The 72,089-nt window shown below is 40.1% G+C and overlaps 1 protein-coding gene across 2 annotated transcripts; it reads right to left on the bottom strand.

The window, feature by feature from the left end:
- Positions 1-25,711: 25,711 nt before the first annotated feature.
- Positions 25,712-39,556, bottom strand: CAVIN2 (caveolae associated protein 2). Of its 2 annotated transcripts, XM_043445504.1 has the most exons (3): positions 38,739-39,556; positions 27,269-28,100; positions 25,712-27,083 (listed from the first exon to the last, which is right to left on the bottom strand). In XM_043445504.1, exons 1-2 carry the CDS (start codon positions 39,219-39,221, stop codon positions 27,309-27,311), a joined length of 1,275 nt encoding a protein of 424 aa, XP_043301439.1. In that variant the 5' UTR covers positions 39,222-39,556; the 3' UTR covers positions 25,712-27,083; positions 27,269-27,308. The 2 variants fall into 2 exon arrangements, with proteins under 2 accessions (XP_043301439.1, XP_043301438.1); XM_043445503.1 differs by having other exon boundaries at positions 25,712-28,100.
- Between the last annotated feature and the right edge of the window lie 32,533 nt (positions 39,557-72,089).

Genomic DNA, 72,089 nt, shown 5'->3' with positions numbered 1-72,089 from the left:
CAATGCCAAATTACCTTCTGGAAGGGTTGTACCAAGTTATATTGAAAGTCATGTGTAGAGTACTTTCCTTGTCCCCTGATTACAATGGGTATTATTATTTGCTAAAAATTCTTTGCTAGTTGATAAGAAAAAAATATTCACTATCGTTCTGTTTTTGTTGTTGTTGTTGTTTAGTTGCTAAGTTGTATTTGATTTTTTCACAATCCCATGGACTATAGCCTACCAGACTCCTCTGTCCATTGGATTTCCCAGGCAAGAATACTGGTGTGCATTGCCAGTCCCTTCTCTAGGGAATTTTCCCAACCCATGGATCAAACCCATGTCTCCTGAGTCTCCTGCATTGGCAGGGGTATTCTTTACCACTGAATCACCAGGGAAGTTCCTCATTATTATTTTATTGTAGGATAATTTGATATTAATTATTTTGATGAGATTGAACATTTAAAAATATTCACCAGTCATTTGTACCAAAGAAAATAAATGAAAATTTTAGTTGTGGCTGCATTGCTTATAGGGGTTTGCTTATGTCATATGGAAACCACTTAACCTATAAGTGGTATCTTTCTGAATTTGCAGCATCAGGAATAACATGTAAAATGCCTTTGTACTAAAGTTTGTGTCTCTGAGTGTTTAGGAGAGTGAGCTAATTGTTTAGATGGATGCAAGGATGACACCATTCAGGAGGAAATTAATTCCACCCAGTGTGTTCTGCGCATATGGGCATTATGCCCCTCTGACTAAGGATAGGTCATACACAGAGACAGGTCAGAGCTGGAGAGTATCACTTGTCGCCGCTGCACGAGGCTGTGGTCTTCCCTCCAGGGAAAACATCTTGTGATATATTTACATCTTTGCTTAATAGAAGCTAGATATTGTGTCTGATACCAATCACTACCTCATTATGACTATAGATATATGAGTGACAGAGAATTGTTTAAATATATGACCATTTGAAGGATTTTTAGAAATTGTTTTATGATACAGTTATTACAACATTACAATGCTCAGTGAATAAACACTTTAAATTCAGATAAGCAAAGTGGCTCAGATGATAAAGAATTTGCTTGTAACATGGGAGACCGGGGTTTGATCCCTAGCTTGAGAAGATCCCCTGGCATGGCAAGCCCCACCAGTATTCTTGCCTAGAGATTTCCATGGACAGAGGAGCCTGGCGGGCTACAGTTCATGGGGTCACAAAGAATCGTATACGACTGAGTGACTAACACAAGCACAAGAAAAAAAAGAAGTTACAGTGAAGAAGGAATATTTTGTAAAGCCTCCTTTTATCCTCAGGATGGTTAAGAAGTTAGAGGCCTGCAATGTGAGTAACAGAGAGTTGAGAATGGTAAGAATGAACATGTTAGAAACAGTGGGTAGGATGTTAAAGGTGACTAGAATGAAAGACTCTAGCTTTTCTCCCTCCAAAGAATTTCTGACTTGTTGCTGAATTACAAAAAACAGGCATGACACAAGGCATTGAACCCCCTGGAAACCTTGCTAAAATACTGCTTTTAGAGTTTGGGGAGCCAAGGATATCCTCCTTCTCTTTGTTGAATCACACCAGGGCTATGCTTTCCTTGAAGACAAATGTCAGTGGTTTTCTTCCTTTAAGAGCTCCAGGAGGAGGCTGTTTTTAGCTGAGAGCTGCTGCTTTGCCTATCACTGCAGCGCTGTGTAGGATGCCTGGTAGAGAAGGCAGCTGGAGAGGAGGAAGTCTGAAAGTGAGCACGTGTAAGGAGGGAGCTGGGCAATCAGAAGAGAATGTGCTGGGACTTCGGTACCCAGCAAGTGCAGCGTGTAGGCATAGCCCACCAGGGAGCCTTTGGCAATATCTAGTCTTCCCGGTTCTTTCATTTGTTCCCTGTGCTAGGAAGACGATTTATTTGTATCATTTTGCTCATGTTGTGAGGTTAAAAATGTTTCCTTGTGCATGGTAATTAACAACAGCCTCCGCAGAATGGAATATTCCAGGACTTTGAGACTGCTAGGCATTTTATCAGCTGTAGCCAGCAGATGGTGGTAGGGTTCCATAAAAAAAAAAAACAAATAAATTGTGCTTGGTGAAGCTGAGAGGTTCAGTTTTGTTTTGCTTTGTTATTTCAGCTTTGACAATGCCCATCTATATAATCTGTGGGCACAGAGTGTTTGAGCCCAGTCTGATCTTACACTTGTTTTATGATTACATCATTATTTTTTACTGCTACAAATTAACTGTCAGTTTCAATCTACCCCATGTTTCAGCTGCCTTCCTGGATCGTCTTGTCAGTTATGCAGCTTTCTGATTTTATGGCTGAGATCAAGAATGATTCCTTAAAGGCACATGGGAAAACACAAGGTGTCTTTAGCATGAGAAGTGGGAAAGAGGATGTGAACTTTGCCACGTGGCCCCATGCAGCAAAGATAGATAAGGGCAAAGACTAAGGCCCCTTTCTGTTTGAAATCTGAGTGTCTTGACATTTACTCAGGTGCAATCATTCATGTAAGTATCCATAGTGATCTACTGTCAATGGAGTGAAATGGAGCTAGATGAGTTCCTATATTATCTTTCAGAGTTATGTTCAAACATATGAAAATGTAAAGAGGAACTTGCAGGCAACACTGGTGCTTCCTGATCTGCAGGTGATTCTTTCACTAGATGAAAAAGCATTACTTAAAGCCATTCATTCATTCTTTCTTACATCTAGCACTATTGAGTGCCTACTAGATGCCTGCCCTTCTTTCAAGTGCTGGGGACTGCTTGCACACTTACTGGGCAGAAACTTGATTGCTGCCTGATCTTTCTTTGAAATGTAAGGGCAAAAGAGATTAAGATTCCCTTTATAGAGCTGGCACAGCACCATTGATTGATGATGAACTTGAAGGAGAAGGGGTCATATTCCAGTTTCTCTAGTCAAAGAGTCCCATTGGTAACACACTGTCATAAATCTACCACTGAATTCTGCTACCAGCTAGCACACTGTCCCAGGATATACTGAGACAAGGAGAGCTCCTTTCCAAAGTATCTGCAGTCTACAAAACACTACTCTAGCTTCCCGAGTAATGTGATACCTGCTCCTAGAACTTGGTGGTTTTTATCAGAATTGAATAACAATGTCTATCCAATAGCATGTTCAATATGGGCCAGGCATTTTCTGGGTATTATTTCAATCTTTTTAACACTTTCCAAGGTAGCCATTATTATACTCTTCTTATATATGAGATAACTGAGGCTTAAAGAGGTTGATTCACTCCTACGGTTAACAGACAAGCCAGGAAGTTTGCAAAGGTCTGTCCATGCTCCTTACACCATGCCACACTCCCCCTCTGTTGAAGCATTGTTTGCTGTGACACTGTTCTATTGGCCAGAACAGGTAGGGAAAAGAGATGAAGGCAGCCATCCCAATATCTGTGCTGAGAGGGTGATAGATGTAAGGCTGTCAGGCAGGATGGGCCCTGAGCTGGCCTCACATCTAGCCTGTAGAGCTTTGAAATGTTGGGAAACAGTATCAGCAGACATGCCTGGAGTTTCCCTGATAGCTCAGCTCGTAAAGAATCTGCCTGCAATGTGGGAGACCTGGGTTCAATCCCTGGGTTGGGAAGATCCCCTGGAGAAGGGAAAGGCTACCCACTCCAGTATTCTGGCCTAGAGAATTCCATGGACTGTATTGTCCATGGGGTCACAAAGAGTTGGACATGACTGAGCGACTTTCATTTTCACTTTAGCCAGCAGAAATCGGGTGGCTTGTTCTGGGCAAAGGCTTCGGGGCAACAGACAGGCTGTGAGCTAAAGGCAGAGGACAAAGCATAGTTACAGCTACCACACCAGGAGAATCTTTGCTTGAATTCAGGGTGTAGAGAGGATAGTGATGCAGTGGTCTTTTCAGCTCCAGTCTTTGACAGGGATAACAATGTGGCCAACAGAAGCACTCTGAGATTCAGACGGCCACTGATATTTATTTATAGAGAGAAAGTGCGCAGGGTGGGATAAACACACAGAAACACGTTGAACACTAAGCGTAGTGCAAATGGGTCCACTATTGATTCTTAGCGGAAATGTTCATGTCTGCCTCATGAACAGATATTACTCCTGAGACAACCTTTAACAAAATATTTAGTCTGACCTCTCCAGACTGCATTTACAAACTCATCTCTCTCTTTACATTCAAGGCTTTCCGCTGAGATGGAAATAGGCTCTGTACAGCAGTCCCAGAAGACTTGCACAAGAAGAATTTTAGACAATAGGAAAAAATGCTAAGTCATTGTGCACTGGGTTTCCATGAAAAGTATCATATCAATGCTGCAGAAAAAGAATGAAAATTATAGGAAGTGAATATAAAGAAACATAAAGGCACATTAGGGTATAGCATCTGCTGCTGTGGAATGCCAGGAAGCAAAACTGTCACTCCCTGCCTTTTAGGTTTTCACCCCAACTTGCCTCTTTTTCCACATGGACATGATTGAATCCACTGTGACTGTGGACAGAGCCAAGTGTACAGAACTACTTAGGGTAGTTTAAGAGTCCATTAGAATCATTAGATCTCCTCTGAGCTAGCCACAATAATCAAATTTATGTCCAAGTGGAGCTAGTTTAGCTGTCGGTCTTACTATTCAAAAGAATTGAAAGGAAAATCTTATGCAAGATTCACTCACAAACGCTTTCTAATGGTTCTTTAAAAACATTCTACTCCAGCAAAATGGTTTCATATTTATGTTACTGAAGGTCATTTTTCAAAACGTATTGTGACTTCATTTTAATAGTCAGTGAACTCAGATTACCCATAGGATGGTTTGGAATTGAGCAGTCTGTGACTATAATATAAGTGATGTAAAAAAAAAAAAATTAAGCTGCATATTTATTCGATTGCTCACATTTCTCAGTACATTATCTGGATAGCCTGTCCATTTTTGTCTGGGTTAGTGTCAGAAATTTTCAATTGCAAGTCCCTCCTGGGCAGGACTGATGTCATCTCCATCACTCTGAGAGCCCCAAGCTCCCCATCCAATAAGCATTTCTAGAGTGCCCATTACAAGACAGGAATTCTTGACTGGAACATAGTGCTTCTCCATCTAGAGATGGCAGTGAAGACATTTTCTTTCCTGCATAAATAACTGTGTGGAGAATCAGGCCCACCCCACCCCCCGGCCCCGCCCCTTCTGAAAACTCCTCTTACCTCTCTCCTGATTCTGCAGAGGGAAGGAAGGGGAAAATTAGATGTATAACTTTTTGAATCTTGAGTGTTCAGTTGAAAGCTCAGGCTGATGTAAATACAATTTGCTCAGTGTTATGGTGATTGCTATTGTGTGTAGACACCCGGCTGTGTTTGATCTTTCTTTCTCTCTCTCATTCTCTCTCTGTGTCTCTGTCTCTTTCTGCTTTTGCTGTTATGTCAATTACCACACATCCTACAGCCACTGCTGCCCTTTTAAGCCTTGGGGCCTGCTACCAGCAGCTTGGAGGATTTTTGGTCATTGAATTGTCTTGAGCCTGTAAACCATGTGATGTCTGCAGCAGATGTAGAATAGGAGCCCACAGATACCAGTCAATATTTTTAGATAGATCTCAAAGATCTATCATTCTTAGGATCCTCACATGTTCAAAACTCTGCCTTTGTGGAAGCATTTTTGGTATGGCTATATAGATATCTAGAGTATTTGCCTGTTGATAGAAATAATTTCTATCTGTAGAAACTATTGTATTTTTAGATCCTTTAATCACCTGTTCTGAACAGTGTTGCCAAAGGCAGGGGGTGTTGTGTAAAGCCCAGGGGATGAAACCTATATATCACTTTGAAACTTTCAGAGTAGAGCAAGTTATTCTCTATAGGTCTCAGTATTTCTATCAGTAGAGTGGGAGCAATAACACCTTCCTGGGTTTACTTAATATAAGAAAATGTAAGTCTTTTAAAATTCCAAAGTAAGTGCTTGATAGGTATATGGTTGGAATGAAAGATAACATTTATTCAGCTTCTTCTCTGTGTGACAGCCATGCTAAGGTAATAAGCCATGCTTGTTGTACATAAATAGAACACCACGGCACAAGCACCAAAGCAGCGTTAGTTTCATAGCTAAAAATTGGATTTTGGAGCCAGGCAAATATGGATTCAAATTCTAGCTTTGCCATTTTGTGACCTTGTCATTTAACCTATTTTCTCATCCATAAAATAAAGCTAATACTTTCTATTTTAAGGAGTTTTGGCAGAGACGAAATGAGGTACTGTATGATAAACTCTGTGGCACAGTATGAGTAGGAAATGCATTTATTAGTTAGGAACTCATGTATTTTTCTACCTCAAAAGGTAATTTGTATTTGCTTTAGGTGAAATATTATGCCATCATTTAAGTTATTAATTCATAAGATTTATAGTTTTTATTTCATAAGCATGCTTGAATTTTACATGAGGGAAATCTAGTTTTCTCCTGTATTGACCTCTCCCACTGAGGAACTAACAAATCTGTGGCAAGATCAGATTTTGTGGTGATTAATCACTGCACTATTCTATTAATAGACTCATGATCTATTAACAGACCATGTTGTATTACCAGATCACAAGCTTCTGGCCAAAAAGCACCTATCATCATCTTGTTGTCCTGCTCCTGCTCTGTCAGAAAGGGCTGAGTTCAAATCATGTTGGATCCTGGGGAATGTGCTTGTCAGGAAGGTGTTAAGGTTTAGCACATGGACTTTAGAGACAGGTCACCTGAACTATATCCTAGCTTTGTTCATTAATCACTGTGTGACTTTGAGAGAGTTACTTAACCTTTTAAACCCACACTTTTTCACCTTTAGCCAGTGGCTAACAGTCAATGGCATCCCACTCCAGTACTCTTGCCTGGAGAATCCCATGGACGGAGGAGCCTGGTGGGATACAGTCCATGGGGTCTCGAAGAGTTGGACACACTGAGCGACTTCACTTTCATTTTTCACTTTCAAGCATTGGAGAAGGAAATGGCAGCCCACTCCAGTGTTCTTGCCTAGAGAATCCCAGGGATGGGGGAGCCTGGTGGGCTGCCGTCTATGGGGTCGCACACAGTCGGACACGACTGAAGCGACTTAGCAGCAGCAGTAGCAACAATAACAGACAGGAATTTCTTAAGCTCATTCCATATACCAGGTTTATGCTGTGTTTTCCATATAGTAGCTCATTTAACCTCACTACAGCCTGTATATTGGGATTACTTCCAACACTCATTTTAAAAACAAATCAACAAACATAGAGAAAGAAATCTAGAAATATATTTTCTGGGGACATACAGCTAGTAAATGTTCTAGCTGGGCTTCAATGCTACCAACTAGCTTGTGTTCCAGAAGTGATAACACTTCATAGTATATTAAACTCTTAACTGTCTGGCACCTGTGAACATGAAAACAAAAGTCAGTTACTTTTATTAGCAGGAAGGCTATTCCTCTGGTTTTAGTGCTTTTGTCCACTTAGGTTCTCTTTTCCTTTTGAATTTCTGAAGCGGTAAAATGTTCAGTTATGAGACTATGCTCAAGCTCATTAAAGAGGTAAATTTGTGTTAGTGTTAATACAGAGAACCAGTCTAATCGTAGACTCCTATAAACTCCACAAATTTTTACTAAGTTTTTACTTCTTTCCTTCTCCATGTTCCTGTCCTTACTTTATGAATACATTTTATAAAGATATTCATTGATCCTTCCAACTAAATACAAGTATTAAACATAAAGTCTTACGCTCTTGCATGGATAATAAAACCAGAAACTGCCAATTTGCTCTCACAAATCAGGATTCTGATCCCCAGAGATAGTATATCAACTTGATCTGAGTATGAACAAAACTGTGTTGACCCTCAATACTACCTCTGGAGAAGGTCAGAATACAATTGTGGCCACAAGAATGGCCACTAAGCCCGGATGTAAATAGCAGTGAATTGGTCATGCTGACTGACAGCTTTTGTTGCCCCTAGGCTACAAGATATTTGGAGAAGGGCCAGTGAAAGCTAATTATAACTTGAGGGTCTTGCCTGTATAAGGCTAGGGTTAGAAGCCTTTGAGAAGCTGAAGTTTGCTGTGCTGTGGGGAAACGATTTTTTTACAGATGGGGATGGAGCCGAGGAATAAGAGGGGGGATGCCAGAGGGAGTCTTGTAATAGCTTACAGCTGTCTAACCGGAAGTCAATCTGCCATTTTCCTCTTATCCTCTGATTCTTGGTTTGTAATTTTTTTCAGTGCAGCAAGTATTCTGCCTTCTTCCCTGTCACAGAAAATATAGCTTTCCTTATCTGTAAGGTGTCTTAATTTAGTGGAAAATAGAATTCAGTCCACTGCCCACTCCCTGTTCCAGGAATGTTTTTCTCAAAATAGGAAATATATAATGTGTAGGCTGGGTGGCTAGAATTAGGTTGGATCAGTATGAAACAGGGAGATTTGTTTGCTTCAGAAAAAAATCTCCCACTGCCTTGGCTGCTGCAGAATCCAGGACAGATATCTGGACTCAGAGGCAGAGAAATCAACTGTTCTGAGTGGATTAGTATAATGATGACTCTCCCTATGGATTCCCACATGCCCTTTTAAGGAAGCCTTTTGTGGCCAGCTGGCATTTCTAGTTAAGATTTTGAAACCATTATTTTTAGTGCCTTCTCATATTGATTAGGTCAAAGGGGAAAGAAATGGGGACTTTCCTATGGAGATAGGCAGATCTTTTCCTTCTTTCTTGGTTTTTCTAATGAATTCAAATATAAAGCTGGCTGGTTCTCTAGACATCCAGACGAAATCAATCACCTCACAGTGGAGAGGAGGAAAGTTGCAAATGTACCGTGTTATGTCTGAGTTTTTTGGTGGGTTCAAAATACCCATCTGAGTAAAGACTACCAATTTATCAGAAGTCTTTGGATTCTTATTTACTACCTGTTGGATAATAAAGGCTTATATTTGTTTTGATTGTTTCTGTACATCATGGAGATGAAGATGTGAATCAGTCCATCTTCAGCACAAAGTCTTGGAGGAAAGATGGGGGGAAATGATTTACAGCATGTTTGGAACTTGTAGTGCCCATAACTGAGAGATGGGGAGGGTCGTGAACCACAGCAGAAGTGTATGTTTCCTATTGAGTGAAGGATTTCCATGTGACATGACTCATGGAATGCAAATAAAACTTGTACCTTAGGAAAGGAAACTTCTTTCTACTGCCCCAGATCTCTCAGCAGAAAACCTCTTTCCTCTATTAAAAAAGAAATGTGCTTCGCAATTTATAAAGGCTATTGCTTTTTCTTTAAGTTGAATGTTAACGTTCTGCCTTGTGCCCTTAACTTAATGGATATTCTCAAAATTGACAGCTTCTCTTTCATGCGGGAAGAAGGAATAATTTTGAATTAAGAGCACCAAAATAGGTTAAGGATACATTATGTCAGAGACTGTAGATTGTTAACAAGCCAAGGAAGCACAAGTCATAGGGTATAATACAATTAAAGGCAATGGGTAAGGTTGCCAGCCATTCCATCTCAATGACTTCACCTGTTGATGTAAGAGGCGACCCTTTCCAGTCTGTCTAAAAGTGGACGGAGTCCTAGGTGTTTTTTTCCTAATTTCTGAGTGAATCGCAAGTAGCATAGTAGCTACTGTGTGTGCCCTGCCCACATCTCTTTCCATTTCTTCTTCAGCTGCTGTCGGTGGCTAAAGACCCTCAGCTGCATGCCCTGCCTCCCTCCTCTCTCTCTGCCCTCTTCCAGAGAATTGCTGATGGCAGTTGCCTCTCCCAAGAGGTTATACAGCTAGTGATTGATGGGTATGGGGCCACAAATAGCTGGCCCTCTTGCATCAGAGGAGAGGGATGTAATTGGTTCTGTGGTGTGATCACATGGATCAGGTCAGACTGGACTGCACATGGGACCACGTCCTTCCTCGCCCTTCCCTCTGTCCTCTCCTGCTTGTTACCCCTGCCCTGAAGAGCCTTTCCCGAAGAGCTCTCCTTCAGTGAACTTCAGGCACCTACTGCCTCAGGCTTTGATTTTCCAGACGTATGACAGTGAGTCTGCTCATATATTTTAACGTATTTTGTCCCGATGAATTAAACAATACAATGTCACTTTCAACAATGAACTATTCTCTCTGAATTGTTGGAGTCTATTCTATTGATGCTTAGTACGCCTTTGTCACAGAAGAAGAAAAGTTCCTCCAGTTCAGTAGCGTTCTCTGCGCAGCCTGTGTCCATCAGCATATAGAGAAGAAGCATGGTTGGCGAAGGACCAAAGCCACAAAGGTTGGAAATTTGAACTCTGACTGATAACTGTTCCCTTCCTTCCAATTGTGGTAGTTTGTCTGATATTAACTCTATTTATAGCACTATTTCCAAGTTAGATTCCCAAGTTAGAATGATGTGCTGTCATAATAGGAACAGTTATTATGGCCATAGTATATGGTAGTCATCTGGATGATGTGATAAAAGATTTTCACTTGGAATTAAACGGTCCATCCAAGCCTGAAATGGTATGTATTTCTAGGGTCTTTTGTAATTAGAAATCTAATTGTGTAAACGTCTGAAAATCTGTACTAGTTTTAAAGATAATGGCTTAGAGCCCATTCTAATTCAGCTAAAATTTGCAAAATTTGAAGGTCTCCTTGTATTCCTACCAGCTAGTGGTACAAGGGTGGGCTGATTCAGCAAGTGGAAGAATGGTGATTCTAGCTGACAGGCACAATCCTCAAGGAAATGTCAGGTTGACCCTGATGCTTAGAAAAACAGAGCATACATAGAGTTGTTAAAAAAGGACACAGGGAACAGAAATATTTTAAAGGAAGCATTTCTGTTGCATCGGGCAAGGCTTCATGATTTCACAGTGGAAGTCTGAATCCTTCACAGACATCAAAACTGGGCTTTGAACCAAATATAATGTCCAAATATGTTAACTGATGCACTGAATTAAATATTACTGATTCTCAATACAATATTTTGGTCTAGAGAAATTATAAAATTCTTTGATTCCACCATGCTGTGGGTTATTTATAATCAATATCTTCTAATTAAATCTGAAATATTCTTTTTAGAGAAAGCAGGTGCTTGCTGTTTTCTATTTAGCCATGTGATGTTCATTTTGGTTGAATATTTTCATGCTTGCAAGTGATTTTTGCTGGATTTGCAAGATGAAAAGTTGTTAGCATTTAATTTTTGAGATTCATCCATATAAAGGTCAGTACTGAAAAGTCAGAGAATTGTTTTTAATATTATATAATTTATGATTTATTTGTGAAAATCACATAATTTTATGTTCTAAGACTATTTCCCAGGGATTCTGTTTCAAAAGATAACTGCTTTTTAAAGAAATATAAACACATTTTTGGCTGTTGTTGTATTTCCAAACAAAAAGGCTTGGAACTTACTTTTTATTACCAAGAAACTAGTAGTTGTTCAATCACTAAGTCATCTCTGACTCTTTGTGACCCCATGGACTGCAACACACCAGGCTTCTCTGTTCTCCACTATCTCCTGGAGTTTGCTCAAACTCATGTCCATTGAGTCGGTGATGCCATCCAACCATCTCATTTTCTTTCATCCCCTTCTCCTCTGCCCTCAATCTTTCCCAGTATCAGGGTCTTTTCCAATGAGTCTGTTCTTCACATCAGGTGGCCAAAGTATTGGAACTTTAGCATTGATCCTTCCAATGAACGTTCAGGGTTTATTCCTTTAGGATTGACTGGTTTGACCTCCTTGCTGTCCAAGGGACTCTCGGGAGTCTTCTCCAGCACCACAATTTGAAAGCATCAATTCTTCGGTGCTCAGCCTTGTTTATGGTCCAACTCTCACATCCGTACATGACTACTGGAAAAACCATAGCTTTGATTAGACAGACCTTTGTCAGCAAAGTGATGTCCCTGCTTTTTAACACACTGTCTAGGTTGGTCATGGCTTTCTTTCCAACGAGCAAGCATCTTTTAATTTCATGGTTGTATTCATCGTCCACAGTGATTTTGGAGCCCAAGAAAATAAAGTCTGCCAATGTTTCCATTTTTTCCCCATCTATTTGCCATGAAGTGATGGGACCAGATAACATGATCATAGTTTTTTGAATGTTGAGTTTTAAGCCAGCGTTTTCACTCTCCTCTTTCACCTTCATCAGGAGACTCTTTAGTTCCTCTTTGCTTTCTGCCATTAGGGTGGTGTCATCTGCATATCTGAGGTTATTGATATTTCTCACAGCTATCTTGATTCCAGCTTGTGATTCATCTAACCTGGCATTTCACACGATGCACTCTGCATATAAGTTAAATAAGCAGGGTGACAATATACAGCCTTGATGTAGTCCTTTCTCAAATTTGAACCAGTCCATTGTTCCATGTTTGGTTATAACTGTTGCTTCTTGATCTGCATACAGGTTTCTCAGGAGATAGGTAAGGTGGTCTGGTATTCCCATCTCTTTAAGAATTTTCCAGTTTGTTGTAATCCACACAGTCAGAGGCTTTAGCATAGTCAGTGAAGGGTTAGATAACACATAAAGTATCTCTGAAAGTTGGGTAATGACTATCCTGTTTGACAGAAAGAAAACACAATTGAGTGAGTCAAAAGAAAAAGAATTATTTCAGAAAATCTGAATTATTCCTTATACTTTCCTTGTGACCTGCATGCATTTTATAACCATATCAATCAAAATGAAAAATCTGCTAAATTTTGAAAACAAGAATAGTGGCACTGACAAAATGTTTGTGTTTAAGTTTTATCAGACAAAACTTGTAAAAGTGAACCTCAAATTTTACATTTTAATGTACTGTGTGATTAGAATACTTTATTCTTTAACTTTTATATTTGTAAGATTTATTGAAAGGAAATTCAGTGGCATTTGAAATGTTAAAATCCCATGAGGGTAAAATGTTGACAGGCCAAGCATCTCTAGTAGCATTTTTCTGAGTTCCTTTTTAGGGTAAAATAGTAGGTAAGAACCTTCCCTGGTGGCTCAGAGGATGAGTCTGGTGCAGTGTAGAAGACCCAGGTTCGATCCCTGGGTCAGGAAGATCTCCTGGAGAAGGAAATGGCAGCCCATTCCAGTATCCTTGCCTGGAAAATTCCATGGATGGAGGAGCCTGGCAGGCTACAGTCCATGGGGTCTCAAAGAGTTGGACACGACTGAGCGACTTCACTTGATCCAGTGGGTAAGAGGAAGAAGACATGTTATAGTGATTATATCTTCTCTGAGTTGGTTTAAAATATTGGTTTAATATTTAATTAAAAACTTTCCTTTTCATAATTATTTCTTGCCTATTTTTGGAAATAAACTATGATTTCTTGAACTGGAACTAGAACTCCACTATTAACCTCTCTTAGAGGTTTGGTCAAGTAATTGTTTGGCCAGACTAGTGGTTTTTAAGTCATAAATGCAAGTTAATCATCTATGAATAAGTAATTATTTTTGTAGATACAAATATGGTAGTGCAGATCATTGATATAATGGAAGCTTTAAAATAGTTAAAGATAAACTATATATTTCATTAAAAAGTCAACGATAATCCAAGAGATAAATACTTCTTCAGAAATCATCTGATATGTTTACATTTATTTGACTGTTACAGCAGATTTTCTTCTATAATTAAAGTGTTTAACATCAAAATTAATTTTCATTCTTTGAGTTTCTACCAACTAATGACATAGTGTGGTCATCTATAAATATTTGGTGTTTAAGGTCAGACACTCTAGAAATAAAATGTTTATAAAGTAAACCACATTCTGGATAATTGAGAACTATCTTCAAGTGGGAAAAAATACAAAAGCATGATAGCTTCATGCACAAAAATGCAAAAGTCTCCAAGCCTTTGCAACACATTATGGTTATTATTTCACTGTGTATATAAAATATTTTCTAAATTAGGTAGTGCAGATTCTCAAACCATATAATAAAATCTACTGTAACTGTACTGAGACAGGATGAACTTGTATGTTACAGGTTACCTGCTGCCCTTCCCTAGGGCCATCCCTAGGCTGCAGAGGGCCTTAGGAAACATTTTTTTGTAGAGTTTCTGTCTATAAAAATTTCTTGATTTAAAAGAGTGTTATAAAATTCATGAACCTATACAATGTATGGTAATGTCAATCAAGTGTCACAATAATGGATAAAGTAGAACTATTTACATATTTGTTTATTGTCCAGTCATCGCATATAAAATATTTTCACAGTGGCTAGTACCTAGGTGCTGTTTCTCCTTGTTCTTTATTGTCAAATGCATGGTTACTGGTTAATTTCATGTCTCCCACTGTATGAGGAGAAAGGTAGTGAAACAATTATTGTTCATGTTCACAGTGTCATGGCTTTCCAGATTCAGTTTTAATGGAAACAATATAGATCTTGCCTCTGTGTTTTCTAATGTCATTTATTTAAGGCTGGTTACATTATTACTCATGAGTCTGCATCATCCATCATGCCATGATCACTGGTTTCCCAGGACTGTCTCAAAGGTTGTTGCTGTGCTTTGCTGATGATGATCACTAATGTGAGTCTTATCCAGTACATGCAGGAAATATGAATGATAAGTTGTTTTCTGGTCATGTCAAATTTACTGCTCAGAATTTTATAGCATAAACATAGAATGATGCATCCTTCACTTATGCTTTCTCTTGAACTCTTAGGTGGTGACCATGGCATTCTTAGATTATGTTCTCTTTCAATGTTGGCTATTCCTCTGCCTTTTACCACTTCTACCAGTGGGGAAGACAGGAACAAGAAAAGTGGTCCTGTTTGTATAAGAAATGTCCATCCATTGTCCAGAAAGGCTTAAGACCAGCTTAGCAGGGAACAATATCAACACATGATGTAGGGGAAGAGAGGACATGGATTGGAAGAATCTCTGGTTATAGGGGAGCAAAAGGCTGGAAAACTCTGGGGAGTTTGTGGAGGGTGAGGCAACCCTGGGGAAATAGCCTGACACATGATGTCGAACTCAAGGAGGAAGTGGAGTGACAGCCCTGGATGAAGAACACCTGCTGGCGCCGTGCCCCCTTGGTGCTGTAGACCACAGGTGGCACCTTGTCCTAAAAACTTTTGAACCAGCCCACATGCCTGACTCAAGCTTAGGATTGACAGTGTACCATAGTATCCCAGAGCCCTAGATTTGTGCTGTGTCTCTCAGAAATGTGGGTTCCCCAGTGTGGAGATTCCTTAAAAAACTGGAAATAGAACTGCCATATGACCCAGCAATCCCACTTCTGGGCATACACACCGAGGAAACCAGATCTGAAAGAGACACATGTACCCCAATGTTCATCTCAGCACTGTTTATAATAGCCAGGACATGGAAGCAATCTAGATGCCCATCAGCAGACGAATGGATAAGGAAGCTGTGGTACACTTACACCATGGAATATTACTCAGCCATTAAAAAGAATTCATTTGAATCCGTTCTAATGAGATGGATGAAACTGGAGCCCATTATACAGAGTGAAGTAAGCCAGAAAGATAAACACCAATACAGTATACTAACGCATATATATGGAATTTAGAAAGATGGTAACAATAACCCTATATGCAAGACAGAAAAAGAGACACAGATGTATAGAACAGACTTTTGGACTCTATGGGAGAAGGTGAGGGTGGGATGATCTGAGAGAATAGCATTGAAACATGTATATTATCAAGTTTGAAACAGATCACCAGCCCAGGTTGGATGCATGAGACAGTGCTCAGGGCTGGTGCACTGGGAAGACCCAGAGGGACGGGATGGGGAGGGAGGTGGGAGGGGGTTTCAGGATGGGGAACACATGTAAATCCATGGCTGATTCATGTCAATGTATGGCGAAAACCACTACAATATTGTAAAGTAATTAGCCTCCAACTAATAAAAATAAATGAAAAAAAAAAAGAAAGAAATGTGGGTTCCCCTAAATTGTCATGTCAGCACTACTCCAGAGGTCCAATTTCATTCAGATTCTCACAGCTTCATAAGAGAATTACTTTGCTGGCTAGGAGAGTTTTCCTCCTGAAGGCTCTTTTGGCCGTTTGGTTTACCCCTTGCACAGGATAGAGGCTTAGACAGCACCTGAAGGGGTAAAACAGAAAAAGGCCCACATGGGGCCTTATTGGACTGAGTCTTCCTATCTGATGACGTTGCCAACCCCTAATGGTCCCAGGCACCAGAGGGGAACTTAGAATATTTTTAAAATATTCCTTAAGGTGTAGGACTCCCCGAGGAGCAGGCACAGGACAGAGTCTCTGCTTGTCTGCGTCTGTATGGGATTTCCCCATAGCCTCTTGGTTGCAGTTCTCTCCCTGGCAGTTGCCTCAAACAACCTTGGGGTTTATCTTAAATTGCTGCTAGGTTTTCATGTCCCACTAGTTAACCTGTAGAAAGTCTAAGCTTTTAAGAGCAAATCACACATTCTTCAAAATTAACATGAGTTCTTAGGCATTCACATTAGGTTTAATGGCCCATCTCTACTTTCGAGCAGTGGACCAAGCTCTGAAGAGGAACTTTTGACTCATGGATGCCTCACTCAGAGAAAACACTGATGGAAGTTTGGGCCATTATTATTGCTTACTGTGTTTTCATTTAAATTGATGAAAGCAGAACAACTTGTCACTTCAGTGTAAAAAAAATTGAATGTATGAGTTTTGTGGAAGCTTTAAGACTTGCAAGTTATGACCAGTAATGCAAATCTATTTTTTAATGTCTATTCCCCATTTAAAGAACAGTGAAAGATAGTGGAAGTCTCATTGTCTTTTTGTACTTAGGAGAAACAGATATGAAAAATTGGTATTCTGAAGCCATAGATCAAACATTGTAGTTTAAGAACTTTAGAATGACAATAATTAGAAAGAAATGCATGGGTTTTTTTTGGAAAAAAGAAATAAAGTGCTTTAAAAAATTTTTTTGGTGTTGCTATGGAGAAAGGATGTGGCCGTGGTCAGAAGGTGGAACTTTATTCTTTTTCTAAAGCATAGAAAAATTCCTGACTTTAATTTTAACTGATTTATTCTGCTTTTCTATTTTCTTCCTTCTCTTCCCCTCCTCTCCCCTTCCTCTATTCCTCCTTCCTCCTTCTTACCTTTCTTCTTCTTTTTTGGTATCCTTCCTTCACATGTGAGGACATTCCATCAAGACCTTTTTGTATCCAAACAGATCACTTCCTCCAGAAGCTATTATTTAAATTTACCTTGGAGAAAAATTACTTGATTCTCTTCCAAAATAGGGATACCTGGGGGAGCCCATCTGCTCTATGAGAAGTAGGTGTTTCAGGTAGAACAATGGGTCTGATCCAGACTCTGCACACAGTTTAAAAATCCTTGAGATAATAAATAATCTGTCTTGCTTTTAAGGATGATTCATTCTTGATCATTTTGTTTATTCTTATGTAACTATTAAAGAAGTAAAATGCTACTCCTGTGTAGCTGTGAGAAAGGCTGATGTAGATCCATATTTGCAAATAAGGAACGCGTGCCCAGAAAGATTAAATGAGAAAAATGAGGTGCCATCAGATCCTGGTTATTTAAATATAAAGAGAAAATGTACAGGTGCATATATATCTTCTATATTTTTCCTGGAAGAATATATAAGAAAGTTTTGACCATGGTTATCACCACAATATAGTGTTGGGGAGGTAGGAAAAGGCTAATTTCTTAAATTTCCATTCAGAACATTTTTGCAACATTTGAATTCCCTTACTATGCTCTATTTATGTGGTAGGTAAAATTCTAAGACAGACCCAAGATTTATTACCTCCCTAGAGGACACACCCTGAATAATTCCCAGATCTGTGAATATGATAGATTTTACTCTTGTGATTTTATTATGTTAGGTGGTGTAATCTACTTTAAGAGAGATTATCTCAGTGGTCCTGACCTAATCACAGGAGGACTTTTAAAGCCTGAGAGTTTTCTTTTGCTGCTTGAAGAAGAGGCAGTCAGAGATTCAAAGCACAAGGAAGATTGTGCCGTTGCTGGATTAACGATAGGAGGGACTAACTGGTAAGGAAAGTGAGCTGCTACTAAGAACTGAGAGCAGTGCAAGGATGACAGCAAGGCAGTGGGGACTTCCATGCTACAGCTGATTGAAGGGAACCGAGCCCACCTAGCAAGAATGAGCTTGGAAGCAGATTTTCCTCAGGGCCTCCAGATGAGACACTCTGATTTAAGTCTTGTGATCCATGAACAGAGAATCCACCATGTACAGCAGGGATTATCTGGGCATTAGGATTATGGACCACTTCCCCCTACTTAATAATTCATTAAGTCAAGTTTAATTAAATCAAGTATCTTAGGAAGTGTTATTTAAAAAGTCTACCTCTATTGTGAAGAGAATATTCACTCTTTCAAAGTGGGATGTAAAGTTACTTTACCTAAAGTAAGTCAGATTTTCTCGTTGATTTCTATTGTATATTTTTGTTTATTCATTCCTGATTCATCATAGCAAAGCTGTTATATAACATAAATTAGCAGTGTGTTTCCATGAGAGAAAAATTCCCTAAAATTCAACAAACAAAATAAAGCCCCAAAATAAAACCAATTTGATAACTTTTGGCAAGAGAGTGACTAAAAAAGGAGTTTATTCTAGGGCGTATTGGGATTGTAGGAGGGAAGGGTATGTCTCTTGGTTTGCAGTGAACCAGTGAACCCGGCACCTCCACAAGTCTTGGTATGCGGTATGTGCTCCATGCTTACTTGTGAATAAAATGAATGTGCTTGCTGTCATTGTTGAGTTTCAAAGTCTATAGGTTTTCTTCCACTCAGAGTCTCCCTTCCACCATTTTGTTTCATACTTTAGAGCAGAGAAATCTCTACTCTTGTGTACTCAGTCGCTTACCTGTACTTTCCACTGTTTAGATTCCTTTCATCTTCATTCTGGAAATTCCAGCCTAGCTACAAGATCGCCATTAACTATCTCAAGTGACTGTTTCTCAAATAACAATTTCCTTAAGGCTGAAGATTTATTATTCTTGCATATTATTTGTTCCCTCTTGCTTTGCTTCTGTAAATTCTAATTCTTTGTGTAGGGGGCTCCCAGCACTTCCAGTTGCTCAGGAGATAGAAAGTTCCTAGTTGGTAAAGACTCTTCTCTTATCAGTCTTATCCTCAGACCCAGCATGTACAGATGTCCAATAAATGTTAATAAAATGGGTACTTTTATTGGGAAAATGTTTCTTGTGGATAAAAACTCCCTGTGGTTATTGGATAATTCAGGCCTAACTGCTTTTATTTAATATCTGAGAAGTCTAGCTTACAAGGGAGTTGGTAAAGATCTTTCAATCTCTGACAATAAAAAGAGTGATACTAGAAAGAAAAAACAAAGAGAACTAAAGAGTCAATGGAATTACATCCAATTTCTCTGGTTAATTTTGGGGGCAATCCCGTAGGCTAAGAGTGAAAGTGAAAGTGAAGTCGCTCAGTTGTTTCCGACTCTTTGCGACCCCATGGACTGTAGCCTACTAGGCTCCTCCATCTGTGGGATTCTCCAGGCAAGAATGCTGTAGGGGGTTGCCATTTATACTGCTTTTCTCCATTCATTCTGAGAAGGAAGTGGCTGGGGGACTTCCTTTTATTATGAAAGAATTTAAAATTATTGATGTAAAGTCCCTAGGAAATTTGATTTTTCAAATAAGGGCACATTCCCCAGAATACACTGCCTTTCTCTGCATGTTCTTGGGGTTCTGGATCTGGTTAACCCCACTGGACCTTAGAGAACACAGATAATCCATGTGCATCCATAGAGCTTCAGGTGGTTGCAAGCATAAAGTTTCTCCTTAACAAAGGACGTCTTGCCCCTTGTGCTAAATGGGTATCAGTTTCCCCTTCACAACACCCCCGCCAATTCTGAGCTCTGAAGGTTCAATTTAGCATCCAGAAAATTGAGCTGTGTTCTTTTCCTTTAGTTTCTCATTACTAACAATAAAGAATTGAAGAATTGGCATATTGGCTGGCCATTTGGCTATGATATATGACAGAACAGAGTGCAGACTTGCTTTTTGTCATCTGTAGGACCTCCAGGTTATTGATAGGAGGGAGCATTTTTCTACTGGAATATAAAAATGGAATAGTCACAGTATATGCTCAGTTTACCCCAAATACCTATCCTTTTGATACCCAGGGGCTCTGCAGGCAACCCACAAGTAGGTAGTGATGCTGATAACAGGAAGTGGGGCTTTCCCATAAGAGAACATATAACCACCTTTCGTTGTGACTGGTGACTGTCTCCTCAGGGCATTTATTATGCAGAATTACCAGCAGTCTTTTCACAGATGCAGTTAGTGGCAAGAGAAATTTTCTTACAAGTTCTGGCAAGGGTATTTTTACATTTTCTATTTCCCTAAGAAAAATTTTGTGTTTTTTCTCAAGGCAAATCCAATCCTGTCAGTAGTATTCCCGTGTATGTGCCTCAGGGAGAGGAAGGAGAACCCAAGAGTTCTCACTTACAGATCCGGAGTCAGAAACTGGTGGTCTTGCCAAGGCTACATGCAGACAGCAGACAGAGTTCCAGTCCGCTCAAACAGTGTTTAAGATGATTCGAACTAGTTGCCAGAAATTAAAAAAGCCAGGAGGTTTTCATGTAAAAAATAAACCTGAATTTTGGCTCTTCTTAAAAGACGTGGAAGCTTTGGCAGTCCTGGGCCTGACTTCCCACATGGCAAGTGGAGTTGGGTGGTGGATGCCAGTTTATCACAAATCCAGGGTGGCTGTTGTCCCATCGCTTTCTGGGAATTAGCAAATGCTCCACCTCTAGGCAGATGAATGATAAGGGTATCCATAAGAGAGGTCAGAGCCCACTTGTAACTGCTTTGACACCCCCTCAAACCATGTTACTCCTGCATGAGCCCTTCAGGCATCCGAGTCTGTGACCATTGGCCAAAGCCCCGGGGAGACGCGCCGCCTGCAGCACACATCTGAAGGACGAGGGCTGGCCTGGAGGGTTCCCTTGACTGCTTGCCCACAGAATGGAGGCACCGGCATCTGTGTGACGTGGCTCCCATTTTCCCTGCGAAGACAGCTGGACAGTTTCGCAGGAATCATCTTCCGAGGCTCAGGGTTCACCCTATTCCCAAACCTCCACACTCCCCCCAGCCCATGCTGATTTGCCATTTGCCCATAATTTCAGCCTATGAGAGGATGTGTCCAGGCAGGATACAGTGTGATTTCTCTAGCATGACACGGGAATATGACTCCTTTAACTTGAAGAGTTTAAGGCAGACGTCTTGTCCCATCTTTGAATTAGCTAATTCCAGTATCTATCTCTGTTGACAGCTTGCGCTTATTAAACTGTGCCCACAGTGAGCCCCGCAGCCACTGACAACGGACAATGCCAAGGAGCTTAGGAGCACCTCTGTGGCCTCAGCATACCTGAATAACAGTCTCTGTGTGGCTCTCTGAGAATCAGGAGCAGCTTTTTCTTACCATTAGTATGACAAACATTAAAATCATTTACGAAGTGCAGTTGTATGTGATGCTGTATAAGGGGTGATAAAATGAAGTTAATACCATACCATCAGAGAGCTTATAAAGTGATTCATAATTAAGCACAGTTGGGTAAGTGATATAATTAGGAGTCTGTTTTGGTAGTTTAGCATGGATTTCAGACTGAGGTTGAGCACAGACTATCACACCCAATAGTTACATGAACTTGGATAAGTCTTTGAACTCTTGTGACCTTCAAAAGGAAAAACAGTTAAATTGTAATATGATGAATGAGAACTTCGAGTAGTTAAGAATGCTGGAGTTCCCTCACTCTCCCCACTAGTTTGGGTAGTAGATTAACTTCAAAAGTCTCAGGTGTAAAAACAATACCTTTTTAATAGGATTTGTTTAATTAAATGAGACAGTGCTTGTGTCTAGCTGTGTCTAGCATGTGGTAGGTACTCAGTACACTTGACCATTGGCTAGCCCAGCCTGGTGTAAAGTAAGCTGTCAGAAAGTTCGTTCCCTCTCCCCTATGCTTGTGTCTTCATGCTTTGGGCACTGTAAATTTTACCAAGTAGGAAAAACAAATGGCTGTATTGCTCAATATATATTTATTGAATTGATTTTACAGTGTAAAGTCTTTAACCATTATGAATATCAAGCTGTTTTGCTAAAGGTATAGCTTCTTTAGTGGGGCAGTTTGTGTGCAGAGTTAAAGGTAATTTTACAGTTTCAAATACTACAGGATAATGTAATGGTTAAAACAAAAATGAGAAGACTGTATCTCTAATAATATGACTTATTGCCTGTTCCTTTTAGAAATGAGGTTCTCACCACAGAAGTCTTTATCTCGATACCCAGATCAAGCAGTATACAAAGGTCCAATGCCAATTTCATCTAAAACTTGTTTTGCAGTGTCAGAGTCTTGGTTTTTAGGAAAAGACTTGTGGTTGCTATGGAACTGTTAATAATGATTGCTGCCTGTGCCTCAATTCCTCATACTCCCAATCTCCAACATAAAATCACTTGGACCTGGGCTGCAGGGCAGTAAACAAACTTTTGAGCAAGAATTAACTGGGCTTGGGCATTAGTGTCCTAATGTATCAAATGACATTTGTTATAACCTTGACTTGCACTAGTGGCTCGGCTGTGTCAAAGGAGCTTTTAGTTTCTCGATAGTAGACTGAAATATAGGACGGTCAAACCTTATTCTTCTGCATGAACATCACTCAAAGCAGAAGCATTCTGAGCGCTCCTCTTACAATAAATGTAAAAAAAAATCTTTAGTTTGCATAGAACTGGCCTTAGTGCCAGTCTTTTATTTTTATTTAGAAAAAGAAATGCAATCCTATACTAGATTCAAAAATGGAAAGGGAGAGAGGAAAATATTCCTGTTGAAATATATGTCTATATATTTAAAAAATAAGATCTCATGGAAAAATGACATCTTTGTTGTATTTCTGTGAGGTGTGATCTATGTAATCAGGATCAGTATCAGTTCAGTTGCTCAGTTGTGTCTGACTCTTTGCAACCCCATGGACTGCAGCACATCAGGCTTCCCTGTCCATCACCAACTCCCAGAGCTTGCTCAAGCTCATGTCCATCGAGTTGGTGATGCCATTTAATCATCTTATCCTCTGTTGTCCCCTTCTCCTCCTGCCTTCAGTCTTTCCCAGCATCAGGGTATTTTCCAATAAGTCATTTCTTCAAATGTATTGTAGCCAAAGTATTGGAGTTTCAGCTTCAGCATCAGTTCTTCCAATGAGTATAGGACTGATTTCCTTAAGGATGGACAGGTAGGATCTCTTTGCAGTCCAAGGGACTCTCAAGAGTCTTCTTCCACACCACAGTTCAAAAGCATCAATTCTTCGGCCCTCAGCTTTCTTTATGGTCCAACTCTCACAACCAGACATGACTACTGGAAAAACCATAGCTTTGAATATATGGACCTTTGTCGGCAAAGTAATGTCTCTGCTTTTTAATATGCTGTCACATTAAATGACCATATGTCATTTGGTCATAGCTTTTCTTCCAAGGAGTAACTGTCTTTTAATTTCATGGTTGCAGTCACCATCTGCAGTGATTTTGGAGCCCAAGAAAATAAAGTCTCTCACTGTTTCCATTGTTTCTCCATCTATCCGCCATGAAGTGATGAAACTGGATGCCATTATCTTCGTTTTTTGAATGTCAAGTTTTAAGCCACCTTCTTCACTCTGCTTTTTCACTTTCATCAAGAGGCTCTTCAGTTCCTCTTGACTTTCTGCCATAAAGGTGGTGTCATCTGCATATCTGAGGTTATTGATATCTCTCCCGAAATCTTGATTCCAGCTTGTGCTTCATCCAGCCTGGCATTTCTCATGATGTACTCTGCATATAAGCTAAAGAAGCAGGGTGGCAACATACAGCCTTGACGTACTCTTTTCCCAATTTGGAACCAGTCTGTTGTTCCATGTCCACTTCTAACTGTTGCTTCTTGACCTGCATACAGATTTCTCAGGAGGTAGGTAAGGTGGTCTGGTATTTCAGTCTCTTAAAGAATTTTCTACGGTTTATTGTGATCTACACAGTTAAAGGCTTTGACATAGTCAAAAGCAGAAGTAGGTGTTTTTCTGGAACTCTAGCTTTTTTATGATCCAACAGATGTTGGCAATTTGATCTCTGGTTCCTCTGCCTTTTCTAAATCTAGTTTGAACATCTGGATGTTCTTGGTTCACGTACTGTTGAAGGCTGGCTTGGAGAATTTTGAGCACTACTTTGCTAGCATGTGAGATGAGTGCAATTGTGTGGTAGTTCGAACATTCTTTGGCATTTCCTTTCTTTGGAATTGGAATGAAAACTGACCTTTTCCAGTCCTGTGGCCACTGCTGAGTTTTCTAAGTTTGCTGGCATATTGAGTGCAGCACTTTGACAGCATCATCTTTTAGGATTTGAAATAGCTCAACTGGAATTCCATCACCTCCACTAGCTTTGTTCATGGTGATGCTTCCTAAGGCCCACTTGACTTTGCATTCCAGGATGTCTGACTCTAGGTGAGTGATCACACCATTGTGGTGATCTGGGTCATTTAGATCTTTTCTGTATAGTTCTTTTGTGTATTCTTGCTACCTCCTCTTAATATCTTCTGCTTCTGTTAGGTCCATACCATTTCTGTTCTTTATTGTGCACATCTTTGCATGAAATGTTCCCTTGGTATCTCTAATTTTCTTGAGGAGATCTCTAGTCTTTCCCATTCTATTATTTTCTTCTATTTCTTTGCATTGATCACTATGGAAGGCTTTCTTATCTCTCCTTGCTATTCTTTGGAACTCTGCATTCCAATGGGTATATCTTTCCTTTCCTCCTTTGCCTTTAGCTTCTCTTCTTTTCTCAGCTATTTGTAAGGCTTCCTCAGACAATCATTTTGCTTTTTTGCATTTCTTTTTCTCTTAGATCTGATAGGCAGAGTGCCTGAATCCATGTAATAGACACTTCTTATTCTTGAATTATATTTCTAAGATATGGATCTCGGTGCTTATTAACATATTACCAGTCCTTGGGGGAAAACCAATCCAGTTCTTGAGCTCCAGGCACAATGTTAGGAATGGGTTATTGCATGGGTGTGAAGAAGACATAACTAATTTGGGGACTTCGAAGCCCCACCAGTATGCAAATAATTCAAGAATAATACAGAATAGTTTTCATTTCCACAACTGGTACTCTCTCTAATCGCTACAGTACGTATTTTCTGACATTCATCTCTCCTGATTCTCTATTTTATTGATCAGCATTTTAATGTGTCAAGTGAGGAATAGAGAATAAATGTCTGTCAGTCAAATCCAAAAAGATACCTGAGTGCAGTTTTTCACTGACATGCAGATAGTTTCTAGGAACAAGTGACATACGCATTTTTGAAAAGGAAATGTAAATATTGCATTAGCTCTGGATCTCCCAGCTCCTCAGCTGCAAGAAGTAACAGCAACTTATAAAGGTTAAACAGGCATGTTTAGGACCCTGAGTGAAATTAAGTCTTCAACCAACTGGATGGCATTGTAGAAAGCAAAGGTGTATCTCTGCGAATAAACTGAATGTACAGTTCAATACATACAGTTCAACACATTCATTTTTGCAGGGCTATTTGAGGTATTATAAGGCCTGGTACAAAATAATAAAAATGCAAATAGAACTATCAAATTCATCAAGCTGCTACAATAAATTCAGATGCTCTCCAGAGCTGGCAAGGTGATGTCAAGAAAGTTAAACTTGAAGAATGAGTCTTGGATTTCTAAATGAAATCAGGGAAAAAAGAAAGCAGATTTAAGAGACGAAATCAAGACTGAAACAACTGACGTTACGGCCTACATTTTGAAGACAGGTTAATAATCAGTTCTTTCTGCTTGTTTTAAAATTGTTCCACCAAGAAATTGACATTATTATATGCTTTTTATTTTTTGGTTTATTTAGCCTTCTTCAACAGTCATTGTTAGTTCAACAATATGACATATGGGGTACATTATTGCAAAATAAGGACGTAGCTATATCAGTTATGCCATCAGTACATTTGTTAATACTCTTCCTTTTATAAGGCAAAGCATAGTTTGTTAACACTGTTTCAGATTATCTATATAAGATTACTTATAGTGAGTGGTATATACTGAAGGTAGGAAATCTGCTCTCTGATATAACTGTCTTTAAACTATAATAGTCTTCTCAAAAATTACCATTCTGTAATTAAAAATAAAGCAATATTTTAGTATAATGTTAGGCAATAGTAATAATTACCCTGTCTGAGTAAATGTGCACATACACATAAACACTAGCATACTTTAAGAAGTTAAGAAACATATCAATATTCTGTGAAAATATATAAATAAAATATGACCTGGAATGAAATTACTGTTATGTACAAAAAAAGGAAAACTACAATCTTTCCCTTCCCAACCTGTTGATTCTAACAGCTTATAAACCTACATTACATCATTTGGAGTGCAAGGATTATTTCAAATTTGGAAAACAATAAAGAATAGTATGATTCAACTTCCTAAGAAAAGCAGTATGTATTAAGTTTGAAGATTAATGTTCATTCCAATGTTAAAGAGACATTCTTTTGAATTTCCTTAGAGAGGTACTTGCAGTGTCTTTTATTAAGGAAAAATGCAGCTTTAACATAGTAAAATGTTCTTTTACATTATTTGAAAATATTAGAAAATAAAAATATTGTGAAGATATAACACTATTCCTATATATATATGTTTCTTTAGTATTGTTATATAAGGGTGAAATACTTGAACTAATATCATAAATATTTTACTTTTGAGCACATGCTTTTTTCTCTCTGTCTTCATTCTCTTTGGCATTCTTTGTTTCCTGTTTCCCTATTTCCAACTTCTTTTTAGTTTTTTCTAATAGTCCTGACTTTTCTACATATCTTACTTCATTAGCTGAATGTCTTTCAATTTCATTTCACCCTCATTTCACCCTGTTTCAATAAACAGTGGTTTCTACTATGTGAACTTTCTCTTCTAACTTTTTTCTTTTAAGAAAAGTGTTTTCTTCTTGAAATATAGTTACTTCTTTAGCTTAAATACATATGTATATTATATAGTCACACACTTGAAGAATATAGATTCACAGAGTTCTATGGAAATTCAATATATTATTGATGCACTGTTCAGCAAGCTCATGGAATGACAAAAAATGAATCATATTTCATAATTAGTGTCTTACATAGCCTCTGGCGATTCTGACTTAGCCGCATTGATCAGTGTTTTATGACTGCTCCATTTCTTCTCCTGGGTAGTCTTGAGGAACTACAGAAATGGAAGTAAAGGGTACATTAGAAGCATAGAACCTGGCAGGCTGCCTTCATAGTAAATCTCGGTAACAGCGTGTATGCCCATTGTGGAGCAAGTGATGACTGCCTAGACAGTAACATGGCGTGAGTGGGGAGGGCTGGAGGTGTGTAGGAGTTTGCTTCTAGGCTCTGGTCACCCACCTGACTGAAAATGCAAGCTTGCTCACAGAGGGCTGTGAATTTAAGCAGTCTGGTCCACCTGGAGCACAGCTGGCTGCACCGGCTCCTCTGACCGCTCTGCCTCCTGGGAGGCTAGCACATGGTCTCCCGCATAGCACACCTGCTGGGCCTGTTCCAGGACCACTGAATCCTCCTCTTCATCTTCCACAATAGTCAAGTCGACGTTGCTGTCCATGGCCGAGTCACTCCCTCTCGAGGCCGCGGTCCCAGCATCCCCCTCCGGGCTCTTCCCTTCCACCAGGGCACCGGTGAGAGACGCTTCGGAAAGACCCTCTGCAAACGAGCTCTCCTCGTAGTCATTTGCCATCTCACTGCTGGGCATGTCTTCTGATTTGGTCTCATTCTCTGCCGGGCTTTCTCCCTCTCGGACTTTCTTTCGCCCAAAAGTGAGAGGAGAGACCTTGAAGGGGGAGCTTTTCCCTGAGGATATTTTCTGGTGATTGGAAGTGAGAGATTTCTTAATCTTCTCTCTCCTCTCTACAGATACGATCTTTGTCCCCAGCTTGTTCATCTTCTTCTCAATGTTCTGGCGAGAAAATGCTTTTTTGAGGCTGTCCACTTTCCGGAGACTGGATCTTTTTATTCTCTCTGCCCTGCTCTCTTCCATCTTTTCTTCTGCGCTGTCTTCCAGGGCCTCCTCATCCTGGGCCAATTCATCATCAGATGAGAGGTCCACTGTGTGCAGAGTGTCCTCCAGGGACTTGTTTTCATCGGCGTGCTCCCCCTCCTTCCTTTCCCCTGGGCTGGAAACTGGCTCTTTCACAAACACACTGGCAGGGATCTCATTTTCTTCCTGAAAAGATGGGCAGTGTAGATTTCATGTTAATAACACATGTCACAAATAGTCCTGAACTGCTGTAATTTCTGTGTTATGTGTTTTTGGCATGACAGAAACCCAATGTCTGTGGCTTGCCTTTCTAAAATATGAAGGGTTTATTCTAAACTGATCAAGTCATTCCGCCTCAGGCTGGGTAAGGCCAAGGGCTGCCTGTTGGGAATATTACGAGGGCATCTGGCAAGGGCTCTATCAGTGACAGGCAGGGAGGGAAGTGGGCTGTGGTTCAGATAGACCAGGAAGCTGCCTAGATAAAGGAGCTAAAGTAAGTTACTGCAAACTCAGAAGGGCCTCTCTCTCCTACCCTTAGGCTCTATTCCTGCCAAAACCCACTGCAAAAGAGCCTGGAGGTCAAATTAGAAGATAAAAGTGAGGACTTCCCAGTTCTCGCCCCTGCCCCCATCTTTTCCTCAAATGTTACTGCTGCTGCTGCTAAGTCTCATCAGTCGTGTCCGACTCTGTGAGACCCCATAGACGGCAGCCCACCAGGCTCCCTTGTCCCTGGGATTCTCCAGGCAAGAATACTGGAGTGGGTTGCCATTTCCTTCTCCAGTGCAGGAAAGTGAAAAGTGAAAGTGAAGTCTCTCAGTCATGTCCGACTCTTCGCGACCCCATGGACTGTATCCCACCAGGCTCCTCCGTCCATGGGATTCTTCAGGCAAGAGTACTGGAGTGGGGTGCCATTGCCTTCTCCTCAAATGTTAGACACCAACATTTGTTAGACACCAGGTTCCCTCCCCATGTAGAAGTCAAAAGAAAAGGTATAGTCAACCTTCCTATCTGTTTTTTTTTTTTAATTTAAATTTTATTTTTTAAATTTTAATTTTTTAAAATTTAAAATTTAAAGTTTTTAAAATTTAAAAATGCACACTAATTTTTCTAATGGGGCTTCCCAGGTGGCACTAGAGGTAAAGAATCAGCTTGCCAGTGCAGGAGAAATAAGAGATGTGGGTTCGATCCCTGGGTCGGGAAGGTCCCCTGGAGGAGGGCAAGGCAACCCACTCCAGTATTCTTGCCTGGAGAATCCCACAGACAGAGGAGGCTGGCGGGCTACAGTCCATAGGGTTGCAAGGTCAGACACAACTGAAGCGACTAAGCATGCATAATTTTTCTAATGACATAAATTTGGAGTCAAGGAAGGAAGGTCCAGCCTTACTGGGGACCCAACTCATGAAGCCCTGTGGTTTAGAACGTCCTTTGTGAGCATTATAAGGAGAGGTGATATACTATGTCCAATTTCTGGAGTCATCGGGGGGACACATGCTGCCAGGCATAGCTTATCAAGCCTATCTGTTAAGTAGGACTTGCTTGGGCAAGAATACTTCAGCCCCCACCTACAGTGAGCAGAGAAACTCAGGAATCTGTCCCCCTCCCCTTATTCCCAGCACACCCCTTTCTCCAGCTTCTAGGTGTATAAGGCTCTGCCTCTTGCTAGGCCGCAGGGAGCAGAGCCTGAAAACTTGCTCCAAAGTGCAAGGGAGGTGGCTTTCCAGCATTGCAAAGCAAAGAGATTTGAATTCAAACAGCCTTGGGTCACACAACAGAGGAATCCCTTGATTTTTTTATAGTTGTCTTTAAATATAGGACAATGAGAGCCAGCCAGTAAGGTGCCTTCACATTTTCACTGGGAGAAATGGCCCTGGGCAGAGCTTGTGGCAGGAGGCCTGAGTCTCAATCCCTGCGGCACTGTACAGTGGCTGGGAGGCCTTCAGCAAATAACTTAATCTCCTTGGGTCTCAGTTTCTTCCAAATGTGAGCAAGAGGATTTGACCTAGATTAGCAGCTTTCAGACCACATCCCCAAGTGTGTGAGGGGTTCTGCAAGAATGCTGAGGTGGGCCAGGCTCTGGAGCCCACTGCCAGCCGGGTTTGCAAGCTGAGTCTCAGTGTTACCTGATTGTATTGTGGACTGTCCAGTACAGTTTCAGTTTGAAAAATAACTGGTTTAGTGAATTTATAAGTCCATGTGGGAGCTAAACTTCTTGCAAAGTTTATGTTAATGGTAAGAATTTTCCTTCCCATTTGGCAATTTTGATTGACTGAAAAGTCAATAAAACTGGGGTTATGATCACAAATATGTTCTACGGGTGTATACCTTTAACTTCTCCCTACAAAGATTAAGTGAACTATGTTTTAATCTAGAGAAAATTAAAAATCCCTCTCTTTATTAATCACCACGTAGTATAATTTCAGTACTCTCTGAAAAGATACAGCCCCATGTCTCCCCCTTACACACACATACTCATAACAGAGTCCTTTCCCGGCATTGCTTAGAAACAAAGTTTTGGGTAGAGCAGAAAGCGGGGCATCTGGTTGAAGAGACTCCTTGGTTGAATGAAGAAATCACAAACTCTGTTCCCCAGAGCTTTCTCCACACTCTCCCATTTTGAATATTACAGAATGTGTCAGAAACAGTATAAAAAAGTGAAAAACTGAAAGGTGCCCGGGATTCCCATGAGTCATTTATAACATGGACCTTTACAGAGAGCAACTCTGCCATGTTACAAGTCTCGACTGGTCTCTTTCTCGTTGCTGTGTATTCCCTGAGAGGGTGGGAACTTCTGTCTCTCGTTCACTGTCATGCCTCAGTGATTAGGATAGTGCCTGACAGCTAGCACATATCTGGTGAATGAGTGTGTGTTGGGTGAGGAGGCTTCCTAAGAGAGCACTGGGGATGGGTGGAGTGGCGCGTGCCCCTCTGTCGGACACTGTGAAAGAATGGACTTAGCTCTGTGCCTGGAAGGACATCTGCTGACTGCTGCTGCCGCTGGGAAAAAAGAAGAACCAGGCCTATGGGGTATGATGGTTTTCATTTTAAGAGAGGATTTTATTCTCAGTGGATGAGTGGCAGACTGCGGAAATAGCTAGGGCTCTGATACTTAGTCCAGAAGCAAAATTACTTCTGGGATTTGACAAGAGGGTTGGGAAGGTTTGACAGGAGTTACTTGCAGGAAAGGAAGAAACCAAAAGCTCAGTGAAATGTTATTAAAAGTCCTCAGTGAAGAAGGCAGAAAGTCAGGTGGAAAACTGTAAAAATAAGCCTTGGTTACTAGATAAGAAGTACATTTTGTGTAGTATAATCTCAGGGTAATCAAAAGATTTCTCTGATAACTTCCCTTTTTTCAACCTCCATAAAAGATGGACAAATTAATTGTATTTCTAAAAGACTTAAATTAATAATATTTCATTTTTAATACAGTACAAATTTTACAGTCAAAAAAGCACAGTTAACTGTTGAGTCTTAGACTTTTGTCTCACTTATCACATGTCCTTTGAGGACAGGTTTGGGAAAAGTCCATTATCAGGTGAATCAGAAGTCATCTGTTGGTAGATCACACTGCATGCATGAAGGTAGTTGAGGGAGGGTGGGAAACTCAGTTGAATTCTTTCATACAATGCTGGGGAAACTTATACAAGAACTCTTTGATGCTAACCATGAAAGTAAACCTAGCAGATACAGACATAATCCAGAATGAGTTGGATGTGTCTTTGTGCAACTGGAAACAAGTGAGGTATGTCTTCTTGGCCAACTGCTATGCTTCTGCGGTCATCTTAATTACGCAAGTGGGATTTTGTGTTATGTCTACTGGACAGTGTTTATTTTATGACTTCTTATAGTTCTGTTCTGAAGGTCAGTCCTTTCCTTTCACACAGGAATTTGTGAACATCTAAGTACATTAGGTCTTACACTTCCATAATGTTTGTTTAGAAGCCGAAGAATGCTAATACTCTTCAAAATCTCTATTCTTTAATAAAATATATAGATGCATTTGACTATCAAGTAACAGTTAGAGTGGTGGAAATTCAACTTGAACTGCAGACAGTGGCTCCTCTGTAACTGCACTGTTCCCCAGGTGTCCAGTCTTACCTGCTGACCTGTCCTTGTTTAGTCCCTAACATACATACCTCATGGAAACACTTGATGTTTTATTTTTACCTGCCTGTGGGTGACGTGATACTTCTGCCTTCAGCCTCCTGCTGTAATGTTTTAAATCTATTTTCTCTTATATATTCTAAGATTGATGGCTCTTTCAAGGGAGAGGATCAAATATCATCCTCAATTCTGTCACTGTTTAACTATGCTAGTTACCTATATATTCACTTTGGGTTTGTAACTTCTTAATATGGCATTAAGAATCCCTTATGGGTTGCGTAGCTTCCATGGGTAGTTCTTCCCAGTAGAGGCCCCCAGCAGCAGTTGACTGTTTGCCCTGCAGATTTATTTGCAAAAAGGTATGTAGCCCCACTGATGCAGCTGCTCCTGGTTCTGACCTTTTATAGGAGCCTTGCTAAAGTGAAAAGTGTTAGTCATTCAGTTGTGTTCGAATCTTTGTGACCCCATGGACTGTAGCCCATCAGGGTTCCTCTGTCCATGGAATTCTCCAGACAGGCACGCTGGAGTGGGCCATCATTCAGCACACTTCTAACATATATTTATATTAATATTATTTGAATATGTTTTCATGCTTATACCATGAAAGAGAAAAGGACTGAAAAGAACTCTTGAGAAGCGGTATTTTTCCTTGAAGTTTCTCTTGTTTGCTGTTCATATTGATTCTTGTGGACTAATAGTCTCCATCTTGTATGTAGATATCAACATAGAGAAACTGGAAAACATGCTGGGCATTTCTTGGGTTGATGCTCATGGAAACAAAGCCTCTTTGTCCATAAAAAATAGATACACACACAACGTTAAAGGAGAAGAAGATTCTATGACTAGCATTAGAAAAGGAAGCCTACAGTAAGTCATTTAAAAGCTTGAATAGGCAGTTTGCTCTCCTGTCACTAACTTATCATTCTCATTGTTAGGAAACAATAACAAAGGCGGTTACATTCCCACAGGGATGTGGTGGCATCCTGGAGGGATATGAGGACCATAAATTTGTGTCCATGGAATGTTTCATCCAATAATTTCTAAATACTAGTTATTAAAATGGAACTATGCCCACCTGACATTCTGATTTATAGGTCTCGTTTACACATTGATGGTTTTCTCCAATTTGTGTTTCTGGAGGTATAGATTGCCAAGTGGATAAAGCCATTGATTAGAACTGCACCCCTAAGGCAGGTGTCAGTGGAATCAGCAAGTCATAAGAATAAAATGCATTAGTTATCATCCCTGAGCAGTCTTTCACATTCTCGAGGATTTAAAAGTTTCATTATTTTTCAGTGTTATCAAGGGTTCAATTCTTTTTTAAGATCACACTGGTAAGGTGTTCTTTGTTGTACACAAAAACCCACAAAACAAAAAACAAACTACACTGAATTACTTAAAAGCTCTTGTAGAAAACCCAGTAAACATGAACTTTGCCATAGTGAGATTATAGTGTTTGTTTTCACTCATTTCATAATTCAACTACAATTTATATTATTAATCAAATGAAACCTTGCCAGTCACTTTGCTTCTGAGGGCCTCTGCTCCTTTGATATAAAATGAGGTTAAACTAAATGATTATTGAGGTGCTGGTGGCTCAGACAGTAAAGCGTCTGCCCACAATGTGGAAGACCTGGGTTCGACTCCTGGGTCAGGAAAATCCCCTGAAGAAGGAAATGGCAACCCACTGCAGTACTCTTGCCTAGAAAATTCCATGGATGGAGGAGTCTGGTGGGCTACAGTCCATAGGGTTGCAAAGAGTTGAACATGACTCAGTGACTTCACTTTCTAGCTCAAAAATACTTGGTTCTGTGATATTAACTTAAATCTCGCAAAAACTTGTTAACAGATTGCAAAGTGATCTCACAGGTACAAATGCAAAACATTTTTTTTTTTTTCCATTCAAGAATCAAAACTAAAAAAAAAAAAAAAAAAAGAATCAAAACTGTAGGACCTGAGTTGCACTGGAGAACATTCATCATTTGTTCGAACAGATACAGATTACAAAACAGCAGAGGGGGCAACATTTACGTGGAAGCCTTGCATCTGGGAATCTAGACTTTTAATATATGAGAGAAGTAATGATTTTTTTGAAGAAATACTGACAATAATCAGTTACTTGTTTAAAATGCCTGAAACAATGCTGACATTCAGTAAGTGTAAATTATAACATAAAAATTAGTATTTTGTTTATCTCCTCAACTAAAGGTCACTGGATGATTAGCATATCAAAACCAAAATCCCCTTATTGGAATATTAATCAATGTGATATAAATATCGTGAGTTGTCATATAAATGTGGCTTTGATTACCTATATGCCCATTTCTTATAAGTCTGTACTAAATTAATGGTTTTCAGAACAGTGGCTTTGGATGAAGTATAGTCTATAAAAGAATCAATTAAAATAGTCTGAAGATGTTATATTTTTAGCACCTTTCTAAAATTCTGTTCTTATCAAAGGAACCCAAATGATGAATATTTGAACACATTTATAGGCTTGGTTCTCCATGAATATAGTCATGGTAAATATCTAACTTCTACTCTTTTCACCCAACTTCACAATTTTTTGTGGATGAAAGTGTAAACTGTTCATGAGTACTCTCATTTTGTTCCCTGGATTTGAAATCATTCCCAGACTGCTTTTTCAAATAATCATTACTAGAACTTTAAGAGCCTTAAGTGGGTATCACACCCTCAGGGCCAGTTACTGTGAAATTCTAGTCTCTTCAATCAACAGAGAAAATTTCCTCTTAACTGTAAATTCACTGATTTTCTGTACAGATTTTATTTTTAGTAAAAGATACCTATGCACTTACAAGCAAAGTATTAGTCTTATTAGTCTTTAGCATTTGCTTTATGATCAGCAACCCCAGTGAGTCTTATTTCATTTATACCGGCTTCTGTCACAGTATTTTGAATTCAAACATAGATCTTAAGCTATTATTTTTAAAAAATATAAAAAGGGAAGCTGCTAAATTTAACAGGGATTTTACAGTTTATTGCTCAAAAGGAGATGAATTTTCTGCAGTTTTAGATTCTACTGGTTATAATTTGAAGTAATTGCTAATGCATGAGAGGTTTAACTGCTACAACAATGTTATAAGTTCAGCACAGACTTAAATGGCACTTTAAATAGGACAAATTTCAGAATTTAAAAAAAATGCTAATATATAAGTATTTAGTAGATCAACAAACCAACCAACCAAAAGGCACCAGCAGATTTTAGACAACGCAACAGGACTTCACAAACTGGAAGCATAATCTTCTAAACACTACAGGGCTGAATGTGTTCTTGTCAGATGACAGACTTTCTTCCCTCACTCTTACTTTTACATTAATTTTTTTGTCTGAAACCGGAAAGTCTAGCAGAGGGGTCAAGTAGACCAAAAGTGACAAACAGCTTCAAGACCTGAAGGGGCGCCTGGTGCAGTCTCTGCCCTCCTCACTCTTCAGGTCTAGAAAGGGTCCACCCTGTGCCCCAGCACAGTGAAGACTACGCAGCCACGAGAAGTGGGTATTTAGAGCAGGCCCTCTGGGCAGAGGTCTGTGCTCTTAAAGGATTTTGCTTTCTTTTGCTCTGGTGGTAACTGATTTCACCAAGCAGTTGTTATACAATGTATGGCAAGGAGTGGGGATGAGTGAATGAATGTGTGTGTGTAGCTTTTAATAAATAGCACATAAAAAAGCAAAAGCATAGCTGTTTGCAGATCCTAGGTAGGGTGGGATCAGTTTTTTTACTAAAAAGCCATATTTCTAACCAGCACAGGTAGAGCTGCCTCTCCATGCAGGTCCACCCAGGAAGAGCTTCTATTCTTTGAGCTCTTATACCATGACAGTCACTAGTCATTTTGAATATGTTAATCCACTTATTTCTCACCCTATGAGAGAGAGATGTGGGAAGAAGCATTAATATTTAAGAGCACATGCTTTGGAATCAAATAAATATGAGGTTAAATTCCAGCTTGACCACTGCTTACTAAATAACTTCAGACAAAATGTAAGCATCTCTGAATCTCAGCATCCTCATCTGTAAATTGGGGCAACTGAGATAAACAACAGAAAGATGCTTAGCAGATTCTGCAGGGCTTATTAAGAGCTCAAAATACTTTTGCTCTTATTAATATATTCAAATATTAATAAGATGTACAGATGAGGAAACAGAAGCTTGGAAAAGCTAGAAAATGTGCACAAGAGCACATAATTGACTAGCAGTGAAACTAGGATTTGAAACAGTGTCTGTATGACAAAACGTATCTTTTTTCAACCCCTATACTGGACCATTCTATAACACAATTTATTATTATATCCATTGGCATAATGAGTATAGTAATATAAGAACTGTAATGGATATAATAATTTACTACTCTAAAACCCCCTACTTTAAAAGTAGTCCAGAAAGAGGAAGTTTCCCACTGAAGGACTTCACTTGTATTTGTTTTTTCAAAATGGTCAGTTTGCAGTTAGCGTCCTGACAGTTAATATTTCTGATATACTTTAGGCTAATAAAAGATCTTACATGACTTAAAAAAGGTCCAGTTCCTTGCCTCTAATCATTTATCTCCTAAACTGTTCTTTGAAAAATGTCCTTGGGGGCTGTTTGCTAAGAGGCTCTGAATGGAGCTGAACACACTGCTTTGGATTCTTGTAGCCTCTACCGTAGTCTTGAGCCCATTTCACCTTATCCTCACTATATGGAGAATTCCTATCATTTCTGGCTGTAATTTCACACCTGTCAATCCACTGTGACAAAAAGACCACAGCAGGGCTTCACCAGCAGGACATGTCTTTAAGTTTCCAACAGTTTTTTTTTTTCTCTTTTTTCCAGACGTTATATTTACAGTTCCCTTGAAATTTTTAGTTACTTATCTTCCCCCATCCCTCCCTCCAGCACCCACAGAACATCCGTGGCAAAACAAAACAAAAACTGATGCTAGCATAATTGTGATTTCCTCTACTAGATAAATAATTTCTTGTTTTTCCTCCTTCACTGAGGGATAGGACAAGAGATAATCTCTCTGATTCATACTGGAAGGAGGGAAATTTCCTTTGATGACTCAGATTTAAACAGGTCTGTACATGTTTGGTTTTGTTTGGAGATCAGTATTTAATTTAGAAATGCCTTGAGAGTTGAGATTTATAATATCTTTTAGGCTAATAATACAGGGATCTTGTATGACTTGAGAAAGGCGCAGTTACCATATCTCTCTTCAGTTCATCTGGTGCATGAAAAGCTATTTCATTTGCATTAAAAGCTAAAAAATTTCCAGGGTGCAAAAGCCTGCAAGGTATAGGAGGACATCAGCTGCCTGAAGCTTTATAACATCAAGTGTAGTTTGGGGAGGACAAAAAAGCAGCGAGATGAGTCTTTCCTTTTATGGAGGAAGGGGGCTTAGGTTCTGACTTGGCAGAGCAGATTCATTTAGAAAAAGAAGGCTCCCTCGGTTTAAATTCCAGTTTCTAAATCTCTTTGGGGAGATGAAGGCTCTTCTTGTGTGCCTTTCACAATCAAACAGTTGGTTATAGCCTCTCCCCTCCATGGCTTTGAAATCCTCTCCTATTCACATGGTCACAAGCAGACAGCCCTGGGGCAGGGATGGCAGTTGCTTCCTGGGCTCCACACTGGCTGGGTTCCACTGGGCGGAAGGGCTTCCAGCATTAGGCAGGGCTGCCCTTGGATTGACAAATGCCCACTACTTAGGGGAACAACAGCCCCAGGCAACCTCCCTGTCCCCGAATAGCCTTTTGCTACATTAATTGCATCATTGAGGCATTAAAAAAATTAAGTGGCCTTTTTATTCCAAGGCAACCATTTGAAGAAGAAAATATTCTGGACTAGTCTTTGTAACTATTGTACTTTACAGTTATGGTCTCTCTGAATAATGAGAAGCGTATCTAGCGAGTGTGTAGAGTTATGCTTTATAGTTTTAGTGCATCATTTGCTAGAAAAGAGTGCAACAAGATTACTTTGGCCAAAAGTCTTAATAGAAAGAGGCTAGTTCATTTCTAATGGAATCAGTCATCAATACTTAGTTCCCCAAACACTGGTGACCTTTGGACAAAGGGACGCTTTAAAAAGTTATGAATTTGCTCGGGCCTGGTGCACTGGGAAGACCCAGAGGAATCGGGTGGAGAGGGAGGTGGGAGGGGGTATCGGGATGGGGAATACATGTAACTCCATGGCTGATTCGTGTCAATGTATGACAAAACCCACTAAAATGTTGTGAAGTAATGAGCCTCCAACTAATAAAAATAAAAAAATTAAAAAAAAAAGTTATGAATTTGACTTGTTGCTTAAAAAGCAAAACTCACATAGTTCCCTCATTTCCACAAAGAGTTAATAAATAGCCGCTGAATTAACTTGCCCTGTCCAACTAACAGCTGCAGTCAGAGCCCCACGTTCACAATGCAGAGACAAATGAACTTGACTAGGTTGCCTGCACCTAGTCACCTTCCCAACCTGTACGGAGTGCATCCACCTGCTCTTGACAAGTGACTCCACCCTGCTAATTCCTGAGGCACTGCTTGGGTTTAGGCTGCAGTTATCCGGGAAATTCCCACCCAGTGTGCAGATTCCACAGGCGCCTGCAGAAGGCAGCGAGGACAATGCCTTGTGTGTGTGTGTGTGTGATCTCTGACAGGCAGGACAGCTATACAAATGGCTGGGACTGAGATCCTGGCTGCCGAGGAGGCCCAGCTGGGTGGGAGGAGAGCAGGGGCACTGACCTGGAAGATGAGCACTTTGAAGTGGTTGCGCCGGAGGAGCTGGGCGTGGTTGTCCTCCAGCCGCTTCACCTGCGCGCTCTGCCTCTCCATGCGCTCCTTGACGGCGCGCGTGTGCGCGCTAACCTTGCGCGACTTCTCCAGCAGCTTGCTCACCGTGTTGCTGGTGGAGGCCTGGTACTTGGAGAGCTTGGTGAGGTCGTTCTGGATACCCTTCACCGAGCCCTCCAGGCTGATCTGCCGCTGCTCCATCTTATGCTGGTTCTCCTGCACGGCGTCGAGCATGTTCACCAGCTTGTCCAGGAGCGTGAGCACCGTGACAGCGTTCACCTGCGAGTTGTCCCGGATGGCTTCCTCCGTGCTCCCCAGATGCAGGCTGGGGCTCGGCGTGGAGGACGGCACCGGACTGGAGCTGGCCGGCTTCTCCGGCCGCACGTTGGGAACTGGGTGCTGGAACTTTTCGGCTTGTACGGCGTCCTCCCCCATGGCTGCTGCACGGGTGGGAGCTTGCCTCTGGCCCCGGCGAGAAGGACGGTGGTTAGGGGGTGCCGAGCCTCGCCCTCTGGTTGGAGCTCAGAGCACCGCTCTCTAAGACTGGCAGAGGTTCAGACAGTCAACAACTGGCTACACTGATCAGGGGAACCGCATTCCAGCTGCTCTTAAAAGCCCTACTCCACCCTGTGGGAGGCGAAGGATACAGAACTGAGAACCACTCAGGGTTCAGAGGCATGTACACGGCTTCCTAAGCGCGTTCTCCTTGGCACAGGGCCCTTTCCTGAAGGTTTACCTTTTCTTTCCTGTGCCTCTTCCCTTTTAAGAATAAGTTCAATGTCATATTTCACTCCTGACTTCATCTAGAGGCGGAGAAAAACATGCTAATTTGGCCCAGCGCCACAGGCTCCAATTGGCTAAAGCTAGTAAACTTTTCTCTGGCAGCTATGCAACGTATGCTACAGAGTGCCTGGTTTGTTTTTTTTTTTTTTTCTTCCTGGATACAAGTTATTGTAATGGAAAGTATTGTTTGCCTTTGCCCTAGAACAGACTGATGCGCTTCAGAATGCCTGGTGTCCACTGAAAGAGGCCAAATTTAAAGGGTACTTGTAGTCAAGCCAGTAGTGTTAGTTTTTAATTTTCAAAGGGATAGAAGTAACTGATAATGACAAGAACAGCCCAGTTCTCACTCTTGCAATTGGAGATGCAAGATAAAATGAAAGAGACCGAAATTCAGGGATGTTAAAACATCCAATCCTGTTATGGATGGTTATCATGTAATACAGAGGGGAACTTTTTGAATAATCACTTTAAACAGTTTCTTATGAGAAGTAAAATTGAAACAGGAAAGGCCCAATAAAAAAGGTGTGGTCTATTTAAGAACCTACCATGCTGATTTATTGTAACTAATTTTGAATCAGGGTCAGAGGTTTTCTCAAATACCCACCTCTGCAAGGCATTTATTGACACGTGCCCAGAAGTACGACTCTCAGGCAGGTTGAGTTGGAGTTTCTGAAGTGCTTCTAATGTTTGACATTTCCAAATTCCTACTCAGTGAAGTGGCACACCTGTTCTGAAAAGTGGCCCTGCTCAGCTGAGCCCTTGGGACATGGGGCTTATTTCCTGAAATGACTTTACATGCTTGAATTGGTTTTAAACGTATCCAGCCTTTGGAAGAGCTTTAGCAGGAGGTTTGTAATAGGCCTTCTATGAACAGTTTTGAGAACAAATGCCAGCAGGTTTTGGGTCAGGGATTGATAATGGATAAAGTGCGGTTCTTCAATAGCAGCATCTACATGTGAACCAGTCAGTCAGTTGGCCATTCATTGTTACATTTATTGAACACATGAGTCCACACTGCTCAGCCCTTTGCTTGGTGAACTGTCTAGAGGATACTCATAAAGTGTGGCCTAAGACCCTGTCCTCAGTGCGTATGCCTGCTAATTAGGGAGATGAAGCAAAGATTTTACAGAGGTCCCCAATTTTCTTCAGATAATTGGTACCCTCCCAAACCCACTTAAATTGAATCTTTTAAAAATAGGGAGGACAAAAGTAAAAGTATTTGGTTGAGACATTATCTTTAAAAAAAATGTAAGAAAATTATTAAAATTGATTTACCTTACATTTAAAAAATTTAGGTGGTCAGTGATGTGTTAAACATTAGAACAAAAGCTGAATCAAGTTTTGATTTTGAGAAGCACAATTTTCTAACAAAATTATATGGTATCATGACATAACATCCTTTTTACGTTTGACTTCTGTGGGCAAATCATAAAGAGGGTCATTATTGCAAAAATATTTGAGGGCTTCATCAATTTTCCAAGAGCCTCTCTTGAATTTTGACATTCTAATCATTCCCTTTTGAGGCACTTACTGTGCCATCATCTGTGTGGATTTTTTTCTTCTTCAAATGTTAACTATTCCAGCTGCTGATTCTCATTTCTCAGAAGAGTTGCCCACAGTTCAGGGGCTTCTCTAATGTTACCTTCATCAACTTCATGATTTCTTAACATGTTTTGAAAGATTTGCAATTTCATGCTATAATCACTTTGCCCCAATTTTGCCTTGATTTGCACTGATTTTGCATTGCATTGTTGGAGACTGTATAATCAGTTAGATGAATAGAGACATTAAAGACATGGAATGAGATGGGAAAAGGAGAGAGGCTAGTTGTTAAACAGGAAAAAAGGTTTGCAGGTGGCTTATTTATTTTTTAAAATTAATTTTGAGTAACACAAGTAACAGTTGTCTATTGCTGTGGAAGAAACCAGCCGAAATTCAGTGGCTGAAAACAACCATCATGTGTTTTCTTTACTCATGATTCTGGGATTGGCTAGGCAGGGCTCAGATGGAATGGGTTATCTCTACTAGACATATTCACCTAGGAATCTAGATGGTCTCAGTCTCATTTCTGGCTCGTTAATTGAGATGAATGGAATTCTGGAATTTCTCTGTCTTCTATCTTTAAGCCTCCAGGGACTCTCCCTCTGATATCTCTAGTAGAGAACTGGGTTCCCAAGCAGTGGAAACAAAAGCTGCAGGATCTCTTAAAGCTAGGCTCTGGAACTCTGTCCCCTTGTCACTTTCTTCACATTCTGTTGGTCAGAGCAGGTCAGTCAGTTTCAAGGGGACAGGAAATAGGCTTCACCTCTTTAGGGGAGGAGCAGCCACGTCCCATGATACAGGTTGAGCAGCATGGCAAAGATTGTTGTAGCCATCTTTGGAGACAGTCTGCCTCAGCCTGAATCTACTTTTTTCTTTCAAAAAACTATTACAGATAAAACCAAAGGCCCTATTAGTCACCATTTTTGTTTCATTTCCTTTTGCCTTTTGTCAGAAATAATCATTTTTATGGATTTGGAGTGAATGATTGGAAATTATAGGTGATTAGTTTTGTAGTGGGCTTCTCAGGCATCTTGGCAGTAAAGAATCCGCCTGCCACACAGATGTGGGTTTGATCCCTGGGTCATGAAGATCCCCTGAAGAAAGGAAATGGCAACCCACTCCAATATTCTTGTCTGGGAAATCCATGGACAGGGAAGCTGGGAGGGCTACAGTCCTTGGGGTCGCAAAGAATCAGACACGATTTGGTGAGTAAAACAACAACAACAGATTCTTTAGTGACTAGTTTCATGTTATGATGTAATTTGCTGTGTTGCCCAACCGTATAATCACAGGATCCATGAGGAGCTGTTTAATAATATAATGGGAACCAGTCCTGTACAAGATAGCATATGGCTAAGTAATAGTGTGTGACATAAATTCTAAGGGCATTGAGAGTTTGTACAAGAAGAAAGTAAACACAATAAAAGAAAGAACTGTTGGTGAGTTAGAATTTGAGGAAATCCTGAGCAGATACAGTCGCTTTCTACCTGATCTTAAGCCCTATTTCTGTCTGAGAGAGATTAGTGAAATTCAGCAATCAATTCCTAAGAGAAATTTTTGGAATATTAAATCTACTTACTGCATACTGTGATGTTCCTCAAAAATTAGGTAATGGAGTTAGACTTGATACAATGGCAGATAGAAGGCTCTTAGAGGTTTTTGAACATGTGAAAGTATGTGTTTAAGAAAAATTAGTAAAGCAGTAAAATGTAGCAAGAGGTTGCTTGGTTTGCAATGGTTGTTGAATGGGAAATAAGTGCTGGGTGTTGGAGCTGCAAATGTGATTAATATATATTTGTGGCCGTTTAAAAGCTCCCACTTTACTGGGAGGACTAAGCAGGTAGACAAATGCTGGTATGGATATACAGGCGTGGTGTTGGAATGGGGTGACATGAGGGCTTTAGTCATGGCAGGGGACAGTTAAGGGTCTAAATTCTCTAACTGACTTCCAGCTGTGTACTGTTACCTCAAATATCTAAGTGGTTTAATCACGGAAGTCACTCCAAAAAATGCTTTATTATTGGCTAAGGCATCCATCTCGACCTCCATGTGGTTTCCTCTTCATTTTTGTTGTTGTTTAGTTGCTCAGTCATGTCCAGCTCTTTGCGACCTTATGGCCTGTAGCCCGCCAGGCTCCTCTGTCCATGGGGTTATCCCAGACAAGAATACTGGAGTGGATTGCCATTTCCTTCTCAAGAGGATCTGCCTGACACAGGGATTGAACCTGTATCTCTTGCAAGTCCCCTTACAGGAGGATTCTTTGCTGCTGAGACACCAGGGAAGCCCTTATTGCAGATCATTAGTAAGCTCTAAATCTTGGTTAACCCTTAGTATAATTTTTAAACCAGAGGCAGAGGCAGAGGCAGATCAGTGTCCTCCTTGGTTGGCCTGTTCCATTTAAACCCGTATGGGAATCCTGATATTCTTGTTCTTCCTATTGTGTCAGTGATAGGAGGCCTGGAATGATGTGCCCACAGAAAAGAAAGTTCTTCTCAATGGCTAAAGAAGCAGAGAAGGCTAAGCTGGGTACTCCATGTATCTTTTCTTTGAGCCCTTAGTATTCAAAAGCCTTTCAAATGATGGCTTGCCTCTTGACTAGGTCATACAAATACATAAACCCTATGAAAGAAAGAGGAACAGCATAAAACATTGAGTGTTTTTTGTTTTTGTTTTTTTTTAAGACATAGGAGAGAAAGAGAGAGAGAGAAATAGAAACAGAGGAAACAAAAGGAAAGTATCTTCCAGGAGAAGGAGAAATCTTCACCTTTTACCTCTCCTTAATGAAATATCTTTCTACCATCTACCATATAAATGTGATGTCTCCTTTATGTCCCTAACTTCTGGCTGTTGAGAGGCAATTCTCCATGATTCTTCATATTTCTGAATGTCTTTTGAGCAGAAACACTGACAATCTTTTGTCCTGGTCTGCCTTTTCAAAAATTTTTGTATAGTGAGCAACTTTGAAAAGTAGAGATAGTAGCAGAGAATAGAGAAGGAGCAGACAGTAGAGCTATTTGATGTCCAGTGTGTTAATGTTTTCCTCTGGGGAAAGGTTAGACAGGTTGTTTGCCACCTCTTATGAAAGCTTGAAATTTCCTAAACTTGGGGCTCCTCATAGGTGATGCAAATCTGTAATGTGCAGCATCTACCTGTCCCCACCTCTGTGTCACTCGCATGGGGCCTGGGGGGGGAGGCAAAGGGAACTAATATGAACATGAAGTTTATGTTCCTGCCGTATCATGAGTAGTAGTCTTTGTTTCTAAGTCTGGAGTCTCTGAACTTCTGCCATGAAAACTGTGGCAGGTTTAACATGTTTGTTTGCAAGTATGGTTAAAAAGTCTGATCATTCACAGTTCTTGACACTGGTCAGTTTTTCATCTAACCATAACATCTTGTATGAATGAAGTTAAGAGAATGAGGTTGAGAATATGGAAGCTTGTTTAATGACAATGGAACCAGAAAGCTCAGATGGCATTTGCATTTGACCATGTTGCCTGGAGAGATGTGTCTGAAGATGATTTCTAGTGGTAATCTTGTCTTGGCACATTAGGGATTTCTGATGGCAGGGCATACTTACAACCTTTGAATCAAGAGAGAAAGGCCCCTACACACTAGGAAAGTAGATATACTGGAATCTTTGTGGTTATAGGTTTTATTTTGGAAGTTGGGGAAGATTCCTGTCAAGAGAAACAGAGCTTCCATGGCCATATTCTTGCTTGGGAGTTTTGATCTTGGTGAGTGGCATGGATGTTTGCTGTCTAGAAACCCAGTGGCTCGATGGTAAAAAATCTGCCTGTAGTGCAGGAGACTCAGGTTCAATCCCTGGGTCTAGATGATCCCCTGGAGAAGGAAATGACAACCCACAGTATTCTTGCCTGGAAAATCTCATGGACAGAAGGGCCCAGTGGGCTACAGTCCATAGGGTTGCACAGAGTGAGATACCACGGAAGCAATCCCCTTAGCGGATCCCCCTTAGCAGCTTAGAGGTGCAGTCTAATTCCGACTTCCTCATACAGTATCTGGAATAGCCTTAGTGGCTTGCTTGACCGAATAGAGTGAGTCAAAAGTAACGCGCTGGTACTTCTGAAGTTAGGACATGTGAAGGTTTGTAATCTTATCCTGGGTTTCTTGGGATACTAGCTTCATATTAAAAAATCTGACTATATTGAACCTTCCATGCTGTGAAGGAGCCTAAGGTAGCTCCCTCTCCATATGGAGAGGATATGAGGAGAAAAAAATATATGAGGTAGTTGTCTGAAGTATCTTAACTACTTCCTTTCCTCTTCCTTGCCCAGGTGATGCCACAGTTGCTGTGGAGCAGAGATGAGCTGTGTCCAGTCTACATTTCTGACCCACAAAACTGTATGTCTATTAATTTTGGTTTTATGTCACTAAGTTTTACAGTGGTTATACAATAATAGGTAACTGTTTGCATGTAGTTTGCAATGAGAATGCAATTCATTAAGAATTATTATTAACAGTGTAAGTTTGTTCACAGAACTCCTGTATCTGATATTTTTATATGTCCTACTATCCCCAGAAGTTAACTCCTGAAATAAGACTGTTGCTGTTGTCCAGTCACTCAGTCGTGTCTGACTCTTTGTGACCTCATGGACTACAGCACGCCAGGCTTCCCTGTCCTTCACCATCTCCCAGAGTTTGCTCAAATTCATATCCATCAAGTTGGTGACACCATCCAACCATCTCATCCTCTGTCATTCCCTTCTCCTTCTGTCTTCAGTCTTTCCCAGCATCAGGGTCTTTTCCAGTGAGTCAGCTCTTTGCATCAGGTGGCCAAAGTGTGGGAGCTTCAGCTTCAGTATCCATCCTTCCAATGAATATTCAGGACTGATTTCCTTTAGGATTGACTGGTTTGATCTCCTCGCTGTCCAAGGGACTCTCAAGAGTCTTCTCCAGCACCTTCTCCAGTTCAAAGGCATCAATTCTTTGGTGCTCAGCCTTTTTTATTGTCCAGTTCTCACATCCGTACATGCCTACTGGAAAAACCATAGCTTTGACTATATGGATCTTTTAGGCAAAGTAAAATAATACTATACAACAAAATAAAGGATTTTTTAATAATTATTTTTACCTTGTGGTGGTGGTGGTTATAGTCGCTAAGTTATATCCAGCTCTTTTGCGACTTCATGGACTGCAGCCTGCCAGGCTCCTCTGTCCATGGGATTCTCCAGGCAAGAATACTGGAGTGGGTTGCCATTTCCTTCTCCAGGGGATCTTCCTGATCCAGGGATCAAACCTGAGTCTCGTGTATTGCAGGCAGATTCTTTACCACTGAACCACCAGGGAAGCCTATTAAGAAAACCTAATCTCTGAGCTTCATACCTAAAGTGATGAGATAAAAGCATATTACTAAGATAAATGGAATTAAGCAGAAAGGAAGGGGCTGAAGGGTCATCTGATCACATCCACTTCACTCTACACTGATCCTGCAGTGGCTACAGATGAAAGTGAGGGTGCAGTTTGGAGAAGTCTTGAAGGTCCTGCCTTTTCCGTATTCTTTGGGTGAGGCAACAGAGAGAAACTGAGTGTTCACTTTCACTAGAAAGATTAATGATGGAAAAGCACACGATCACATAATCCTAATCTCTGCCAACCAATTCTTTATATAACCCCTCAATGATGTCAGTGTGAAATACAGTGACATATAAGGAAACCCTATGTAAATGAGTGATGGAGCAAAGATAATGTATAGCATTGGCATAAGAGGTAGACTCTGCTTCACCTCCCATGTGCTATCATTTAGGGAATACCATGGTTTTTGGAAATTCTAGAGGGGCTTACATTCTCAGGGCCTCCTCTGCCTCTTGGACTCCCATCTCCAAGCTGCTTTATTCCTGCCTGGTTGTGAACCCCAGCCCCTGCTTTAAGTGGGTCAGAATCCACTCACACAAAGACCCACAAGTGTAGAGAGTATTCATGAAACTTTAGGGTCATATGAAGGTTTCTGATGTCTTACTGGTTCCCCTCTTCTCAGTTTTTTTTTTTTTTTTCTCCTTACTTCCATTTCCTATTTCATGAGGGGAAATTTCACTCAAATCCTGGCTTTTTCATTTTGTCCTCTACCTCAAGGAGATATTTTATTATCATGAAGACAGTTTTCTACTTTCCTAAGAAGAATTCTGGTGCCATTTAAGACAACTAAATTCTTCCCCATCTTGTTTTATTGTCAAGATCAAAGGAAGGGAGACAACACTGTTCATTCATCATCCATCCCTTCACATAGCAAACATTACTGAGCAACAAGCAGGTGGTGGGGACAGCAGTGAACACAAGACAGAGTCCCTGATCCACTGGTACTTATGCTGTAAGGGTTGGGGTGGAGACAGATGATAAATAAAAATAAAATGGAACGTCAGACAGCAATAAGTACTATGAACACAAATAAAACACAGTAAGGGCCCAGAGAATGATGAAGGCGCTACATTAGATAGGGCAGTCAAGGAAGTCCTCCTCAAAACAGGGACGTCTAGGCACAGATATGCTGCGGGAATCCAGTTGAGAGGACAGGAACTTCTTCTGTCATAACATAGTATTTTTTACAGTAATGGAGTTTTAGGAGGGCACATGCCCAACCAGCTGAAGCTATACTTCCCAGCTTCTCTTTGAACCAGTTGTGGACGCCTTACCAAGTTCTGTTAATGTATGTAAGTAGAAGTGGTCTGGGCCACTTCCATAGGCTGCCCTTTGAAAAATTAGGTGAGTGCTCCTCTGATCCCTACCTCTCTTTCCTCCATATTTTTTTCCTAGGAGGTGGTAAAAACGGACTTGGATGCAGAAATGGAAACCACTGCAGATTGAAATGGAAACTGCAGATTGAAAATGGCAGCTCTTCCTGTTCTTTCACTCTTGCTCCCTCATAGCTTTCCCTTCCTCCACCCCTGCCCCTCCCCCCTTTCTCTCTGCCCCTGCTCCCTGGAGTCAGCTTGCAAACGATAAAGAGTTAAGAGCCTGGACTCCCAAGCCAGACTTCCTAGGTTCAAATAGTAGCAAAGATGTATGACTTTGGACAATTCCTTTTCCATTCTGAGCCCCAGATTCTTATAAAATGAGGATAATAATAAGTCTTATTGTTGTTATGAGGGTTAAATGAGTTAATATTTTTGAAATGCTTGGACCAGTACCTGTAACACAGTAAGCAGCATATGTATATGTTAAATACATAAATTAAATAAATAAAAACTCTTAATATAACCATCTAGTTTAGCTTCTTGGTTTTGAAGATGTGATTTAATTTTTTTCAAAAATATGTTCATGTCTTGTGTGGCAGATGCCATATTCAAAATTAATGCTTCTGTTCGTTTCTTACTTGCTCATTCACAGAGCACTCCATGGCACACCCAGAAGAAATGTATGGGGGTGCCTCAGCCTTCCCTACAGATAAATTAATAGGCTACTTCGATTTGCTACATTCCCAGCATAAAGTTAAGACTCTTAGACAACATAGAAAAAAATGTAAACCCAGGTCTTTGTCTTGGAGAAGCTCAGAGTCTTTGGGGAAAAATAAGTTTTACGCAGGAGAAGCAATGAGAAAAGAATACAAGGTAATACCTAATGAGGCATTGAAGTTGTCCCTTAAGTTGCAGGAAACCCCTTAACGTGCTGGTAACCTTAGCTTTGCTTTTCTCATTACAGAGCCTGAAAACAAACAGGAACCCAGGCAAAGAGATTTAAATGAGAAGAGTAACTTAGTACTAATGTTTTTCTTAGAATACAGTGTTTTTCATGTATGTTGTCTCAAGACACTGTAAGACCTTGAAAAACAGTGCCTGAAGGAAGTAGGCGGGGTTTCTGCTGTTTTTTTCATGGAGGTGATGCTACTGGGAAAGACCTTGGGCTCTGGAAGGACTGTGAGATGAGGAGATTAACTTGTCACTCTCTTCCTTCCTCAGTCAGAGAGACCTTATCCAGCCTGTCTCCATATCTCCTCTCCTTCCCCAGCACCCTGGTGCTGTCATTGAATCTTAAATCTCCCTTATGAAGAAAATCTAGAGAGTCCCTTGATTACCTGTTTCAGAGTTTAATAAGCCTTATTTTTACATAGTTAATTTTGACACCTGTCTTGTGAATTTGTTCCTTGAAGTAGGATGAAGGAGCATTAGACAGTCATACAGTTTTATCCTCCATTTCACGCACACATACACACAAACAAAAATCAAGGACAATAAAAATTTCTTACCCTGTTTTAAAAGGAAGTTATATTAATTTGAAAGCTTTAAAGAAGGAAATTCCAAAATTGTTTTGGGAGCCAAGTCTGGTATTTGTCAGGAAGTTCTTCTTCACAGATAATTTAAATCCTTCTTGTGGCAGTATAAAGCCATTTCCTCTCATTCTGTTCTGTTTCTTGAGTTAATGAACATCCACATAATGGATTTCTATAAATTACCTATTAATCATCTTTTGGTAATTTCTATATATTCATGGTAAAATCTAGGATCCCTGATTAAGTTGAGGCTATATCTACAGAGAACCCACTGATATAAATACTCTTTATCAAAAATATTTTGGCAAAGCTACATGTCTTAGCAATAAAATATTTTTGTAGGCAAATAGTGGTGATAGCAAGAAGCACTTGCCTGGTGGTTTACACTTAGAGAGCACTTGAACTGTCTTGAATTATCTCTGAATGCTAAAAATGTGTGAGTCCAAATTCCTCTCCCTCTGGGCTCACATTTATTGGCCTCAAAGAACTGTTATCTTAGTTGAAGCTTTGGCTCTGTTCCAATTGGAAAAAATAAATAAACACTGAGTGAGCCAGAAATCCAGGTAACAAGCATAGGTGACAAGAACAGAGGGAGGAAGGGTTTGGCTGCTTGTCCTCATGTGCACAACTGCTTAATAGAACATGTATGAGTATCTCTTTCTAAAACAGTTTAAGGCTATTGCATAGACACAGACATAATACCAGGCCTGATTAATGGCAAACATGATGAATGTATTATAATGCTAAAGGAACTTAATGTCTTCAGGCCTTACTTTACTCATTTGTAAAACTTGTCTACTTGATTTCTAATGCCTTTTCTAGTGATAACATTTTGTAATTTAATGAACACTTTGACATATTTTTGCAGAGTAATTTTGTTAGTATTGTCTCAGATTTTGAACTTTAAAAACAATACTGATGAGCATACAAACTCGTGGGTCAGGAACTTCTATCAGTGAGGGGCCCACAGCCATGCACCCTGTTGCCATTTCTTCCTTCTAGGATGGGGAGGGGGCCAGGCTGGTCCAGAAGTCTGGCCTTGTGGTTTGGAGCCCAGATCCTGGGTCCCACTCCATCCCTCAGCCCTTGGGTTCAACTGCAGTTGGAATCCAGAAGACTCCCTCCTTACCCGTGCCTCTTCTTGGTTTTGACCTCTGACCTCTCCCAGCACTTCCACCTGCCCTCCCCACCCAGCTTACACCTCAAGCCCAGCTCATACTGTACCTTGAACAGAGGGAGGGGGAGGCTCATGCTCTCCGTCATAGTCCAAAAAGCCATATACCTCCCTCTCCCTCTGTTCCTTGTATTTAATAAAAACTGAAAATAAACAAAAACAACTAGGGGAATAAAATATGACTAGAAAGCTGATATGAACAGACAGGCAACACAGCATCGTTTCATCACTAGATCTCACCTCTGATCACAGTCCAGGTGGTTTGACAAAGTGTGGCATTTGAGTGGTTTGGGAAGTCCAAAGGCCTGAAGTTGATTTTCAGCTCTGATACTAACTGGATGAACATGAACAAACTCTGGGAGATAGTGAGGGACAGGGAGACCTGGTGTGCTGCAGTCCATGGAGTCGCAAACGTTTGGACACGACTTAGCGACTTAATAACAACAGCAGCTAACTGATGACATTGAGCATTCAACTTTGAGCCTTTGGGATGAACTGCATTTGGGGTCCAGAAGGCTCCCTCCTTGCCCATGAGTCTTCTTGGTCTTGACCTCTGACCTCTCCTAGCATTTCCACCTGCTCTCCCTGCCCAGCTTACACCTCAAGCCCAGCTTTCACCTGTCTCCCATGGGTTTCCTTATGTGTAATGTGAGAGGATGATCTAATTCAATTCAGTAAATCTTTATTAATAGTTGCATACGTTTAAGACTCTTAAATGGGACATGAATGTGGGAATTGGGGCAAAATAGAAAGATAAAGATGAGACGCTCTCACCAAAATGCAAGTCCAATGGGAAGAAAGACGGGGTTAAGCATTATAGTAGAAAAAAATAAAGTTCTAGAGCACAAAGGAGGCATTATGTGATTTTGAGTTCTCAAGTGTGATGAAAACTGATGCTCACCTACAGATGAAGAGCCTTTCAGGGAAAAGTGTATTTGATCTGCATTTTAGACACTGTCACTAGTGCATGCAGTTCATTGCAACAGCTACTTAGAACCACCAGCTACTATGGTGATTAGGCATGTCCATCTCTTCCTGCTAATTGCAGTCCTCTGCAGAGTGTAAGAGAAATGAAAACATGGGAACATGGAGTTTTTCCAGTTCAGGGATTGACCTTTAAAAGAATCAGGGCAGAGAGAGGGTAATGAAGCCAGTAGAAGAAACTGCTGTAAATAACCCTGGCATAAGATTGAACTAATTTAGCTTAAATGGGAGGCAACCTAATCTAAAGTAGAGAAAAATATTATCTGAATTATAGGGTTGTTTTTTTTAAAGAAATGCAATTATACTATTTTCAAGTATGTGTGGTAAGCTGAACTGATTTCTAGAAAAATACTTGTAAGTTTAAGTGGTATTGGAGTCTTCTTTTACTGAACAGACAAGTTCTGATTCATTCAGACTGTCTTTTGAATGCCTGTAATTCATGTGTTAACCTGTTTGAAATAAAACGACTAATTGCACTCTTAAAATTTTGTTCATGCTGCTCCTTTGTTTAATGACAAACAGTTCAGAGATAAACTTGAATCCAATGTACTTCTGGTTTTCAAAACTTTACAAATTAGTAGGGTCTAAGCAAATGCTGTCTCATTGATTCTTGTCCACTAGCTATGTTGTGATATTATTACAATCAGATCTGGAACTTTTATCTCTAAAAAGCTGTCCATAAAGGAGATCTCACAGAGGGTGGCCAGCTGGTTGCTTCAAGGCTGTCATATGTCATGACATAGTAAAGGGCATGCCTGGAGAGCTTCTGGAAGCTCTTTGTGAGCACAGAAATGTTGACAACCAATGAGAAGTTGGACATAAAACAAAGTAGTAAGGAGGGTTCCTCACAATCTGCTCAAGCTTGGCTGGTGGTGGTTTAGTCACTAAGTCATGTCCGACTCTTGCGACCCCATGGCCTGTAGCCCACCAGGCTTCTTCTGGCTATAGGATTTTCCAGGCAAGAATCCTGGTGTGGGTTGTCATTTCCTTTTCCAGGGGATCTTCCCAACCCAGATATCAAACCCGGGTCTCCTGCACTGTAGGCAGATTCTTTACGGACTGAGCTACCAGGGAAGCCCAGGCTTGGCTAGTGGGTAGGAAAGAAAGTGCTAAGGAGAAGCAGGCCAGGCGAGACAAGCATGCAGCTCAGGAGAAGCAGAGATGACAGAGGTGAAAAGCATCCTGAAAGGGGAAGTGGTCTGGATGCAGAGCAAGGAGCTACCAGGTGGTTTTGAAGAGTATTTGAAAATGTGGGGAACACCTTGAGAACTTCTGGGGTCAGCTTTGGAAGCTATCAGAGTGCTATTAAAATGGTAGGAATTGTCATGAGCTGACCTTCCACTCTGTCCCCTAGAGTCGTGTGTTCTAAAATATCCAATTCGTAGTTCCAGAAATTTAATCTTATCCACTCACTCTTAGATGATAACGTTTGGGGGAAATTGACTCATGCTATTCAAATTCACAAGAGAATGGTTTAAAAAGTGTGTGTATTAATTAATAAAGAGAGAGCTACCTGGCGTAGCAATCCACAGTGGTCATTTCCTCTGTTCTTGCTCACTGCCCTGGAGGTCATACTTCCGCTGGCACAAAATTATATATCAAAAGGTAATTCAGTGAGTACTGACATAAGGCAGAGGAAGAAGAGTATTCCTAAAAAAATTCTGCTGAAGTGGGAGTGACTGTAGGTACTGCCTTTTCAGATTTAGGCCATGTTTCTGTTTGTTCTCCAATTACTAGCCATGGGAGTGTTTTCATAGATCTATAGTAAAATTAAAAAAAAAAAAAAGAGAATTACCATGAAAACAAATATATTTAGTTTAATGTGCTTTATTCTGTGATTGTGTAATTGCTATTTTTTGTGTTAAAAATGTTGATTTTAACGAATTACAGTGCTATCTTTGTAAACATTTTTTTTTTTTTAACTTGGCAGAATGAAAATTCTGGCAGTCCTATGACAGTCCCAATTTTTCCTTTTTTGGAGGGTGATTTATAGTTCCGTGAAATCCCAAAGTTGGAGAACCACTGGTTTAGAAAACTGAAGTAAGATCTGTACTATACCAATGGCTTCAAAACTTTTGACCAAGATTCACAGAGAGAAACACATTGTTGCATCAAAAAGTGCATGTGACTCACACACATAGGAGTATGTATGTACAGATATTTCCAACAGAAATAAAAGTTTCAGAAAACAATACTTAACCTCCTGCAGTACACCCTGGCCTAGTCTATCTTACTTGTTAAAAATTTCAGTTGCTAAGCAACAGTTTGATTTCATGACCCAGTAATGGGTCACAGTTCACAGTTTGGAAAACACTGCTCTAGACTCAGAGTCCTCTCATCCCAGGACGTAGCTGAATAAACACTGACAGGTGTTTCCTTTTAGGATCTCCTTTTCTGGATTCCATTCAAATCACATCCCTCCTGCTGCACATTCCCCCCACCCCCCCGGAAAGGTTAAAATATAATACAATTGAATAAATAAGAACTTTCTTTGTGCTAGTCATATCCCTGTCCTTAGGATATTCTCTTGCCACCTTGTTTAGACTGAGAATTATTCTCTACTTCTGTAGTAGGATTTAGATATCATGTTGTTTTTCTTTACAACCCAAGGAAGTCCCCTGGTCTCATTAGCCCTGCATTTGCAAAATACATCTTGAAGTGAAGTGAAAGTCGCTCAGTTATGTCCAACTCTTTGTGACCCCATGGACTATACAGACCATGGAATTCTCCAGGCCAGAATACTGGAGTGGTTAACCTTTCCCCTCTCCAGGGGATCTTCCAAACCCAGGGATCGAACCCAGGTCTCCAGCATTGCAGGCAGATTCTTTACCAGCTGAACCAGAGGGGAAGCCCAAGAATACTGGAGTGGGTAGCCTATCCCTTCTCCAGTGAATCTTTTTGACCCAGGAATCGAACCGGGGTCTCCTGCCTTGCAGGGGGATTCTTTACCAATTGAGTTATGAGGGAAGCCCAAAATACATCTTATGGTAGGTTATTCTGCAGACTAGCAATTCACATCTGTTTTAATTGATTCCATTCATTTCAATTGCAAAGCATGACATTTCAGTTACTACTCAAATTTAAGATTTGGAGAGACAGAGGGGACATCTTACTCCAGCCCTGAACACTGAGCAGGTAAGATAGAGTCCCGAAGAAAGAGAAGGCAACTCAGTTAAAAAATGATTAAAAATAAGTTCAAATGTCCAGATATAATTAGTTTGGCTATGTAAACCTGCCGCTAGAGGAATGAAGAGCAGGAAATACGCCAGGCATGTTTTGTAGTCTTTGTCATTTTCTGCTGGGTCACAGGGCTGGTGCCAGAGCAGCAGTGTATGTGCTGGTTCAGAGTTTTGCCTGTGGTGCCCAACTGTCTGGGGTCAAATCCATCCTCTGCCATTTACCACCATAGGCAGGCATTGCTGATGTCCTGTTCTCAGATGAGGGGACTGAGCCTGTCCCCAGGAGATCGTGATCTCCAGCTAGTTTCTTAACTTCAATAGGAGCCAGCTATAAAATGAGAAATACTGAGTACCTACTTCATAGAATTGTTCTGAGGATTAAATGAGTTTATATATGTAATGTACTTAGCCTGGCCACATGATAAGCATTTAATAATACATTTTAGCTATTATTGTAATTATCAAATAGTTGTTTACAGGCTGAGTTTTAGAGTCAAGTCACCTAGATTCAAGTCTTAGCTTCTACTTACTTGTTGTATAATATTGAGAAAATTACTTAATTTTTCCAAACATTAATTTCTTCATTAAAAAAATGTTCTACTACTACTTACTATAGTGTTGTTTAACATTTCATGGATTTAATAATACCACACAATACCTATCACACAGAATGTACATAAATACCAGCCAGCTAGCCAAAGGTAGCCATGTGCTTCCATTTTGTATGTATTTATTCAATACAGTCTTTTTTAATATATTCATTGAGATCTTGACTTATACATCAGAATCTTGGATAAAACACAATTTAAAAGCTCTTTATTGTTTTGTTTTCCTAAAAGAGAATGGCATTCTTCCCCCTAAAGAATCAAATGAAAAAAAAAAAAAGAATCAAATGAACATGAAACTTTAAATAAAGTTGAAAAATTTACTCCAGTTCAATAACTGTCCTTTTGAATTTCCATTATATGCTAAGCACAATATCCTATAAGGCAAATTTCCACTTGGCAAAGGTTGAAAAAAATCCAAATTTAAAAGGCCACTATAATTAGAACTTTTGCTAATGGCACTTAAACTGATTAATGTCCAATAGTACCTACTCTACCAGAGCATATTTTTAAGGCAGTTATACATTTATACTAAATTAAATGTTCATTGAATAAATGAGCTTATGTAGTAGTATTTCCATGTAGCTCTTGGAGTTAATTCTGTGATGATGTGGTCAGTGTAGCTGAAGGCCTTCTCCTTTACTGTTGTCTCTGCCTGGAAATGTTCTTGCCATTTCTTCTCACGTGGTGGCTTTTTGTCATCATTCAGAAGCCTGCCCTGTCATTCACATGACAAACGCAGTTTCCTCTGGCCATTCTACCTAATGTGGGTCTTATTTTTGGCTTCTCTCCTCCACCACCCCATTGCATGTTTTCTGTGGTACCTTATCACTAGTTGAAATAATAAGGTTTGTGAGCTGTTTGTTGTCTCTCTCCTGCTAGATCTAAAACTCCATGAGAGCAGGGACCTGGTCTATACTCTTCATCATCTGTAGTATTTTTCAGTTTAAATTTAGCAGCTTAAAACAACACACAGTCAGTATCTTACGGTTTTTGTGGGTCCAGAGTCTATGCCTGGATTAGCTGGGTCCTCTGCTCAGGATTTCACCAGGCAGAAATCAAGGTGCTGGCTAGGCTGCAGTCTCATCTGGGACTCTTCTGAGCTCATTCAGGCTGCTAGCAGAATTCAGTTTCTTGTGGTTGTATATCTTCTTTCCCTTGCAGGTTGACAGTTGACAGGATGTTTTCAGCTTTTAGAATCTACCCAGAATTCTAGCCATGAGACTTTTCCAGAACACAGCAATTTATTTCTTCAGGGTCAGCAGGAGAGTCTCTGACCTCTAGATCTTCTTTTAAGAGATCAACTGATTAGACCAGGCCCACCTAGGATGATTTCTTTTGATTAACTCAGAGTCAACAGTTCTAGCGACCATATTTATGCCTGCAGAAGTTCTTCACTTTTGCCACATAATATCACTTAGTCAGGGAAGTTCATCACATTCACAGGCGCTGCCTACCCTCAAGGGCAGCTGCCACAATGCAGCTTTTAATTCTGCCTATCATACTTTTGTAGCCTGAAGACCTAGAAGGGTATCTGACACTGAATAAATGAATGCCAATGAAGTAAGAACCAAGAAATTAGTGAGAAGTGAAAATAAACTATTTACTCTGTGTTCAGATGTATGTTTAGTGTCCTATGTTGATTTCAAAAATGTGATTTGATCATGCATTTAATTTACTTTCTTCACTGAGGGGGTTTGTGACTATCTCATGGTATAAAGGAAAATCAGTCAGTATTTGTTGTATTATATGAGCAGTTTTTGTAGTATAATTGTGATGAATTATTCTGCCTAGCAGAATAAAATGCAGATGAAATCATTCAGTCTAAGGATGCTAGAATGGCTTGCACATGGAAGCCCAGCCCATCATTAGCAAATCAGGAATAACTGAGATTAGAACTTGGACTTCTGCTGTCTGTTGTTCAGCATTTAATTCTACACTGCTTCCCCAAAATCAGAGAAGGAAGCATTTTCATCTCTAGGAGAAATGCTTCAAGATCAAGTTCAGAAAGATGTTGTCAGGGCTGTATCTTAGATACCGTGTTGTGAGATGACCCTCTTAAGAAAAAGTCGGCAGTCTCGTTATATGAGACATAAACCACACGGGTGAGGCACACAAAGGATAGTATATTAATCTGCTTGGGAAGCCACAACAAAACAGCACAGACTGGGTGGCTTAAGCAACAGACATTTATTTTCTCACAGTTCTTGAGGCTGGAAACCTGTGCTCAAGGTGCCAGCAAACTCCCTCTCTGGTGTGAGCTTTCTTCCTGACTGGCAGACTGCCACCTTCTTGCTTCTTGTCTTCATATGGTCCTTCCTCTGTGCCTGCCTTGGGGACTGTGAGCAAGCTCTGCTGTTTCTTCCACTTCTTGTAAGGACACGGATCCTATCAAATTAGGGCCCTGCCCTTATGACCTTATTTAACCTAATCACCTCCTGAAAGGCCTTGCCTCAATATACAAGCCACATAGGACATAAGGGATTCAACATATGAATTTGGGAGGCACAATTCAGACCATGACAGATAGCCAAGATAGGAAATACAGAATTAGACAAGCAGTCTTAAAAGGGGCTTATGCAAATGAGGGGCTCTGAAGCTTAAACTTTATTAATTTGGCAGCATGTCTGCCTGCTGTGCAGGAGACCGGGCTCGATCCCTGGGTTGGGAAGATCCTGTGGAGAAGGAAATGGCAAAGTACTCCAGTATCCTTGCCTGGAAAACCCCATGGACAGAGGAGTCTGGTGGGCTGCAGTCCATGGGCTTGCAGAGTCGGGCACGGCTGAGTGGCTAACACTTTCACTTTCATGTTCACCTCTGCTTGAGTACAGCTAAGCAAATTAAATGAAACTTCTCTGACCTTCAATTTCCTCAAATGTAAAATGGAGCTAACACTATATGTAAATCATGGAATTGTTGAGAGGATTAAATGGCAGCTTATAAACTCTCCTCATTAACTTATTACTGTTACCTTTATTGTCACTCTCATCACCATTATTTAGCTACATCATTTTACAGATGAAGAAAGACAAAAAATTGTCATATGATGGCACTATGCCACACCACCAGTTAGCTGGGAGATTGGGCCAGGGTAATGCCTCCTGACTCCTTATCTGTATCTTTCTGTAGCTCTATAGAGATGGCCTTTTGAACTTTCTTTCCTCAGTAGTCATACCCCTCAAGAGAATGTTAGCATAATCACAGTCTTCACCCCCTAATATCTTCTCTAGGCTGTAGTAGAATGAAAGAGATCTCAACAGAAGATAGTTATTTGGTTGAACTTAAGCTTTGTTTTCATTTTTATCTACATCTAAGGGGGCTGAAGTCTATGAAATAAAAGCTATGTTCATTAAAAATACATTTTTATCATTTCTAATTGGAAGACTAGGTTTCCATGTGCTTTTGGGATGAAACAATGACTTGAACACAAAGAAGTTTCTGTGTAGCATTATCTGGGAGTGATTCCCAAGTTCCCACATGCACAGATTTTGTCAGGGACCTCAGAAGATTTTCCTGGGAAAGGTCTAAGGAGTCCGTCCCACGGGCTCCAGTCTGCCCCTTGGAGATACGTATTGGATGACAGAACTTGGCTCTTCTCCATTTCCCTCACAGCCTCACATATGTGAGAATCTTTCCATGTTATCTTGACTCTGGCAGAACTCTGTGCCTCAGATCTGGTTGAATACTTTTCCAGTACAGATAATGTTGATTCCAAGGTACCTGAACTTTTTTTTCCCAGTGACCCACCACATATATTCTGGCTTGCTCATCAGGGTTGGGCAGTTTCAGTCTGTTTGATATTGGATCCGAAGATGCTCGTCCTTTAAATTAGTACAGCATGGAGGATAAGCAGCATTTGACTCAGGGATCTAAATCTTTGGCCTCTGGGTCTGAATGAAAAAAAAAAAAATTACAAGCCAATAGAGAATATCTTTCTCATTGTTCTCAGTTCCAAACATGGCACAATTACAGAGTTGTGGAACTGTCAGAACAATCTATGCAGCAGTTTATTAGAATCTACAAATATAGTGGACATGGATCAGCCTGGGTTTTCCTGGCTCTGTTATTGGCTGTAATAAACATAGGTAAGTTATTTAACCTGTAGTTCTTATTTATGTACAAATAATAAAATGAGAGTTTTATAAAGTTCCTAAAGGAAAAAAAAAAGTCACTTATTCATGAGGAGGCTATGAATATTATTTAATTATTATTAATACATCTATCAGAGATAATGTTGCTAATGTTAAATGACTAGAAAACCAGTGTTGATTTTGCTTTAGGATCTTCATGAGGGCATTCCTGGTTTGTCTACCAGATCTGCTGTTTGTTAAACCATCATGAGCATACAGTAAAACCAGACGGTTGGGAGAAGCACAGTGACGGTTAAGCACATCTGCCGGGGGGCCTCTCCCTTTGACCTCTCCATCCTTTCAGATGTGCAACGGAGGGGCTGGTGAAGGACCCCCGGCGCGGCGCCTTTCCTAACCACCTGCCGGCAGATTCTCTTCTCTACTGGTTTCAGGCAATGACATCATCATCCTTCAGGCTCACATCCTGTTTACACTCCCTCCTCAGCAGGCCAGCCTCTTCTTTCTAATCTAAGTCTCTTTTTTTGGCCTCATCTTATTTAGAGATTCTTAAAGGTATCAGGGTCTAATTTATCTGTCTTCTGTGGCTTCCCTGGTGGCTCAGATGCTAAAGTGTCTGCCTGCAATGTGGAAGACCCGGGTTCGATCCCTGGGTCAGGAAGATCCCCTGGAGAAGGAAATGGCAACCCAGTCCAGTATTCTTGCCTGGAAAATTCCATGGACTGAGGAGCTTGGTAGGCTACAGTCCATGGGGTTGCAAAGAGTCGGACACGACTGAGTGACTTCACTTCACTCTGTCTTTTAACACCTTGTAGTATCTTAAGGAGTTATTAAGGTATTACATTCCTATAGACATAAAAGAAAATGTTTGATCACATGAGGACTGCTATGTATGTAGACCCTTTATGTAATACAGAAAGATGCAAAGAATGATTTCCTAAGTCAGTAACACATCAAGGCAATAAAAATTATCTATATGGATCCAGATACTATCTTTTACCAAGGCTCCTCTGTTGATGCCTAATTAGCATGTTAGGCTTTATGCTGATATTTGCTGGCGCAGGACTGTTAACTTCTTAATATCATGAGCAGAGTATTGGAAACAGGGACAATATCTTCTCAGACTTGAACTTAGAACAGTTATTCTCAATCATCATTTAGTCACCAAGTATGTGCCAGGCGCTGTTCTAAGTATTTGTGATAAATCAGTCAATGAGACAGACCCTGCCCCCCGCAAAAAAAAAAGAAAAAAAAAATCCCTGCTCTCGTGGGGCTTGTTTTTCATTTAGCATGTTTACATAAAAGTACAGGTGGGTGTCTGTACCTGCTTGCCTCCTCCAGATATCCCTGTGTTTTGCCCTTGCATGCCACAGTGTGTGTTGTCTAGGAAATAGCCTGCTTCCCAACACTGAGAAAGTTATATCACAGGTGGACTTTTCAGATAGGACGGGCTCGGCAGGCTTCTCTTGATGCCTTGAGAGACCTTCGCCTGCTTTTCCAGAGTACCAGTGTGACATACTTTTCAACTGCAGCCAGGCTATGCCACCAGTCATGAAATGCTGCAATCCCAGCTCAGGTTTATGCAAGTAGAGTGTGGTCAATGTTAGCCAGAACCACTCTCTAGAGTTTTCATTTAGTTTTCTTTTGACAGGATAGAGTATAGAAACAGTTAAACAGAAGAAAGTTCACTGTAACATTTCCAAAATTAGTAACTATCATTTGATTGTTTTCAATGGAAAGAATAAGAAATTTTGAGAATAGGCTTTAGATAAAGAATGGAGAATTGTCACTGTTTAGGAGATTTGGAGAGTAAATAATTATGCTTGGATTAAAAGACACATAGAGGATGTGGATCAACATGGATTGTGTGTGTGTGTGTGTGTGTGTGTGTGTGTGTATCTTAGGGAATAGAGGAAATGTGATTTAAGAGCTGGGAAATTGTGTGATATCCTCTGGTTTCAGAACCAATAATCTCTCATATGCTTTGTAAATGCACAAGGCGCTACCTGGGATGGATTTGAAAACCTCTAAATTGATTGCAATAGTTGTAAAATCACATGGAGATGGTTGACAGTTGACTGCAGTCAAAGGAAGCTCCTATATGTTGTTTGCTCTAGCAGGCATGGGGAATGTATTGAGCTTGTGAAATGTGCTTTTGATAACCCATTAACAAAATCTGCCTGGATTACAACCTCCAGCCTTTTCCCTTTTCACTCTCATATTAGAGATATGTAAAATCCTCAGTACTGGGAGCATGGGGGAATGCAGTTTTCAACACAGGATGTGTGATAGCTCATTGAGCACACCTGGGCTGTGTTCCCGGTTAGATCCTCCATATACCCAATCCTGACATCAGAACTGATTTCTGTCGGCTCTAATGTGCCTGAAAAATTTCTTTCTAGGCAGTTTCCTCTTCTAACATATCCCAGGGGAATTTCCCCCTGGGAGTGTGTGAGGCAACATTAGATTTTGACTGTGATAAGATATTGCCATGTTGGGAGAGTTTTGTAAGACAAGTAGCACGTTACATCTGTTGTTTTCCTTATATAGGGTGTATTTCACATGGAATGATACTGGAACACAACCCAGGACTCTGTCTTAACTCCCCTGCAGTCTTGTACTCCCTCCTCTTCAATGATGGCAGCTCCTGAAGCACTTAGTAACATATGGTAGCCTATCTGTGAAGTGTGCTGAATGCAGTGCATTTGCTTTCTGACTCCGGAGTATTGTGTTTCATGTGGGGCATCATATTTTTTACAGGGCTCTTGACAAGCTGGAACTTATCCACCAGAAACCTTTTTTTGGAACACGGTAGGAGAAAAAAAAATAATTACGTTCATATATGTATAACTAGTACCTGAGTAATAGAGGGCTCCAAGAATGGTGAAAGTCAGCAAAGTGCGGTGAGAAACCATTTTTAAGATGACAGGAGGTGTTCAGCCTAGAGGGATTGATTATTTATTTATTTTTTGCAGGGGGTGGTGGCTATGATCCAAATATTTGAAAGGCTGTCATGTGAAAATGTAAATTATTTTTTCTTTTTCCATGGAGTTCCAGCCAGCAGAACTAGACTTGGTATGTGGGATTCATGGGTAAACAGATTTTTATTCTGTGTGAGGCAGATCATTCTGCTTATTAGAGTTGTGCAGGGATGGGATATATATGTGCAAGCAAAAGACATAAGACCTTGTAAAGAGAATCCCTATACTGAAAAAGTAGTTGGGTCAGATCTGTGAAGATGTCTTCCAATTCAAACATTCGATACTTTTCTGAATTAGGAGTTTCTGGTTCAATTTTCATTTTGACAGAGGATTGATAAAGGCTTGAAAGACTTTATTTTTTTCCCCTTCCTCTGTCCCCTGATAGGATAAGATAATTGAGCCAACTAAGCTATTCCATGGCTTTAACAAAGTTGGTCTTATATCAGTTTTTCGTTTGGTTGCTTTTTTGAGTTATTTTCGCTTCGGAGGCATGTAATCCTATATGAAAGAAAACTTATAACATCAACTAAGAATCCATGGGTCCTCTTGATAGCCTGAACAAGCCCTTAAGATTTTAACTGCACTTAGTATCTTGCAGCTTCCCTGCTCGTAGAGCTGACCTGTGGGTGTTGCCTCCTAAGCATTTGTTCCCATTTCCTCTCCTTCAGCCTCCTCCACTGCATGCAGTCTTGGTATTTCCCTCAATCAGAGCTCCTTGCCTTTTCCAGGCTAAGGTGTGGAGGCCTGTCTCCCTCTTGGCCAATCAGACTCTCTCTTGGGAATTTGAGTGACGCGACCCGGTGACTCCGGGACTGAGAGAGGTTGGAGCTGACGGTCTCACTACAGCCCACGGTGCAGGTCAAGTCTTTCAGGGCTGGTTTCCTGGGTCCACATGCAGATGGAATGCTGATCTCACAAGTTGTTTGTTATGTGGTCATATTGCTTGATTGTTAACGAGGAATTTATATCAAGCTCTGGAGTGTGTCCTTGTTTCCAGTGAGAAGGGAAAATGATATATAGGCAGTGTGTACAATTAAGCATCTTTTGGGGAGAGATTTCCACAGGCTCATTTAACTAGAGGCCTTAGGGTGTGAGAATTCCTGCTTCCTGTAGTGCTGGAAAGTTAAGGTCAAATGCTGGATGTGTTTCAAGTTCTGAGACAATAACAGCCGATTTCAAAGCTGGTGTTTGTGTGTGCGTGCATATGTGTGTGTACAGAACTGGAGAGGAAAAGCAGCCTCTAAAACTTTGCTTTGAAAGATGCCAAAACACTGAGCCACATATTTGTATGGAAAAGATCTGTGTGTTTGGATGAAACCTGTCCCTTTCGTAAATACAAGGCATGGGGAGGCCTGACTCCTCTTGCCCTGCTTTTGAACTTTTGTTCACATTAAGCAATTTCCCTCACCTTGGCTGTTTAACTTCCCTTTGTAGTGAAATTCATGAGTACAGTGACCTGGCAAGAAAATGACGGAAAGAAAGGGTCTGTTGGACTAGATTGCGCTTTTCCTGAACACTCTGATATATCAGGATGTATGGAACATGAGTCATCACTTTCTGCTGGAAACTTTTATGACCTTTACGGAGTAGGTCAAATTCCTCCCAAGCTGTGCTTCTTCACACCCCAGTGCATGACAGTAAAAGGGCAAATCCTAGGGAGGCAGAAGCACATTCATATTTTCTTGCAATCTGTTACACATTATTGTCTTTGGACACACTTTGCTTCACATGATGGTACTAATGGTAGGAACTAAGGTCAGGAGCGATGGGAGATTTGTCTGGCATGCCTTTCCTGACTGTTCTAACTCTCAGTTGAGGTAAACTTGGAGCCCTGTTAGAGTGTTGGTGAAGGGGAGGAGAATCTCTATGAAAATCTTTATAGGGGAGGCCCCTTAGGAAAAGCCACATTCCATACTGTGAGTCCAAGCCTTTCAGTAAACTAGAACTTGATGATAAACTAGAACAAACAGGTGAAAGTACTATAGCAATATTCCGGTCAAGGGTCATTGTGTAGAGAGTTACTCAGATCTACTTTTCCCAGGACCTCACAGTTTGATCAATGACATCAATAGAGAAGAATGTTAACTTTCAAGAAGAGTTTATATTACCTATACTATACTCTTTAAAAATCTGGGTACTGGGGTGTGGTGCAAGGGAGTAGGCTGGGGAAAATGCACTGAAAATTTAAGTTTGAGTAGAACTTGTTCATAGAAGAGCCACCAGCTATGTCAGCCCCTATTTTTTATTCTACAGGAATACTTCATCTTTCTAAAATCAGTTAGAAACGCAGAAGCCTACACAGTGAATTTTTCTTATCTAAAAATTAAACCCTTAAGGCTTCTGACCACTTTTAACTTTTAATCTTTTTAAAATGAATTATGCACTTCTTTGCTTTCTTAAAAGATTTAGTTAAGATAATATAACGTTTCCATTTTTCTGTTTACTGTCAAATGCTTGGCTGTCACTTCCCATGACTGCCATTCCTGCCTCTAATGGACTTTCTCCCCATGACTAATTTGCCACTTTTAAATGGCAATGGCTAAAAATTCAACATGAATAAGCTTAGAAATGTTGATGATATAGGTCTTTGAATGGGAGAGAAGAAACGCTCGAGTTAGGAATATGAACTTTAACGGAATGAGTTTGGTGACATGCATTGTCTCATCTTGGAGACCTTTACAGACGTTTCCCAGAGGATCTTTTTTGTCCATCTTTGGTTCTCAGTGGTGTCTTAGACATTTGCAGTTACCAGATAAGTGACCTTCAGATAAGTAAGAACTTTTCTTCAAAGGTTAGAAAAAGAATCAAAGGTATCTATTATGCACTTGGGAGTTGGGGTCAGGTGCAGAGTAGGTGGCAAAGTCATTTAAATTCAACAGTTTGATGGCTGTCCCTATGCCAACTTTCTCTGAGTGACTGCATAGGCATCTTCCACAGTGAAGATGCTGTGTCAGCATGAAGAAAAGTGGCAGACAGCTCCTAAAGATGCTATATATTGGGGACAGACTGGAAGGGCAGTGTTTGGATGTAACATAAAATGGGGAGAAGTCTTCTGCAGAGTTCGGCTGATGGACTTTGTAACTGTGACCAAGAGTTAGCACTCTGTGTTCATAATTGAGCCATCTATAAACCTGAGTGACCTGTTCTCCAGGACTGTATTTATCGAGAATTCAAGTGTCCAGTGACTCTCAGAGCATTTAGGAGCTTGGAAAGAGTACCCTGCCAACACACACTGTCAATACTTTTATTTTAGACTAAGGAACCTAAGCAGATGAGAACAAGGCTATGCCCTAGGGTGAGCCGACCAAGAGCCCAGAGTCTATGACTTCAAAGCCAGTGATTTCTTTTTTTTTTAAATACCATAATGTTTTTAAACATAAAATGTTGTGAGTGTAACCAAAGGTTTTCCATTAGGAGCAAACCTATTACTAATTTGCAGATGTCAAAATTCTGATGTTAAGATTAGGTGATTTTTCACACTTAAGCAAAAGATGACAATTGATCATCTCTGGTAAATGATCAAGTGATTTAAAAAAGTTGTTTTTATCTTTTTTATCTATCAGTAGATGGCAGGAGATAACCATCAAATCAGGATTTAAAAAGGAAGCAAAATGACAGAATTCAGTCTTTGTTCCCTGCATTCCTGGGAAAATCGCTGTCTAGGGTAGTTAGTGAGCTGGTAGGTTGGTACCTGGGGAGACAGTGTTTTTGAATATGGATTTGAGTTCAATTATTAGGTTCCTGATTAATCTGGCAAGATTACAGTTGATTTAAAACAATAGTCAAATGCTGGAACTAAATTTACTCTCTTTTGAAGAGACACCTGGAGAAATGATTCATCACTCATGTTGCTAAGATTAATTGGGCATTATAATTGTGTTAAGTGGATTCACACACCATGTAAAAATCTGGGAGTTTTTCCTATTTTCTTTCTCCACCTTCCCTCCCCCCAACCCTTTAAGCAGGGAAGAGAGAAAACAGAGTTAGTTACCTTCAGTGTGATTCAGGAATATCCAGCATAACTGACTTTATCTAAGATTATACAAATACAGCATCACAGTTAAAATAATACTGAGCACAGGGATGTTTTCCACATGCCATAATAGACTATGATCCCATGAACTGATGATTTTCATGATCTTTTTCATGAAGATGACCTTTGATTTTATTTATTAGTTTTTCTGAAGTGCAGACTTATCTTAGAAGTACTAGACCCACATTTCCCTTATTTGGAGATTATGTTGTTCAGTTGCTAGGTAGAGTCTGACTCTTTGTGACCCCATGGACTGTGGCATGCTAGGCTTCTCTGTCCTTCACCATCTCCTGGAGTTAGCTCAGACTCATGTCCATTGAGTTGGTGATGCCATCCAACCATTTCATCCTCTGTCGTCCCCTTTCCTCCTGCCCTCAATCTTTCCCAGCATCAGGGTCTTTTCCACTGAGTCTGCTCTTCACATCACATGGCCAAAATATTGGAGCTTCTGCTTCAGTGTGAGCCCTTCCAATGATTATTCAGAGTTGTTTTCATTTAGAATTGACTGGTTGGATCTCCTTGCAGTCCAAGGGACTCTCAAGAATCTTCTCCAGCACAACAATTTAAAAGCATCAATTCTTCAGCTCTCAGCCTTCTTTATGGTCCAACTCTCAAATCTGTACATGACTACTAGAAAAGCCATAGCTTTGACTACATGGACCTTTGTCAGCAAAGTGATGTCCCTGCTTTTTAATATGCTGCCTAAGTTTGTCATAGATTTTCTTCCAAGAAGCAAGCATCTTTTAATTTCCTTTAGTCACCATCCACAGTGATTTTGGAGCCCAAGAAAATAAAATCTGCTACTGTTTCCACTTTTTCCCCTTCTATTTGCCATGAAGTGATGGAATCAGATGTCATGATTTTAGCTTTTTGAATGTGGAGTTTTAAGCCAGCTTTTTCTATCTCCCCTTTCACCCTCATCAAGAGGCTCTTTTGTTCCTCTTTGCTTTCTACCATTAGAGTGGTATCACCTGCATATCAGAGGTTGTTGATATTTCTCCCAGCAGGCTTGATTCCAGCTTGTGATTCATCCAGCTTGGCATGTCACATGATGTACTCTGTGTTAAATATGCAGGGTGACATATACAGCCTTGGTGTACTCCTTTCCCAATTTTGAACCAGTCTTTTGTTCCATGTCCTCTTCTAACTATTGCTTCTTGAATTGCATGCAGGTTTCTCAGGAGACAGTTAAGATGGTCTGGTATTTCCATCTATTTAAGAATTTTCCAGTTTGTTGTAATCCCCTTCCCAGATAGCTCAGACTGTAAAGGGTCTGCCTACAGTGCAGGAGACCTGGGTTCGATCCCTGGGCTGGGAAGATCCCTGGAGAAGAAATGGCAACCCACTCCAGTATTCTTTTTTTTTATTAAAAAATTATTTATTTTAATTGGAGGCTAATAACTTTACAATATTGCAATATTGCAGCAGTTTTTGCCATACATTGACATAAATCAGCCACAGTTGTACATGTGTCCCCCTATCTCAAACCTCCCTCCCACCTCCCTCCCCATCCCACCCCTCTGGGTTGTCCCAGTGCACCAGCTTTGAGTGCCCTGTTTCATGCATCAAACTTGGACTGGCCATCTATTTCATATATGGTAATATACATGTTTCAATGTTATTCTCTCAAATCATCCCACCCTCACCTTCTCTCACAGAGTCCAAAAGTCTTTATATCTGTGTCTCTTTTGCTGTCTCGCATATAGGGTCATCATTACCATCTTTCTAAATTCCCTATATATCTGTTAATATACTGAATTGGTGTTTTTCTTTCTGACTTACTTCACTACATATAATAAGCTCTAGTTTTATCCACCTCATTAGAACTGACTCAAATGCATTCTTTTTAATAGATAAGTATTATTCCATTTTGTATATGTACCACAGCTTTCTTATCCATTCATCTGCCAATGGACATCTAGGTTGCTTCCATGTCCTAGCTATTGTAAACAGTGCTGTGATGAACATTGGGGTACATGGGTCTCTTTCAATTCTGGTTTCCTTAGTGTGTATCTTCAGCAGTGGGATTGCTAGGTCATATGGCAGTTCTATTTCCAGTTTTTTAAGGAATCTCCATGCTGTTCTACATAGTGGCTGTGCTAGTTTGCATTCCCACCAACAGTGTGAGAGGGTTCCCTTTTCTCCACACCTTCTCCAGCATTTATTATTTGTAGACTTTTTGATAGCAGCCATTCTGACCAGTGTGAGATGGTACCTCATTGTTGATTTGCATTTCTCTGATAATGAGTGATGTTGAGCATCTTTTCATGTGTTTGTTAGCCATCTGTGTTGTCTTCTTTGGAGAAATGTCTGTTTAGTTCTTTGGCCCATTTTTTGATTGGGTCATTTATTTTTCTGGAAATGAGCTGCATGAGCTGCTTATATATTTTTTGAGATTAACTCTTTGTCAGTTGCTTCATTTGCTATCATTTTCTCCCATTCTGAAGGCTGTCTTTTCACCTTGCTTATAGTTTCCTTTGTTTTGCAAAAACTTTAACATTTAATTAGGTCCCATTTGTTTATTTTTGATTTATTTCCATCACTCTGGGAGGTGAGTCATAGAGCATCTTGCTGTGATTTATGTCAGAGAATGTTCTGTCTACATTTTCCTCTAGGAGTTTTATAGTTTCTGGTCTTACATTTAGATCTTTAATCCATTTCAAGTTTATTTTTGTGTATGGTGTTAGAAAGTGTTCTAGTTTCATTCTTTTACAGGTGGTTGACCAGTTTTCCCAGCACCACTTGTTAAAGAGGTTGTCTTTTTTCCATTGTATATTTTTGCCTCCTTTGTCAAAGATAAGGTGTCCATAGGTGTGTAGATTTATCTCTGGGCTTTCTATTTTGTTCCATTGATCTATATTTCTGTCTTGTTCCAGTACCATACTGCCTTGATGACTGTAACTTTGTAGTATAGTCTGAAGTCAGGCAGGTTGATTCCTCCAGTTCCATTCTTCTTTCTCAAGATTGCTTTGGCTATTTGAGGTTTTTTTGTGTTTCCATACAAATTGTGAAATTATTTGTTCTAGTTCTGTGAAAAATACCATTGGTAGCTTGCCAGGGGTTGCATTGAATCTATAGACTGCTTTGGGTAGTATACTCATTTTCACTATATTGATTCTTTCAATCCACGAACATGGTATATTTCTCCATCTAGTTGTGTCCGCTTTGATTTCTTTCATCAGTGTTTTATAGTTTTCTATATATAATTCTTTTGTTTCTTTAAGTAAGTTTATTCCTAAGTATTTTATTCTTTTTGTTTCAATGGTGAATGGAATTGTTTCCTTAATTTCTCTTTCAGTTTTCTCATTGTTAGTGTATAGGAATGCAAGGGATTTCTGTGTATTGATTTTATGTCCTACAACTTTACAATATTCATTGATTAGCTCTAGTAATTTTCTGGTGGTGTATTTATGGTTTTCTATGTAGAAATCATAGAAGGATCATGTCATCTGTAGGATGAAATCATGTAGGATCACATCATCTATAAACAGTGCCACTCCAGTATTCTTGCCTGGAGAATCCCATGGAGAGAGGAACCTGGTAGGCTACAGTCCATGGGCTTGCAAAGCTACAGACAGGAGACACTAACACACACAGTCAAAGGCTTTATCATAGTCAATGAAGCAGAGGTAGATATTTTTCTGGAATTCTCTTCCTTTTTCTATGATCCAGAGGATGTTGGCAATTTGGTCTCTGGTTCCTCTGTCTTTTCTAAATTCAGCTTGTCCTCTGGAAGTTCTTGATTCACATACTGTTGAAGCCTATCCTGAGGGATTTTGAGCATTACCTCACTAACATGTACTATGGAATTTCCAAGAATCGAAATTTTCAATCTTTTTTATCCACTTGCCACCACTTACCAATGATGTGATTCTTTTCTGTGTTGCATGCATTTGAATCAGCTATATTATTATTATTTTTTAACACTGTCCCCATTTGAATCTTATTTCTTAGAAAATCTTTAAGAAAAAACCTCAGTCATTTATAGGCTTTTTTTGTTTGTTTGTTTTTTACACAACTTAACTGAAAACTGTCTGTAGGTAGAAGGCCAACTGCAGACACATTTGCATTGGAATCACATCTAGTGTCAATCTTGGTTAATGTGGAGCTGGAACTGTCATGGGCTTGGCCTTAATGGCTCCACAGGTTGAGAGATTCAATCCTGGAAAACAGAAATGGAACTGGATATGCTTTCAAGAAAGCCCTGCTACTTTTTCCTGGTAAGTATCTCATCTAGGAAAAATATTTTAATCAAAAATACATTGTCATCCTTTGAAAAAATTCAAATTGTGACCAAAAAACAAACAAACAAACAAAAAAACACAAATTGTGACCAGTACCAAAGTATCTTGTCAAGGATTACAAAAACAATCTACCTAATCTCTGTAGTATGTTGCCTGAAACTCCCAAACTTGTCAGTCAGTGTTGCCAAGCTTAGTACTGTGCTGTTGTACTGTTGGAGATGCGCTGTTGGGTCAGTGTATGTTACCTCTAGGTGGAGCATGAATGGAGTAGCCTGAAGAACCTTTTTACTGAGTGTTTAAAATTTATTATATGCTGTAATTATTAGATTTACAGCATAGGGACTTCCCTGGTGGTCCGGTGGATAAGAATACGTTTTCCAATGCAGGAGATATGGGTTCAATCCCTGGTTGGGGAACTAAGATCCCACATGCATGGGGCAGTTAAGTCTGTGTGCCACATCTAAAGATCCTGCATGCCACAACTAAGACCCAATGCAGCCAAATAAATAAATATCTTTTTTTTTTTTTAATAAATTTAAGCCAATTTTCCCAACAGCGAGTGAGCCATATTCCTTACTCAATTATTTGTGGTCCTTTCTTGGCCATGTGCTAAATGTAAAAGTTTAGGGTATCTATAAAATTCAGTGTTGAAAATATATTCTTTTCTCTCCTTTCAAATGTGTTATTGAATGACAATCTTGTGTATGGGCTACATCTTACTGATGCTTGTCTCTTAAGGATTGGCATAGGTATATTAGAAATGTTTTATTTCATGTATTGACAAGAACAATTAAACTGACCTGAGACTCATTATAACTCCCACATATGCTCTGAAAGTTCAACAAAAACATTTTCCAAAATCTAAGAAAATATTTAGATGGTAAAATATGATTTTTGAAATCAGTTTTGCATTTTGAATTTTTGAGGAGTGAAAACTTAAGCCACATTCTTCTGGTGTGAACTAATCCACTTTAAAACTCAGTTGCTATCCATGGAGAGAAGAAAGTTGATTCTCAAGTGGTGGTACAGTACTTTTTTTTTTTTTTTCCCCTTGCAATAACGGTAGAGGTACAGAGAATTCATGAGAAACAGTTTACATTCTTTGACAGTGCTGTTATTGAGGAGGAATAGAGAAGTATGAAAGATTGAACATTTTCCTTTTTTCCCTTTAGAGCCATGTGATAATAGGCAAAACCAGGTTTTATGCAAAATCAATGGAGGTGAGTTATTTTGACAGAAAATTTTCATCCTTCACTGATTATGTGGTATTCCAGATAATAAATATTTTAAGTCAGTACATTGTTGGTAATTTATTAGGCAGTATGAAATAATGAAAACAATACAGAAGTCTGAAGATAAAAATACTTAGACTGGTGAAACAGCAAGTCTATATAACTGTTAGTTACTTTCTAGAGTTTTACTATTATAGGTTAGTGGAAGAGAAGAACATGGTTAGTAAAAGACCTGGG

This window comes from Cervus canadensis, chromosome 24 (genome assembly GCF_019320065.1).
Source record: "Cervus canadensis isolate Bull #8, Minnesota chromosome 24, ASM1932006v1, whole genome shotgun sequence".
Lineage (NCBI taxonomy): Eukaryota > Metazoa > Chordata > Mammalia > Artiodactyla > Cervidae > Cervus > Cervus canadensis.
This window is presented reverse-complemented; position numbering and strand designations above follow the sequence as displayed.

Excerpts from the sequence above, each read along its gene's own strand:
- CAVIN2 (XM_043445503.1), bottom strand. The coding sequence starts at position 39,221 with ATGGGGGAGGACGCCGTACAAGCCGAAAAGTTCCAGCACCCAGTTCCC. Across the intron at positions 28,101-38,738 it reads TCAAAGTGCTCATCTTCCAG|GAAGAAAATGAGATCCCTGC; the intron begins GTCAGTGCCCCT and ends CCATCTTTTCAG.